The sequence below is a fragment of the Neltuma alba genome, unplaced genomic scaffold (assembly GCF_004799145.2).
Source record: "Neltuma alba isolate B1F8T4 unplaced genomic scaffold, ASM479914v2 tig00004561_pilon, whole genome shotgun sequence".
NCBI lineage: Eukaryota > Viridiplantae > Streptophyta > Magnoliopsida > Fabales > Fabaceae > Neltuma > Neltuma alba.
In genome coordinates, this window is record NW_021633767.1 from 1 (window position 1) to 70,740 (window position 70,740).

The window sequence follows — 70,740 nt, forward strand, 5'->3', positions numbered from 1 at the left end:
GAGGGTGTGATGGTCACTGGAGGTACTGACTTCCAACAGTGCTTCCTCAGTGTAGATTTTAATTTAATGAACTTGTTTATTTCAATAACTTGTGTGCCGATTTGATGGCTTGTCAGTAGAGTCCAGAAAGGATGAATCTGTGCATAATGGCATAAATATCTGTTCATGCATTCATTGACTTGAAGCTCCTTTCCTTCTCGTTGAAGGACAACGGGAGTTTATGGTTTGGGATTGGAAGAGTGTTCACAATTTTCAGCAGGCGCAAAATCGTACAACCTGGTATGTATATTTGTACACATTTGAAATCTATGAATAATATAATAATTTTAACAAGTCACATTATTATGAGCCATAATAGAGCTCCCTCTGGTCCTAAATGTAAGATCCATTTTGTGTAGTGGAAATAAGTTTTACATTTAGGACCTGAGGAGCATATAATGCACAGGACTTGCACTAGCAGTGTTTAAAGGGATGAATTGAAAAGCGTTGTGTACCAAGGAGTTAATATTACTGCAAACGATTAATATGATTCTGATATCTCTCATCAGGCTCATTTAACATACAGACGTAAAGAGAGAGGAAGGGAAATGACCTCTATATCCCTACCTTGGGGGGTGGGTGTTTTTTTTTTTTTTTGGGGGGGGTGTTTAAAAAAGACATTTTGTGTATATGTGTGTGTTTAAAATAACTGATACTGGGTATCATGAATTAATCCAAATTGGATTGCCAGGGTCATTGGACAGTGAAGCTGGTATTTATGCAATGACCTACGATGTAAAACGGTCTCAAGGCTTATTACTTGTGAAGCTGACAAGACAGTTAAAATGTGGAGAGAAGACGAAACTGCAACCCCTGAAACCCATCCGCTCAATTTTAGGCCCCCCAACGAAATCCGCCGATTCTAACTCTGTTGTTGTGAGACTGTTCATTATGTATCATCACCACCACCGTGTTTTGTAAGGACTTCTCAAAGTGCTTTTACTTGTAAGTTTCATTCCCTTGTTTTATTATTATTATTATTAATGTTATTCGTAGCAGAGTTTTGTGGCGCACGCTAAAATGATTTACGTAAGCTGTCTCCTCCTCTCACCCTTTTATTAATACCATTCACATATAGAGCGAACGAAGCTCGAGGAGGACTGCAATAAACCAGTTCCAACTGATCCTATATGAAAATGTGTTTTTCACTTTTTCCAATTCCTTGAACTAAAGGTGTGGGTGATGCAGCCCACCGTCCTTCAAGATGGTTGTCTCAGCCAGATGGCAAGGAGTATAAAAATTTAGGTCAAAATGTCAGTTTTTTTGGAATGTCAGGTCAATTGTTCATAACTTCATCTCCTTTCAAAGCAAGGAAGACAAATTCCTAATGTTAGGTAAAATTCCTAATTTCCTCATAATAATACAAAAGAAAAGGGAAGATAGTGAATCTCTTTAGTCTTATTGGGGGCCTAATTCCCTCCGAAGGAGTCTCATGATTAATAAGTTGCTGATGAATAACTGGGCCCCTAGTCATAATCAATCAAACCTGTCTATCACCAGAAGTCAGTTGTCTGGCTGCTTCCAGAAAAGGCACAGTGCTTTTTCATTTTATTCATCACTTTGCTGCTAGAACGATATTTTCACTTTGAAGTCTTCCTTCGTAAACTTTTCCCCCTTTTTAATTGAGCTTTAGTATGTAAATCTCGCATAAAACATTGTATGTTTTGTTCATATACGTATTTTACAATTAATAATTTCCTATAAATTTCATATTTGTCTAAATAAATGTAACTAACCCCTATTTTAGGTTACGTATAATAATTATTTAAGAAATAATTACATGGAGTTCATTATTTACCATAACTATTTAGCAACGAACAAGAGCTTCTTCTTTCAAATTTTCGCATCTCCTAAATAAAGGGGGTGTTTGGCTAACCTCGAAATCCTCCTCCACATATTACTTTGTATATCATAAAAATACTTTTGAAACTATGATTTTGTTCTTACCTAAATACTCCCGTAGTCTACGACTTTCTTTCTGCAAATTTTACCATACCCTTTGGCCAGCCTTGTTGCTCAACACTTCACATGGAAAAAATTGTGGGATCAAACTTGAAATGGCATGGGGGTGGGTGTGTGTAATTGTGTGCAGGTTCCCTTTCTTGTAGGAAAGAGTTAGAATAATGGGGGGAAAAAGATTTTATATATATACATATGTATGTGAGAGAGAGAGTAATCGTAAGTGTGACTTGTGCTGCATGCTTGCATGGAGTCTATATATCCAGTCGAGATCAAACGAAAATAGTCATCTTTTATTCTCTTAAGATAACTGGAAAAATTATGTAATCCTCATGGAGTCAGAATATTTGGTTTGTATTAATTTGGTGGGGGCTTTCTCTTGGATCTTATATATATATATATATATATATATGGACTAATAGGAATTGAGTCTAACAGAAAGAACTAGCTTCTCACAACATGCTTACATTTAATATTTGACAGTGTCTTAAATAAAATGTCTCTATAACAGAATACCTGGGCCTATTGAAAGAAAAGAAATTTTTTAAGGGATGGTCTGCTTTTTTTTTAAAAAAGAGACACTAATAATTTTTTTGAAACTTTTAATATCATTTTCTACTTTTATCCCCGTTAATTAGTGGTTGTTTTCATTGTTAATTATCAACACATGGGCTGAGAAATTATTCAATCACTTTCTTTTCATAAATAAGAGTGTTTTTTTTAAAATAAATTATAATTTTTTATATATGTATTATCTTTACTAATTTCTAATCAACTTTTTAATTTATATAAATCGGTTTTTTTTTGTATTTTATGAAAAAAATTGGAAGAAGGCTGGATAACGATCGAGCATTACTATTAATCTATTTTTGCTTGTGAGGAACATCGGACATAAGTGGTGCTACCCTCCCCAGGTAAAGCAGGTCCAGATCGTAGCTATCACCATAATGTCGCGTTTGGTATGGAGAAGTACACTACGGCCTTTAATTAATTCTTAATATAAAAACTGGTTAATTAATTTAAAAAGATTAAAAAAATTAGTTAAATTAGTTATTTGTAATAAATAAGTATTATCTTTTTTAAAACATCATTGCTAATCAAATATATTGGTTAGAACCAATGTTTTAAAAGCCGGACCGGAAGTCGAACCGGAAAGATCAACGGGTCATGGTTCAATCGGTCGGATCGGTCGGACCGTTCGGTCAGACCGGTGACGCAATAATTAATTTAAAAAATATTATATACATATAATTAGTATATATGAAAAATATCAAATTATTAAATAATTTAGAAATGCATTTAAATAATCTAAAATTATAATAAAATCATTGAAAATGGACTAAAACCTTATATATTTAATTTTATGTATGTTTAAAATATTTAATGATATTACAAATTATCAATTCATTCAAATCAAAATATTTTTTTAAAAGATAAATCAAATATCGAAACAAAAAGACTAGCGACTCACGATTTTAACACCACAATATATGAAATTTTCAATGAAATAATACTATATGGTTATAACTAGTCTAAAAATATATTAGGATATTTAAGGGGATCAATTTTTTTATTTTTCTTCTATTTTTTAAAAAATTTTAGTATTTTTCAGTCAGGCTAAAAAACCGTCCGGTTTTCTGAAAACCGTTCCGGTTCCCGGTCCAACTCCGGTTTCCGGCTTAATAACGGCTCAACTCCGGTCCAATCCGGCTCAACTATGTGAACGGTTTTTTGGTCCAAACCGAGCCGTTAACGAGTCCGGGTGACGGTTCAACCGGTCCGACCGTCCGGTCCGGTCCGGTTCTTTAATCATTGGTTAGAACTACTATTATTATAAAGACTATTTTGAAAAAAAAAGGATAAATATGAGGGATAAGATAGATTGGAATCTTATATTCAGAATCAAAATAAAAGTCAAACAAGTCCTTATATTAAAGATTGGAGGTATTATTTTTTTAAGGCAGTGCAAGTAAAAATAGGATTAAAATTTATATTTAAAAATATACTACCTCCAGTTCTAATTATAAGACCTCATTTATAGATTATAAACGAGATTTTATCATTAGCACGGGAGGTATTATATATATTTATGCTTGGTATATTAATGGAAACCGAAAGTGGGTTTCTTGAATATAATAGAATATTATATATTATCATATTTACTTTGCTTCTGAATTCAATCAATTTTTTTTTTAATTATAATCAGACTGTGAGTCTCAAGCTTTATGTGAGATCTAAGCCACACCGAAGGGGGGGAAAAATTTAAGCCATATTGTTTTTAAGTATTATATGTTTTAACTATTAAAAGACCTGAGTGAACAAAATAATAATCTATCAGGAGACTGAACAAATTTTCTTTTTGATTTTTTTAAATATTTTTTATTTAATTATGTAGGTCAATTTATTACCAAAAATATTAAAGTAATTATTACTGTATAATTATTTGTAGGTTTGTTGTTTCCATATTTGTAAATAATTGTAGAATCAAAGTAAAATTTGCCTATGTTTGGCATAAGGGAAATGGAAGAGAGGAAAGAGGAAGAAAAATTTTAATAAGCTCAATCTAAAAAATTGAAGAAATGAGATTTTAAAATTTTAATAAAGTAAAGATGCAAGATAAAAAAATAAAATTTAATTAAAAATTTTTAATCTCATTTTTTAACTTTTTAAATCAAGCTCATTAAAATTTTTTACTACTCCCTCTTACACAACACCCAAATGCCGTTCTTTCCTAATTCAAATATTTAAAACAAAAATTAAATGTGCGCCTTTAATCTATTGATGACTTTACATAATACTCCTCCGATCCTTAATATAAGACCCATTTAACTAATTTGATTAGATTAAGGAAGTTAGGTAAGTTAGTTAATTATAAGAAAAGTGACACATTTTTCCTAAAACACCACAATCATCTTTTTTAATACCCCTCTCCCTCTTTTACTTGATTATGGATGAGGGAGTATTCATAGGGGTAATTTAGAGAAAATTGATAAATTTGAGAAAGGGCTCTTATATTTAGGACCAAAACCAACTCAAGAATTGGGTCCTATATTAAGGACCGGAGGAGTATTTTATTTTGGTTCTTTAATTTTATTACGTGTTTTTAGTCTTTTAATGTCAAAACCGTCAAAAACAATAGTGACAGTGAACATTTAAATATTGGCAAAATATTTTTAAATATTAATATCTTATATTTAAATTTTAAAATAATGATGGTCATTATAAAAAAGATCATGTGTGACTAACAATCCTAAAGTTAAGAGACTAAAAAGATAATTTTTATAATTAAAAAATAAAATTAAAGTTTTGTATAAAGTTAGAGGATGAAATAGGCATTTTTATTCATAGTTCTCCTATTATTTTGTCATATGCTATTATAGTAATAACAAATACCACATAATAATTTATTTTATTAGATAATTAAATTTTCAGATGACATTGATAATTTAAACATTTCGGCATCGGGAGTGAAATTTTGACAATAATAATTTATTAATATTTTCATATCACTCACATTTGGAACAAAAATTCTGTTGACGGATGAGAAGGTGACAAGCATGAGTCTTGGAATCATTGCCCCCAAAAAATGCTGAACCTGCAAAATTAAAGCAAGATGCACCTTCCACGCTCTTGGAGCGATTATATGGCCAAATTTCATGCAAGTGAATTCAAAGCACCTTCTTCTCCCTCCCTCTCTCTCATCTTCCCTGCGTAAACAAACTCTCTCCTTTTCTCTTTTCTTCTTTCTTCCGTCAGTTACGATTACGAACTCTTGAAACTGCGTGATCCTTCGAGCATTTGAGCCTTTCGCCTGCCATAATTCACGCAAGAGATCAGTCAATCGCCTATACGAAACTGAGACGTTGTTGGGCAGTGTTTGTGGCTGTGAGAGATATGACTTCTGAGCTCATTCACAGAGCCCAAACAAGCGAGACCGGAGAACCCACCTTGGATTCACCACGTTCTTCGGATTTTCGAGGAAAACCCGCACACCCAGTTTCCCGAATGTTTCGAGAGAGAGTTCCTTTCTTCCTTATCGGCGTTGCTATCGCCACCTGCTTCTTCCACTTCTTCTCTCATTCCCCATCGCCGATTCCTGACTTGCTCGTCGATTCCGAGTTGGCTCTGCCGACTCGGCGAGTGCTGCTCGAGGAAGCTGCGACGCATCCTCGGGGTAAAACCGGGAAGGTGCCTATGGGGCTGAGAGGAAAGAGGAAGAGGATTCTGGTGACCGGTGGAGCCGGCTTCGTCGGGAGCCACCTGGTGGACCGTCTGATCGACCGAGGCGATAGCGTCATCGTCATTGATAATTTCTTTACGGGCAGGAAAGAGAATTTGATTCACCACTTTGGAAACCCCAACTTCGAGCTCATTCGACACGACGTCGTTCAACCCATCCTCTTGGAGGTTGACCAGATCTACCATTTGGCTTGTCCTGCTTCCCCTGTTCATTATAAGTTCAATCCCGTCAAGACCATCATATCCTTTATCTACAATTCGCCTCTTGTTATGATTAATATTATTATCATTATTACGATCTCTTGTTTAATTGGTCATCATATGAATTCAATGTAACGAGTTCTCCCTAGGATTTTTATAATATAACATGGCACAGAAATGCTGAGGAATGCCCCTGATTTTGGATATTTTTAACAATCTTATTTAAACATACCAAGATATGAAAATCATTAAGTTTCCATTTTAACTCTGCCTTTTAGCTTATTGGTATAATGTCAGAGTGGTTAGCTTCATTCTCTCTTTGACTTATCCTAGTTGATTGGCAATTGTTTAGTCCTTGATTCATATCTATTGTTTTTGGCGTGTTCTGGAGTCCACAAGACCAATGTGGTGGGCACACTGAATATGTTGGGACTGGCAAAGAGGGTTGGTGCTCGCTTTTTGCTAACTAGCACCAGTGAGGTGTATGGTGATCCTCTTCAACACCCTCAGGCTGAGACCTATTGGGGCAACGTTAATCCTATTGGTACCCACACTATATCTATAAGAGATTTAAAATCTTGTGTCACTCTTTCAAGTTTCAAAATCTCAGCTTCGTATTTGTCGTTTTGATATTTACCCACTTTTGCTGCGTGTTGGTGTAGGTGTGAGGAGCTGTTACGATGAAGGAAAGCGCACAGCAGAAACCCTGACCATGGACTATCACAGAGGCGCTGGCATTGAGGTTTGTTCCCATTACGATTCTCCTAGGCATTTGGTATTGTTATCTGACCTTTTGTTTTAGATATTACAGTATAGAAAATTAAAGTATAAAATATCACAGTTGGTTCTCATGCTTGCTATGACGTGACCGTTGTAATGAATTTATACCATAAATATTTTTAAAAAGTTGAGAATAGCTAGAAGCCTAGGCAGACGAGAATCATATATTAAATATTTTAATATCAGTACATTAAAACAGGGACACGTCAATGTCGCTTGATATCTGAGATGACAGTCTACCAAATCCTTCCAAAATTATTGAAAAGTGCGATGATTTTCCATGAAAGAATGGTTGTTGAAATTGTTGTATAGGTGAGGATTGCTCGTATCTTCAACACCTACGGACCAAGAATGTGCCTTGACGATGGGCGTGTGGTTAGTAACTTCGTTGCTCAGGTAAAGCTTTTTACTCTGACATGGTTCTTGTTAATTTGTTAGTTAGTGGGCATTGTTTCTTTAATTCTGTATGTAATTTGCTTTCGTATAAGATTTTTTAAACTACATTCAGGCACTGAGGAAGGAGCCGTTGACTGTTTATGGCGATGGAAAACAAACAAGAAGCTTCCAATATGTTTCCGACTTGGTAAGTTTTTTTTTCCCCTCCCTGTCTTGTTCGTTTGAAATTTTAACATCATAACTACAAGGAAAATTTGGCACCAACTAAAAAGTAAAAAATAAGAAATCTTAGGATAAACCCCTAAGGTTTCTACGACATTATTCAGCAGTAAAATCTTATTGACTTCTTACACTTATGAAGAGTTTGTGTAAGAATTTCTCTTGAATCTGCAAGCAAAAGCACTGTGTAGTATGCTTCCCAGTGTGATAGTATCTGTCGCCTCTTCCTTAAGTTCAAGATACATACTCCCGTAGGTCCTATTTATAAGTTTTAAATTTGAGAAAGAGTATGGTTCATTTTATAAGCTTTAATTTTAGTTTGACTAAACACTTAATGTATTTTTTTCTAATGTTGCCCTTAATCTGTGGAAACTGATAGGAAATGTTTGTTTGACATGACTATATACATGTGACAGGTGGAAGGACTAATGAAGCTAATGGAAGGTGAGCATGTTGGTCCTTTCAATCTCGGCAATCCTGGTGAATTCACCATGCTTGAACTTGCTCAGGTAAAATACTCACGTTCCCTCTTTTGTATATATCACTGCACATCTCTAAAACAATCGAGTTATTTTCATATAAAACAGAATCAAATTCAAATTTGCCACCATGCTTGACTTGCAAGTTCCAAATGCAAAGATAGAATGTGATAATCTTGAGATGAGAATTAGATTCTTAAGATGGCATGTGATAATCTGTACAGGTGGTACAAGAGACGATAGATCCAAACGCAAAGATAGAGTATAGGCCAAACACAGAGGATGACCCACATAAGAGAAAACCAGACATTTCAAAGGCAAAGGAGCTTCTGGGCTGGGAGCCTCTTGTGCCCCTTCGCAAGGGACTTCCCCTAATGGTGTCCGACTTCAGACAACGAATATTTGGTGACTCCAAAGATGCGATGGGCAATTCTGCCTCGTAGATTTACAAAGACAGAGACACATAATTATTTAGTGAAAATCATAAGCATGTATTGAATAAGAGGGACTCCCTGATATTTAGAAATATACTGCGTGGGTATATGTCTTGGGGCAAAATAAGCAGCATTGGTAGTGCCATGAAAAGATTATTTAGGTGTGTCATCCGGAGTTCAGTTTTTAATTATTGAGTTATTATATTTTATTGGGGAGTATAGTTATTTTGGTTAAATTACAATTAAATTATACCAACGTCTTTTTCACAATGAAGTTTTGCTTTGCTTTCTTGCTTATCTTTTGATGATGTTTAGTGTTGTATTATTATTTGATAAATATAAAAAAATTATTGGCATCTTCATTTTTCCATATCCAATAGTCTATACAGCATATACTAAATTTAGAATTATTTCTTCCCAGAGAGATAGAGAGAAATTAAGGTGATAAATATGAAAAAGGTTTTTGATAGCATCTTTAATTAGTAGTGCAGTGATGGGGAACTTTACATATCAAAAACCTTGTCGATGCGGGGCAGGAGAACTGTGGAACCAGTTCGATGTGATGAGGTGGTGAGTTCTGTACTGTACTGTTATCTTTGGTTTTAATTATAACATCTCGTTTGTAGTTTACATATAAGGTCTTATAATTAAAACAAGAGGTAGTATTTAAGTACAGTTTGAAAAATTTAGATTTATAATTTTTAGTTAGAAGTTTTTAAATAAAAAATATTTTTTCAAAAACTAATATTAAAAAATAATCAAAGTGTTAATTTATTAAAAATATAAAAATAAAATTCTATTAAACCTGGACGTCTAATTTTGATCTAAATAGTCTAAATTTGATTAGTGACTGATGAGTATCCTGACTGAATTCACGTATTGAAATACAAGTAAATATTAAAAGTCACAAGTGGCTGGCACCAACAGATTGCATGATTTTTGGGGAAGAGAATCCCCTTCGGCCTTCCCCTGGGTGTCCCATTTCATACAAATTACAAATTCATTCTTTTCGTGTTTCCCCTCAATTTCTGCCATTAAATCCTCCACTCAACAACATAATGCTTCTCTGTAATACTATAAGTAGACTTCTACTCTGCTATTCTATGCCATTAAGCAAATCATAGGTTGAAAGAACTTGGCTTCCCTGTAAATTGCTTCTCCGCTATTCATAATTCCGGTGTGAAGCTATGCAATATAAGCCATGACATTGACGAGAGTGAAATCTCTAGTAGTCATCCTTATTATGTCTCTGCTCCTCAGCTGGGTTTCACTTGGAGAAGCCAAAGCAGAGCATGAAAAGGCATTTACGAATGTGATCAAAATCCAAGGAATTCTGTATTGCACTTTCAATGGCACAAAAGGTCCCAAGGGCAAAGCGACTCGTGTTTTCTCTGGTAATTAATGATCTCGATCTTTGTAATTAATCATCTCAGAGAGTGTTAAGATTAGCTTTTTGAAGTAATTTTACGATATAAAAGGTCAGGTAAGCATATGAAAGAAATTTTACCCCAACTTGAATAAAAGTATTTATGAGAAGTCCGAAGAATAGTGATTTAAAATAAATGTTTTTATATATTATGAGATAGTTGTTTTTGACATATTTATCTCGAATGGTGCAAAATTACTAATGTAAAGTCGTGAATGTCAGGTGCTGATGTGCAGCTTAGGTGTGACGGGAAATTGGTATTGTCGACAAAAACAAATGGAAGAGGGAAGTTTGTAATAGTTGTAGATCCACTTGAAATTTTGGTATCTTCACTCCTGTCAAGATGTGACTTGTTTGTGCCTACGCCACTCAGTACTTGCGACGCCACGCTTCCCACTGTCGGAGGACTCCTCTCCACCCTCATTTTCCTGGTCAACTCCATCCTTAGACACCTTCTCGTTACCATTCTTGGCCCTTCTGGCTTTCACTACGCCCCCTCCATTTAGAGGGTGTTTGAATAAAGTAAAATCATGGTTTGGAGAATAGATTTTAGAGAGTAGATTTTGAAAGAATAGATTTTTGAAAAAGTGATTCTGATAAAGTGAGAGTGTTTAGATAATTGTTGTCAGAAGTGCTTTTTGATATGTAGAAATTATTAAAAAGAATATAAGTTTAAATGATAATTACATATAAAATATATTTCATAATATATGTTTATTTGAAGTAATAAATTTGTTAATAATATACATTTTGGCAACGTAATAAATAAGGCATAAATAATATAATTAATAAAAAATTAATGTGTATATATATTAATAAAATAATTAAATATGTTTTTAGGAAAATGATTTATTTTGCCAGAGAAAATATTATTATTTCTTAAAGATTTTAAAGATGAAATCCCATAATTTTTTTTCACAAAATTAAATAATCACACAAAAAAATTCCATATTAATTGTCTTAATAATAAAAGTTGCAACGAAATATATTTGTCCAAGTAGTTTTTTTTAACAACACATTACATTATCTGAAAAGAAAAAAGGAAATAAAAAGGACATGACTATTCTTGTATATAATGAACAATTTGATCTCTTATGGAATCACGAAGCTGAACCATGTGAGATAAAAATTCTATTGATGAAGGTATATGTGAAGATCCAACTACATCATCATCATTATTTTCTCCTGCATAAGAACCTTATTGTTCAAACTGAATGAAACCAAGATCAGAAATGGATGTTGATCTAATGAAGTTATGTATGGCCATCGTTGCACAAACAATTTGAACTTGTGTTGGAAAGTCATAGCTCAGCATGTTTCCTAAAGTTGCAAACTTACTCTTTCAAACTCCAAAAGTTCTTTCAATAGTGCTCCATAGACTTGAGTGCAAATAATTGAACGCCTCATTCTCATTTTCAAGTGCAGATGACCTTCGAAAATCAGGGAGATGGTAGCGTTCACGTCTGTAAGGACCAAGGTATCCCATGGGTGTCGGATAGCCAACATCCACCAAATAATATTTGCCTACATGAAATATATGATTGGTGTCAATAAACTTTGTTTTCTAATAGTTAAGCATAAATAAATTGTAGCAATTTAAAATATACCTTGAGGCGGATGGAGAAAGTTCATGGAAGTTGTGAGGGCATGGTCAAATATACGAGCATCATGCGCACCACCTTCCCATCCGGCCAATACAAAAGTGAAGCACATGTCCCAATCGTAAACCGCCATTACATTTTGCGCTACTCTTCCTTTTCGGTTAATAAATTTTGTTTGCTCAGTTGCATCAACAATGTATGAAACATGTGTTCCATCAATTGCTCCAATAACATGTTTGAAAAAGGGCTAGTATCGACCACCAGGCCATATTTTTGTATGCAAATACTGAAATGTTGGATCTTTTGGTTTGATATTGGACATAGCAAGTCTACAGCATGCCAGTAAGACGTTATGGAAATGTCTACTAATTGTCTCCCCTGAATGCTGAAATCTTTCTTGCTGCATCCTACTACTTAGCGCATGGCCAACAATATTTAAAAACATTGCAACCATTTCATGTATCTCAACATTTCTAGTTTCTCTTAGATCGTGTTGTTGCAATTCTATGCAAAGACTGAAGAACACTTCCCTTTCCATCCTAAACATGTTATAATAATAGGTGGAATGGCCTTGTAAAACGTCCTTTACCCATGCCTTGCCTATGTAAATACTCGTATGTTGGGGCTCTTTACACAAATGAAAAGAAGCGTATCCACCAACCACTACTGCAACTTGATTAACCCGTTTGTTCCGTCGTTTACAATACTTTTCTGCAATTTTAATTTCATCGGCCATTTTTTGTCTTGTCCTGTGCACATAGATATAAAATTCAGAAGCCCTGATATGAAATTACTAAACATTTAATAAGAAAATAAGTTGTTTAATTCCTACAGAAATTTAGTAGTTACATAATACAATAGTGCTGGTTACATCATTCCTAAAAATATATACAAATTATCGCAGTCATCTTCTAAGCAACACAAAAAGTAGTCAAATACTATAATAAGCAACACAAATGAAGTCTCAATCCTTAGTTGCATGCTTCAAGAAGATCAAGAGTTTTTCCTTCTTGTTCTTCAAAGCCACATACATTTCCCTTGCAATTGGCTTGTCTATAAGGAGTGTTGTGCACCGGCCAAACAGATCAGGATCATCAACAATTTCATCAACTTCATTAAGGTGCTCCATGACTCCAGCAATTGACATCTCATAAGCACGTGCCTCTTCTTCTAGCTTCCTAGTACGTGCTTTTGAAATCTCTTCATGTTCACGCTGAGAATCATTTTCATTTGCTTGAGCTATCCTAGTTAGTGCATCTGCTATTTTCATAGTGGTAGTGGGTTTCTTCTTCATGGATTCAACTTTTTTTCTAACCCCTAATGAGCTACTTAGACCTGTGCTTCTACCTTCACGAATGGTTTCCTGTCTCATCCTAGTGTTGCCTCTACTTCCTCCACTATTGTCATTAAATGTGACCGAATTAAACTCCCCACTTATGCCAGTTGGTGCCCCCAAAATTTCATCACTATCTCCAGACCCTTCTTCCATATCATCTTCAAGAACTCCTTCGCTTGGAAGTGTCATGGAAGAAGGTACCCATGACTGTGGTCCAGTTGCAGCTACAGACCCAAAGAGTTGAGTCAATTCAGCCCGAAATTGAAGCCCTCTTTCTCTAAATTTTTTGTAGCCTGGAACTTCTTGCACATTCAACACCAAAAATATTATACATTATACAAAAAACATTAACATGGAGAAAATGCAAGCTCAAATAAAGTTAAATGATTACCACTATTTTCTTTTCCCACCAATCATCAAGGGCAGTAACAGTATTCCTTTCAGCATCTCACCCCAAACCTGTCTCACAGAGCAGCCTATCCCATAATTGCCACTCCTTTCGCAGGGCATCAAATTTGTTCTTTAATTGGATTCTCGTATATACTCTCCCAGTCTTTGTAGTGAAGCTGTCCCCAATACTTGTCCAAGTAGGCTTTGTCAAGCTAGTTCCTTTTCTTTCCCCCTTTTCAACTCCTTCAATGCACAGGTCAATAAAGACCTTTGTGGTTCTTATATCCCATGAAGCTTTGCCATTTTTTTTTACTCATTATGCTATAAACCAATTACAACACTTCAGTCATCACAAGTTCAACCGAAAAAGCATGCCATTCAGTTCGGAGATATGATATAACAGGTATAGTATTTAAGTATAGCCACATGATCTTTTTTCCAGCAAAATGAGGTCTCATTAATAATCGAAATCCCAAAATTAAGGATGAATTTTTTCCCCCACCATTTAAGGGAATTCTTTTCGGTTAACTGACCAAAATTTGAGTACAACTACTAATTAAAATCCCAAACAGATTTTGGTAACCACTCAAACACTAAAAAGAATTCCCCTGACCAGTGGGATTTCAATTACAATTGGTTAACTGACCAAAATTTGGAACAGAGAAATTAGTTAACTCATTCATGAGATTTCGATTAGAGAAATAAAAACAATTTCAGCAGCACAAGCACCCATAATCCAACTGTATACACACATACAGAGTGTTTGACTATTCTGTCTCCAAAAGCACAACATACGAATATGGGAAAAAAGACACACACACACGAAACAGAGATCCAGCCACAACCAGAATTTCAAAACGAAATGCCTCTGCTCTGTCTCTCATTCTCATTTGCTCAACACATTACCATGAAACAAAAGCAAATGGTGAAACAAAATGAACAACTAAAGGTGGGAGGAAAACGAAATGAAGCCAGTAGAAGTGAACAAATCATAAACAATCGGTGAAACCAACCTCTGTGTGGGAAAAAAATCGACCAGGGAGGAAATTTGAAAACACAACAGATCCAGATGTTCGCATTAGTGATGAAAATGACTAACCGGACGTTCGCAAATGAGAGGAGACAGCTTACCTGAGTTCTGGATATGAGCGATGGAACCGGACAAGGCGACCTGAGACAGACTAAACAGCAAAGATATCAGAAATGGAAGGCTTCGATCGGGCAAACCCAATGCGCGGTCTTGTTCTGGCAAGCCTAGAAACACCTCATCGGCACTGATATTCCTGAGCGGTGAATGATCTCACTGGTGTGAAGAAATTTTTAGACTTTCTTCAGAAGGGGCGACGGCACAGGACCAGATCTTCAAGTGGGCAGAATGGGGTGGACTTTTTCCTCGGATTCTTCTCTAATGAGCAACTCATAGCAGCTCGATATTTTCGAGTGAGTTGAACAAGACCGGATCTTCAAGTGGTTATGAGGGCAATGGCAGGACGAATGGAAGAGAAGAGGCTTCCGGGTAGAATGGCTGATGAATGGGAGAAGAGAGTTGGTGCTTTTTCACCGTTGGAGCTACTGACAGGAGTAATAATTACTCCAACGACCGATTTTCCTTCTTCAGAAGCGACCCCCTCGTGCTTGTTGGCAAACCATGGTTTTCCTGGCCAAAACCAAGGTTTTGCCAGAAACCATGGTTTAAAAAAAAAAAAAGGGTGTTTGGCAATCAGCTTCCCCAAACCATGGTTTAGGACCCAGAAGCACTTCTGGAGCAATTGTCAAACACCCCCTTAGATCTTTTTTGGGATGAGCCCTGTCTTGGAGACTCACCATGTAATTAGTGTATGTTAAAGAAACTAAGCAAGTCACTCGTTTAAATAATTTGTACGAGATCAATATGTACAAAAAATTTTGTCTCGCAAGACAAAAGACATTCATTTTATATATGAACATTCTATGTGTAAAAACCTGTAGGCTGTATGTAGTTGCCCTCTCACCAAATAAGCCTCCTTATACAGCATTTGAAGTTTAGTAGTTGATAACTTGTGATGTGTTTGAGTTTGCTTAATGATTGCTGCATAGTTGATTTGGGAGTAGTTTTACCTCTGTGGTGTGATTACTAATTAAACGGTTAAGTTGATATGGTTAAGCTATATATAGTGGTTGACATGGTTGATAAGGTGTTATCATATCTCAATGACATCTTTTTCATTTAAAAAAAAATGTTAGTTAAATTGAAATTATATGTATTATTTATTTTGACCCACCAAAAACACGAAAAACATGAATAAATAAGTTGTTAATTCCGCAACAAAGAATCTAATAATCTTTACCCTTTCCTTTCCAAATTTTATTATTAAACTGTTACATATAAGAGAGAAATATGGTTGTTACATTGAGGGCAAAAATATTCCAAAAAAAAATCCTAATTAATCATAATTAAGTACCTAAAACCCTATTGCATATACAACTAAATTTACTATGACCTTAAATAAAAACTCAGGACTCGAGAGGGCCATGGAACCAATATTTTTCAAAAAATCATGATTTTTATTTTGGCCAACACTTAGACCTGATCTGCCAATAATACCCTGGGGCCCTGCCGTAGACATATATCATGAGGGTCTAATTAAAACAACAACAATTCTATAAATCTGCAAGAAATAATGTTATAGTTGTGTTGTTATTTTTGTGGCCGCAAAATATATATATATTTTTAAATCTTCGGATTAAGCATTCAACATTTGTCATATTAGGTATTGTAAAGTATAGACATAGATTTGAGAATTAAGGAATCCCCACATATCATGTTACAGCCTGGAGCTTTTTGTCTCTCTCTTTCAAAGTCAAAACTGATTTGATTGATATATATCCTCACGTGCACCGTCAAATAATGGGGTTTTTCCCCCCCGAATTTCTCATATCTCAGTTAAAAATATATTAAAATTTGGGAAAATTGCAAATAAAGACCTTTGAAAATATAAAATAGCAATTTGGGTACTTCAATTTACAAAATTGCTGTGAGAGACCGGGTCTCAAATATGAATTATAAAATGTAAGGAAAAAGACTAAATTGCCCTTCTTCTCTTTCTTCCATCATCTTATCTTCTTCTCTTTCCCACTGCGGTCCAATCCAGGAGTTCTCTCTTCCCTCTCCTTCTCTTTCTTCCATCACCTCATTTCTTTCTCTCTTCCAGTGACCTTAAGGCTTTACGTGGGGAGCATGGTGGAGTGATTTTATCGATTAAGGAGAGAGATTTTTTAACTGGGAAGATTAATGGAAGGGTAATGCTCAATGGGGGCTAGAGTTATGGGGATTTATGGATGAGAAATTCTGGTAAAAATTATATCAATGACAAAGTATAGATCCCCATTGCTCTGTCACTGCATCCAACTACTTGTCCACTCTAAGTTCCGCTGTGACAAGCAAAGCGAAGATAAATTCAAGGGGTGGGTGGAACTATCAATTTCACGCGCGTGTTGAAGAGCTTGGACGCAAGCCTTCTCCCATTGCACGAAATATTGACATGGAACAAAGAGAAGGGAAAGCACATGTGCGGTTTGGTTGGGAGAATTGGACCGACCCCTTCACAATGTTGCTGAATCACAGAAGCTCGAATGGGGTTTTGATTGCAAGATTGGGCCCGCCCTTCGATGGATGCTGCTAGGTTGGGAAGAATGATATGAGGTTGGGGCATCCTAGATCTGCGACCATGAAAGCGATGATGAGCAATATTTTTTTAGCAACCATGGGGAAAGAATCAAAGTGGAGGAGCTTGGGCACCTAAGATGGTGTTTTTCTTTCCCTTGGTTTTGTTTCCTTAATTTTAGTTTTGCTTCTTTCTCCCCCTCACATTACAGGATCTCTTCTTTTTTTTCTTATTTACTCATTTCAACAGAGAAATTAAAATTATATGAAAACCTTATCGAAACTTGTTATTAGTCTTACTTAACTTGTCATTTACCTAATTGAACTTGTCATGAATCCTATCTCAGAAGTGCTTATTATCAAGGAAATCTGTAAATTCTGATTTTAACAGAGAAATTTAAAATTGTGTCAAAACCTTATAAGAACTTGTCATTAGTCTTACTTAACTTGTCATTGGCCTAACTGAACTTGTCATTTTATAAATAAATGTGGAAATTCAGCTATTTTAACAGAAAATCTCAAATATGTATGAGTAGCTTATCAGAAGTTGTCATTGGTCTTACTTAACTTGTCATTTCATAAATAAATGTGAAAACTCAATCATTTTAATAGAGAATCTCAAATTTGTATGAAAACTTTATCAGAAGTTGTCATTTGACTAACTGAACTTGTCATTTCGTAAAGAAATATGAAAATTCTATCATCTTAATAGTTTAAGCTCAAATTTGTATGACTAGATTATCAGAAGTTGTCATTCGACTTATTAAAGTTGTCATTAGCTTTACTGAAGTTGTCATTCATCCAAGAATGTGAAAATTGTCATTTTAATGCACAAACTTAAATTCCTATTAAATGCTTATCAGAACTTGTCACTTGCGTTACTAAACTTGTTATTCATCTTAATAAACTTGTCATTGGCGTCTCATTGGCATTACATCAACACTTGTTATTAAAAGTTTGCAATAGGAAATGACAAGTTTGTAATAAAAAAATTACAACTCTGCAATAAGAAATAACAAGTTTATAATAGGAATTACAAGTCTGCAATATGGAATTACAAATCCATAATAAGAAATAACAAGTCTGCAATAGGAAATAACAAGTCTATAATAAAAAATAATAAGCCTGAAATGAAAAATCACAACCCTGATATAAAAAATTACAAGTCACAACAGAAAATAACAAGTCCAAAATAGAGAATTATAAGTCTAAAATAGAAAATTACAGGTCTAAAATAGGAAATTATGAGTCTCTAATAGAAAATAACAAGTCCAGATAACCATCTAACATCGATGACATCAAAGCTAATTTTGAACATTTCTTGACAATATTAGGTCCAAGCAATCATCTGATAACTGCATTCATGGATAAAGGAACATATAATTATCATTTGATAACATATAATCGTCTGAATGAGGGCATGTTATTGGTAGGCTAGGCTTCATTCACCTGTTTCTCAAAATGCATCCTCTTCAAACCCTGCAACAAGGATGTTAAGAGTTGTTAGCTTATACTTGAAAGGCTTGGATTTCAACTTTTGTGCTTCTTGTTGAGCTTATTGATTATTTGTTCATCCCTTTCTAACTTTAGAGATAAAAGACGTTGGGACCCAAGCGGGTGCTTCACTTGCTTGGTTGAAAGAGCTATAAAAAAAAATCCTACCCACCCATAACTCAGCACAAACACAAATGAAATCTATTCGATGTATTGCCTCAAATACTTAGTTGAAATGCTTAGTTGAAAGAGAAGGACGAAGCGGGAGAGAGGAGAGAAGGATATGGGTTTGTGAGAACGAAGTAGAGGAGGATATGTAAAGCCGGTGGGTATTTTTGTCTTTTAATCAACATTTCATAATTGCAAATTGGGACCGGGTCCTCTGCAGCAATTTTTCAAATTCAGGGTCCCTGGTTGCTATTTTATATATTGGGAGGTCTTTATTTGCAATTTTCCCTTAAAATTTGCGTACGAGTATAATACTATAATAAACACATGATTTTTATTACTTTTTATTTTTAATATACAAGCTAATTAATTAATTTGAATACATTAAGGAGACTAATTAAGTTATTTATTTATAATAAATATATGTTTTTTTTAAATATTCTTACTAATTGTGTATATTAGTTAAAACTCCTATTTAATACTGCAAAGACCATCTTGAAAATAATGGGTAAATACGAGATAAAATGAATTGGAATATCACATTTAGAATTAAATTAAATATCAAACTAACTTTTATGTTAAGGATAAAAGGTGGTATATAAGACTTGTAGCAAATAATATATGGATTTAGATCTAAGAGGGAAATTATGTCCATCTTTTCAAACACGCATGTGTGCGAAGTCTTGGAATCAATGATGCGTTTTTTGTTTTTTCGGAAGATTGATTCATTTTCAAATGATTGTGGGCCTAGAAAGTACAACATAGTGAAGATAACAAAGCTCGAGTCCAAATTAATTGTGTGTCCTTCACTAATCATCATTAGTGGCCTAAATTCTTGAAGAGTAATAGAAGCTTTTTCTGTGCCCACTTCTTCCACATAGTAATCTTTTTAGGAAAAAAAATATGTTGAAAAATAAGCCCATGGTGTTCTCTAACAATAAAATGTGACCAGAAAGAGAGAAGAATAACACAAATAGTTGCAGATATATGCTTAAAACTCATAAATATATACTCCATCTGATCTTAAATTTAATACCTGTTTTGTAAATAGGTCTTATATTTAGAATCAGAGGAGTAGTATATATAAATATTAACTGGAAACAGATTTTTTTCTGATTAAGGTTAGAATAAACATTTTTTTTATATTTGAAGTCTCTTATTTAATATATTATTTTGTAGTGGTTAAAAAAGTTTGAGAGGAATATGAAAATAAACATTGTATGAAAGGGTAAAAATAAAATAAGGAAAATCCGACGGGAATGATGAGACAGGGGCTCATAGATTTTACTTCACGTATGCACGCAATATATGGTAAAGTTAAAACTTAACAGTGCAAAATGGTCCCACCAATTCATAATCACCCCTTTGTCAGAATTTGTAATAAATAATCACACAGTCGCACCCTCCGCACTGCGCGACATTTCTTTTCTTTATATGTTTTTCTTTTGTTAATATAATTTATAACTTCTCAAATTTATTTTTATTTTTATTTTAGTTTTTCAAGTTTTAAATTCAGGTTTTTATTAAATTATAAAAATTAATATTTTAAATAAAAAATTTGAGGGACTAAAACTTATGATTTAAAATTTAAGATACCAAAACTAAAATGAGAACAAAATTAAAGAATTACAGATTATATTAACTTTTTTTCCAAAACACTATCCTTTGTATTTAGGTTTAAATATTTATGCAATGCCGAATCATATATTATTTTATCTGATAAAATTATTGTCAATTAATAAACTAATATTTTTATTGTAATTATTTTTTATTTTTAAATATTTTTTAATTTATCCATTTTAATTTCTAAAATAAAATTGGGAAAATTGGGGGGAATTATTATTGCAACATTGGTTGTTCAATTAGCCCATAAATCTGATTCATAGAAAATTTTCTCCTGTTGTCATGGATTTTTAAGGGTGGGATTGTGATTTCCAAGAGTATAAATTATATTTATAAACTAGATCTAAGAATTTTATTTTTTAAAAAAAATATGAAAGGGAAAAAAAACATGAGAATAAAGAGCAGGGGAAAAGGTTGGGGGTAAAATTCTGGTGCTTCGTCATCACTTATCACTTACTGCTAAAATACATAAATGACAATGACGATACACACTACCCGCTCTCTGCACTGCTACAGTGATGCATCACCCTATCTCACCAGACTAATTTTTAATTTGTCACCAAAAAATTTAATGTGAATTTTAATTTTAAACTAATACTCCTAACTCATGATTTTATATCATACAAGTATATACATATGGACGTTTTTAACCTTTCCTGCCTCATTTTTTCATGTTTTATTTGGAAAACATCAATTCTGACAAGAAAAATACTGAGGAGCGTGGTCATTTGTCAGACTGAGGTGGATAGAAACGGTAGCCACAAATAAGACATCTACGCACATTTATGTTTAATAATACTCCTGCTCCAGTTATTAAAATAAATTCTATTTGATTAATTTAGTTAGATTGAAAAAATTACATAATTTAGTTAATTATAAAAATATTTTTTTAAGAAATATTATAATGATTTTTCTTAATATCTTTCTTCTCTCTCTTATTTAATTATGATTAAAAGAGTATCAATAAAGATAATTTAAAAAATAATAAATATGATAAATAAGTCTTATATTTAAGATCAAGATTAACTGAACAAGTATATCGTGCATTAAAAACAGAAGAGTATTAAATCAAATTTTTTGTTAAAATTATATTCATTTTTTTAATATGTAAATTTTACTATAAAAACAAAAAAAAATAAACATTAGGAAAATTACAATGCCGAACAAAATTCTTTAAGGAAAGCCATATTACGGTCTGTAAATAATGTTTTGCTTTTTATAAATTTTATATCGTCTTTGGATGCTTAGGATGCCCGTTAGCTCTGAATAAGTAGTATTGTATTATATTCAAGTAACAAGGCAAAAAATTAATAAACAAATTCTATTTTTAATGCCAACCAGACTAGACAAGTTCCGGCATTACTGGAAAATAATTTGATTAATAAATACTTGTCTCATCCTGTTTATAAGAAATTTAAAGACTTTTCCTTATAAAAATCATCTCATTAAATCTATGATAAGAATCTGCAATTTTATCCATGACTAATTATTATTTCTATTGAAAATTAGATATATTAAATGTTTTTAAAGTTAAAAAATTATTAAATTTTAATTAATATAGGGTTAACAAATTTTAAAATTTTTAAAAATATATTGGAAACGAAAATGGGTTATAATTTATAAATAGAAAGAATAAAATGAGTAATGCTTGGGATTTTAATATTGGCTTCGGAAAAAAAAGAGAGATTTTAATCTAACATCCAAAAAAAATTTCTAATATCATTCAAAATCCTAAAATATTTTTTAATTGCTTTTTGTGTATCTAATAGTTTAAATTATTTTTTCAATAATATTTAATATTTAAATTTAGAATACTGATTGCCACTGAAAAAATCGATACTAAATGTCACTAGAAAATTCTCTAAATGAAAAACGAATACAGAGGATTATCCAGAAATGCTACAGGCGTTGCGTACATATTTAACTATATTATATAAACATCGAAATATTGAATATGGAGATACGTGAAGATGGATTAAGACAAGGAAATGAAAACACAAAAAAGAAAAGAAAAGAAGAAGAAATGAAACTCTTGTAGGCAAAATAGAAGAGACATCATGATTATTAACACGCTGAGGGCTGAATCATGCGCCTTGGGGATATTTCCCAGGCACTATTCATGTAACCTTACATGCACTTCCCACTAAACTTTCTGCAATTTCCAATGAATACATACAACCATTTGTAAGTAAACTGCTAAATCCATCACGCTCAGCCCAATCTCCTATTTCCATCTCATTTTATTTTCGCATTCTCCAAACACACCCATCATAACCATCTGAATATGAACAAACAGGTAACAGCTTTCCCAGAAAATTGCATGGAAAACGAGAGTATTGCATTACATAATTAGCGAAAATTTAAGAATTTAACATACGGGTTAAGTAACGATATATGATGTAGTAAGCGTGAATCATCTTGACTCCAAGATGGATTTTTCTTTTTTCCTTTTTTGGATTCTTCAGCCTCTGACAGCAAGCAAGGAAGGAATAGCAGACAGATTTGGCGTGGCGTTGTTCTTGACGTCTTTGGAATTTGAAGGTTTGGCGGTGAAGACTCTCATGGGGCTGGCGAATGCCCAGCCCCAATACCTTCCTCTGCTCTGAGACAGAGCCATAGATTCTGATTTTCTGCCCGTGGTTTGATCGTCGTTCGAGGATGAAACCAGGTAAGACGAAGATGATGATGATGACGAAGACGAGTTCATCATGAAGCCACTGAATAATCCTGCGCACCTCGCTCTTTCTTTCATGGAATGGTGGTGGTGGTGGTCGCCGCCGCTGCTGCCGCGGGCGACTTTGGGCTTCCCTTCGCGCTGAGATTCGACCCTCCTGAGAGCGCAATCTCCGAAGCCGGTGGATATTCTCTCGAAGAAATCGCCGGAGAAGCTTCTGCTTCCACAACCAACAGATCTGGATCTCGAAACTTTGCGCTCGAAGGAAGAAGCAGAGGTTTGCCGGCTATTACATGTCTCGTCGTCTTCCACAACAATGTCAATCTTTCTGCCTCCCAAAGACGATCCCTCGCACTTCTCCTTCTGTTGCCCGGAGGAGCTGATATTTCCGTCTCTAAGGCTCTTGGCGTCTAATTTCTTCCCGGAAACAGAGGAGGATGATGACTTGGAAGAGAGATGAAGAAAAGACCAGAACCCGTTCCTTTTTCTAGGGCTATCCCCTGGGTCATCCAAGAGCCTGCCTCTTCTAGGAGTGGCGGTAGACTTGCTTCGCTTGAAGACGACGTCGGAGGAAGCCGTGGCGGCGGAGGAAGAGGAAGAAGAAGGAGCAACAGAAGGTTTCTTCTTGGCCTTCTTCTTGGTAGAGAGAAAAAGGAGACGAGGGCGGTGGGAGTGGTGATGATATCCATTGTTGGGTTGGGATTGAGGGAGGGAGAGGGAAGAAGAAGGATGGCGAGAGTAGGAGGAGGAGGAGGAGGAGGGGCGGAGGAAGGAGGTCGGATCTGAAGGAGGAAGGAGAAGGGGGGGAGGAGGAGGAGGAAGGACGGAGAGGGAGAGGGAGGGAGGAGGAGAGGAGCTTGCCGAGCTTCTCTTGGAGGCAGAGAGCACAGATGCCGTGAGGGTTGGTTCTGTAAGGATGGTCGCTGCATTGCATTCCGTCCGCCATGTCGTCGTCGGCGCCACCTTCCATGTCTGACCTGCTGCTGCTGCTGCTTCTGCTTCCTGAACCACCTGATGACCTGAAGAAGGTGATTAGTACGTTAGAGAGAGAGAGAGATGAGAGAGATGGGTCAGTGAAGTGAAGAGGGAAAGGGCGAACAGAGGACAGAAGAGAGAGACAGTGAAGTAAGTGAAGGCATTGAAGTGAGGGACGGAGACTTCAGGTCAGCACGTGCATGACTGACTCTCCGATGTCTTAAAATATCATTCTTTAATTATCTAAAAATAAAATTATCAGTTTTTGTTGTCTGAAAGGTTATTAATTTTCATATATTATTTTTAATCGTAATTATAAGAGTTAATTGATTAATTTAATAAGATTAAAAAAATTAAATTAGTTATTTGTAATAAATAGATATTATCTTTCTAAAAATATCTTTACTAATCAAGTATATTGGTGAGAACTACCATTGTTAAAAGAAATAACTTGAAAAAAAATATATAAATATGAGAGACAAAGTAGATTGGGGTCTTATATTTAGGATCAAAATAAAAGTCAAATAAAGTCTTACATTAGAAACAGGAGGTAGTATTAAATAAGTACTCTAGTATTTCAATTACTAATAAATATGTTAAAAATAAAATTTTATTTTTAAATATGTTTTTATAATAAATAAGAAAAAGATGAAAGAGAATGTGTGAAAAAACGTTATAAGAGAGAATATGACAAAAATAAAAAATAATTAAGAACAAAATTAAAAAAATTATATTAAATGTCAAGACAATCCAAATTAAAACTTATAAATAAAACCAAGAAGGAATAATTGAGATTCTATTTATAGCTCATTATTGTATTACTGTATACAAAAAATCTGGATACATTTATCTAGACTATGCCTCACATAATCAAAGGAACATTAAGAAATCTTTGTAAAAGGGGGGAAAAGCAGCTGGTACGAAGGAGCAAGGGAAGGAAGAATCTCTATGTAAGAGAAGATGGAGGGGGGGGGGGCCTTGGGTACGTGAGATGTGCAGAAGAGTGGTATTGTTTGTTAGCAGTCAGAAATTATTTAAACCCTAAAACCTTATCTCTTTGGTTCTCCCATTCCTTTCCTTCCTTGCCCCTCCAACGTTACACTAACCCCAAAAAGGGAAAAAAAAATGAAAGAAATGGAGTGTTTTTTTTTTTTTCACGTATTCTTTTAATATGAGTAATTCTATTTGAAATATTATTAAGTACTACATGTGAGTACTCATGAATAGAGTTAAAAAAAACAGGGGAAGATGTTTAGGGCATTTAGTCCAACTAAACATTTTTTTAAATCTTACTTCAATATGAGATCACGAGTATAATACCTCTATGAAAATATAAGGAGTGTGTTAGTTTCTTTTTTGTGTGGTGAAAAACAGAATATAAAAAGAAAAGGAAAAAAGGTAGAGAAAGGAGTAGTTAGTAATTACTCTTCTAGTCCTAAATATAAAACCTTTATACATATCTTATATTTAGGACCAGAGGAGTAACGTGAATGAAGGAAATGAGAATAAATAGGAAGAAGCGATGGAAGTGCATGGAGATCCACGCTAATTGTTTATGTGTTAAGTTAAAAAACGTAAGAGGAAGCCAAGTGGAATGTGGTTGGACTCTTATTTTGTTTAATGAATCCTTGTTGTTCTCATTGATGTTGTTATTATTTTATGATAATCCTACAAGATATATTCCTCCTCCTCGATCATCCTTTGTCAAAGATGCTCAAAACTTGTTATCGAAGGACAAGTCATGAGTTCAGAGGGGAAAAACAACAGAACAGCACAAGGCTTACAGTTAAACGGCAATAGCACAGTATAACATCGCTGATGCTTGCGCCTCGTCATGGAGTTTAAAATACTCCAACGTCCCTATTTACACAGTGGAGATAATGTTTTTTTAATTCTTAATATAAGTTAATTTTACTTAATTTATTAATACATATATTAAAATATGGATAAAATTAAAAAATTATTAAATTTTAAAACAGAGTTAACAAATTTAAGATTTTACTTATTTTTTATAACAAACTGTTGGTTGATATGGTAAGCGGTCTCACTTGCAAAGAGGAGAATATAAATTCAAATCCTGAGAAGCGCATTCGTTGGAAGGATTTTAACATTAACACTCCCAACCTAAAAAAGATTAATCTCAAATCTAAAATTGATTTAAGAATATTCTGAGTTACACCAAAAAAAAAAAAAGAGTTAGAGGTGTAAATGATGAGATTTTTTTTGGCCAAGAGAAAATGAGAAGTTAAATGCCAAACAAAATCTTTTTTGCAAGGCATATATTAAGAGGGACTATTAATCGTTTTATAGGTTACGAGATAGAGTATTTAATAATTAAAATTTTAAGGAGGGATGATTAAAAAAGAGAGAGATTCTTTTTTTTTTCCGCCACCAAAAAAGAGAGAGGTTATTGGAGTATTTAAAAATAGCGGCGAAAGCGGTTGAAGAGCTTTTATATCAAATAAATAAACAATGCTTCAAAATGGAGAGTAGTCGCTCGGCGACAACCGCGTGTTAGGGAAGCAGTCCTACTTTTGAGAGACAGTGCAACTAAAATTTATTAACCTACTCTTGCATGCATATATACATATTTATATGATATAACGAGCAAATGGAGACAAGTGTCATTGATAATCATAAAACATATACACTTGATTAAATTACAAATAACCTTTTTATCTTCAAATTTTGATAATATTAATGAAAAACAAACCTGATATGGTTAGTTATTTCACTATCTGCAAAGTAAAACGAAATGTCATGTCAAAGAAAGAAATCACATGAATGAGCCAAAATCTGGCGAGACATAAAACAGAATCCTCACAACTTGGCTAATTCTTGACTGACGCGAGATACCATCTCTTGAAACGAAGAAATCTTGTTATTTTTTATTACACGTTAAAGAGCAGAGAAGACGGCCAAAACTATTCCATGCGGTTCTCAAGTTGCCAGATCTAAATGGAGTTGACCAATGAGCTGGAAATAGCTTATAGCCCTGAACTTGCTCTAAACAAATACCATATGAACACCTACACGTCTAGAACACAGCTTAATATGCTTACTGGTCTGAATAGCCTACTTTTCATAAATCAAATCTACCTAAGAATCTTTCTATTTAACTCATCTACCACTTAAATTAGCATTAATGGCCATAACCAAGAGTGGCACATACCTGAGCCAGGATAATAGAAATCAGAGTAAATAGATTTAGATTATCTCAAATTAAAAACTTGTAAATGTGTTTCATTTCCTACATACGATAGGAGGGGGGGGAGAGGGAATCCTACTTGTACTATTAATTCTAGAAACAGAGAAAGATCTAAAAAATAGGAGGTAAAATCATCACTTTGCTGTAGGTGCTATTAATAAGATGGTGAGAAATAACGTACCATTTGATACAAAATATTAAAAATGAAGAGTAATAATTAGAATTAAGATTGAAAAAAATGTTAGAGTGCTTAGCATATGTGATTGCTTGTGACTTTGAATTGGAAAAATTCATATTCGTAGAATTGGAAAATACTATGGAAATAGGTGACATTCCTTATGGGATTATTTAATCCCATATAATAAGAAATTGCTTCTACCAAACACTTTTTTCTCAATTCTAATCCAAATTCTCACCTCTCATTTTTCAATGCGTTGTGGCAAATGGACCCAAGAGTAAACAGAAGTATAGATTCTCAGAAATTAAAAATTTGTGAAATGCTTTCAATGTAAGGCACGGAGAAAGAAGACAGAGTGACTGAAAAGAGACAAGCATATGTCATACACACTCTATTCCCCGTAATACTTTTCTCTCACGAGATAAAGGAAATTAAATTACATCCCCTCCTGAACTTTATTTTAATCCAACAACTCTCCTCCACCCAACCCAAATTCTCCAATCAACGCTTATTTTGTTCTCTGACCCATATTCTTTTCATTTACCAATAAAAACTAAAGAACAGCGGTAGTTTGATCACGCGAACATGTCATCTATATCTTACAACCGCGACTTAACTTGCTCCACAGGGGCACTCTGCAATGCAAAAGCACAAATGCAATTAGAGGGCGACACTGATGACTGGCGAAGGGCATTCACTAATACTAGAAGTGTCACGTGGTAAAGTGATAGATAAGCAAGCAGAACTTAGCGCTTGAGCCTGCCTTCCTGAAACTCAACTTATACTGAGATATCAGAACACCGCCAAGATGCAAAAGCTAGGGAATAATTTCTAGCCAATTGTACCTCAAAGAAGCGTACTAAATGAATAGCACAGCTCTAGTTAGTTGGAAACTGTATTAACAAATTTTGAAGATCCAACAATGTGATTTTAAGACAAATAAGTCTTGTTGCTCCACAAGGATTAGTTAAGTGTCCGATTTAAAGCAGTCAAAGAGTTTAAAAAGGATTTGACGGTTTTAGCTTTTAGTAGTACACGCACTATATGTGTTAAAGAAGTAGTCCGTGCATCTAACTACGAACTTCCTGAAGTTGGTATCCTATTCTTGAGTTATGAGTGAAACTAATATTCAGGCAAAAAGATCCATTTTAGGCAACGCCTGACCAATGCCAATGAGTAAATTGATAATGTAGCTGGGTAAACAATCCTACAATGTGTCGTCACTAGTCAAGCATTTAAAGAAAACATACGAGGCTCAAGTTTCTCACCAGAGGAATGCCCTTGGCAGCTCTTGCAGCCAGGTAATCACAAGGCTTGAAAAACTCTCCATAAGATTTTGACCATTCCTCTAATCTTGAGCATATGTATTTGGATCCAAGCGAATCAGCCCAGAACATGATACCGCCCCTAATAAAGATAATCTCGTAAGTCATGACAAGAACTACAAAGTTCTGGAACAGTGTTCCAACTAATTTGAAGTGACAAACCTGTATGGCGGGAATCCCATGCCCATGACAGCTGATATATCAAGATCTGCTGCCTTAACGGCAATACCTTCGTCAAGTACCCGACATGCCTCATTCACCACAGGAAAGAAAATCATCTCTATAATGTCCTTCATAGGTAACTTGACAAGCTGTCCAAATCCAGATCCACAAGTCATTTCCAGTAAGGTTTATCTTCCATTAGCCAATATAGCATAATTTACAGCTAGGATAGGTAAAAGACCTTAGGATCAACAATGACACCAGAAATGCTCCTAGCCTTCTCAATGTAATTCTTTAACTCAGGATCAGGACGAGCCTTGCGCTTATCATCATATAAATAAAAGCCTTTGCGAGAGGTTTCACCTGTAAGAACCCCAGGATTATAAAAGGTGCACTTGAATCCATTTTGGATATATATATATATATATATATATATATCCCAGACGATGACTTCCTAAGATTTAATAATAAAAGATATGAAACAAATGAGAAATGATCTTTACCAACTCTCTTATCCTCTTGCATAAGTGGAATAAGCATTGATTTATAAGTTCGCTCGGGAAAGTTCTCAATGAATTGCATTCCAGTTGCAACCGCCACACCAAAGCCAACTAGGTCAGCCAATCTACATAAAAAAATATTTGACAAATTAGAGCTTTCAAGAAGCAACCATTAATAGCGTGATTGTATCTCAGCAGAAGTACCTAAAAGGCCCCATGGGCATTCCAAATTTCACTATTGCCTTGTCAATCTGATAGACATCAGCACCATGTTCTACAAGCAAGATAGCTGCTTGCGTATATGGGAAGAACATCCTGTTGACAGCAAAACCAGTACAATTTCCAACCACCACTGGAGTTTTCTTTATCTTTTTTCCAATATCTAGCAAGTCAACAATTACTTGGGGAGAGGTCTCCTTAGTACGCACAATTTCCAGAAGGGGCATGACATGTGCCGGACTGCATTAGCACAAGTCAGATTAGTTACTCAGAAAACCACCACAGGCCACAACAATTAAGAATGGCATACGCATGCGCAACACTACCTGAAGAAATGAGCTCCAACAATACGATCATGAGACCTGGTCTTCTCCCCAATTAGATTCAAGTCAATCGTGGAAGTGTTACTTGCTAGTATACAGTGAGGTGCACAATACTTTTCAAGGTCAGCAAAAATCTGTTGCTTTAAAGAAACATTCTCAATAACAGCCTGTTCAGACATCAAATATGCAGAGTCTATAATTTGTCCGCATTTTGGATAAAGTCAAACCATTATCAGCAAGGAAATTAACACTCGAGTGCCCTAAGGTACCTCTATCACCAAGTCTACATCTCTGAAGCTCTCATAATCAAGGACCCCTTTAAGCAGAGATAGAGTCTTTTCAAATTTTTCTTGAGTCATATTCCCTTTTTTGACACGGCTCTGTAAATTTGCTGAACAAAGAGGAATAAATGCTATATGAGAAAAACATAAAGGAATAAAGAATTTAGTTAAAGTTGAGCAGTGAGAAGTGAGAACCAATTTACAAGAAATATGACTCAACTCTAACCTTTAACCCGGTTAATGCCTGCATCCAAGAACTTCTGGTTTACTTCTTTCAATATGACAGGATAGTTACTAAGAATTAGTGCTGTTGCTATTCCAGAGCCCATTAACCCTCCACCAAGGATGGCAACCTTTCTCACTTGTCTTGGTACCAGACCACGGTCAGTTATCCCAGGTACCTATCCAAGCCAAGTATTCAAAATTTGTACAAAGGAATTTACAAGGAAAGGTAGACCTCAGAAATAGTCTAGCTATATTCTGGATTCACAAACAACATATTACCTTTACTAAAACGAAATCTCAAGGCAGTGCACAGTACTGAACAAAATTACAACATAGGTTATATGCTTAGGTTCAGGATGACTCATGGCTCATAAATTTCATTGTCAATAAATGAAACAGTATTTAAATGAAAATTTGAATTTAAACATCAGTAAAAAGCAGTGCAGGCATAAGATGAAAAATATAAAAAAAAATATAAAATCTACAAGAAGATTAGAAGTCTAAAACTAAAATACTTAAATGCATAGAGAGCATTATATTCCAAAACTTCCATCAACTTCAATGAAACATAATATCAGATGGTATCAATTCTACAAAACCAAAGCCCAAAGCATGACTTGGAGAAATATCAAACTAAACTTAAAATGTACAAACTGCATTACATTTTAAAATTTCCATTAAATTTAAATCGATACGTATCAAACAATGATTCCCAGGAACCAAAGTCCAAAGTGTGTCCTCAAGCTAGTAAGTAATCCTCCTTTCCTCTTACCAACCAGTAAAATCCAACAGAATCCTCTTTCTCACTAGGGGAGAAAAAGAGGGGAAATGATCCAGACACTATCACACTAATTCAACAAACCTTAGATGTTCCTCGTTGAGCGAAAAATACGTGAATCAAGCTCTTTGAAGTGTCTGACTGCACCAGGCCGTCAAAGGCTTCAGCTTCCTGCCCATATCAGACTCAGTGTCACACATGCCTCTAACTACAATACGAAAAAGGGCAAGGAAATTATGGAAATAGTTGACAACCTTCCATAGACCAGCACGGGGACCAGAAACTATTCCCTCTTCAATGACATCAATGCAAACCAAAGGGTGTTCAAGATTTGGAGCTCGTTTTTTAGTTTGACTCCTTGCAAACTTGAATATCTCCCTGGCTTCCCCAAGGGGTTCAATTTTATCAGTCTTGTAAAGACTAGCAACCCATGGCCTTCGGCGTTCTACAATATCCAGGGCCCACTGACGTGCAGTGTTCACCAACTCATTGGGTGACACTACAGCATCTACAAGCCCCAAACTACAAGCTTCCTCCCCTTTAACAGGCTTTGACATCTTGAATCATTAAATCAACGGAAGTGATAGAGCAATTAATAGGAAGTCACAGGATAGGCACGTCAGTGCGATTACTTAATTTTTCTTTATATGTGTGTGTGTGTGTGATATGTAAGAAAACAAGTATGCAATGTAGCATACCAGCATCATCTCAAGGGCCTTTGTCAAACCAACAAGACGGGGAAGACGCTGCGTTCCTAAGACAATTTATCAACTCAAGGTTAATAATAGAAAATGGCAAGAACAATAATCAATAGAATTTTATCATGAACTAATGTTATACAGAGCGTTATCACTAGACTAGCACTGTTATTCAAGGCCCAGCCCACATAAGCTATTGAACCATGATTTCTATTATGAATTCTCATTGTCAAAAGCATTGTTGTTAAAGCTGATTCTGTAAGTAGGTTTCCATCTTTCAGAGTTTTAAGTCAGCTAACAAAAATACAAACTATTTACACAGGTGGGAACGAAAAGAGTATGGATTTGGCACTCCAAAGACTTCGATGACATATAGGTGCATTCTTTCTCGACATTTTATTTTTAATTTTTGTATAGCGGTACTGAGAGCCATTTTCGTCCATGTATGCATACCAAAGAATCACTTAATTATTATGGACGAGATTAGACACAGACTAAATACCTCCAAACCCTGGTATTATTCCAAGTTGAAGTTCAGGGAGCCCTAATTGTGCATTTGGAGTTGATATTCTGGCATGGCATGCCTATTAGAGGAAGAATTAGTGATATTTTGTTGAAAATAATAGAAACAAAATTTGTCAGCCTATATAATTAGAAAAACTTACCATTGCAACCTCTAATCCACCACCCAAGGCAAGTCCATCAATGGCAGCTACTGAAGGTTTCCTGGAAGCTGAAAAAACAAAATGAATATTTAACGTTGTACAATACAAAATGATGAAGAGGAGCTCCAATTGAAAAAATAATAGAACAAAAGTACCTTCTAAAGTGTCAGTGATGATTTCTATTGATATCAAACCACGCTTTGGACGCACTGTGGAGAGCAAAAAGAGTGTGAGAATGGGTGGGGAGGGCTGCTGAAGTATTTGTAATTTACCATAACAGAAGGACCAAAAAAGAAATATTTTAAGTACCGCTTCCCTCCTGAATTCCACCAAATGCAGAAATATCGAAGCCACCAGAAAATCTGCCCTTTGCACCTGGTACAGCAACAAAAGATTCAGCTGTGATGTTGTAGATATAGAACAGCTGGACAAGAATTTTCTTTTAAATCTCAACAGAGGGGTTCTATTTGATTTCAGTTTTCTACTACGTCAACTTCGATCTAGTGTCACTACTTAAAGTTAACGGTATTCACACATTTCAATCAAATTGTACAAAATACTCTGGTTGAAAATAATCTATGCTAGACATTGTATGAATAAGGAATTTCCAAGCCCAAAAACTCCGTTTATACAAACTCAAATATTTTTGCAATACCTGTAACAACAATCGCCTTGACATCATCTCTCCGTAAAGCTTGTTCATAACTTTCCTTGAGGCTATTCAACACTGAAGGGAGACACAGGGTCAGACAAACCAGCAATAAAATTTAATCTATTTAATAGAAATTTAGAACGAGGGAGTAACAGCAAGCTGTGGTATATATTTCAATTCATGCTCTACACCTGCTCAAAATCTTTGTATAGTAATTGAGGAAAGAAAACAAATTAAAATGCCGTTCAGCCGTGAACAGATAGTAGAAATTAACTCCAACACACATTTAATTCTTCTTCCTTCACATGCATCCACCTTATTCTTAAGAAAATAAATTACAATGGATTTACAACAATGCTACGGCCAAGAAAATAAAAACATGGATACAAAAATAGGAATTGATGAAAAATCTCAACAATCTACAAGAAAATGATCTGTTTTTCGCATAACTCACTTTCTTTAATCAAGCTGACTGCCATCAAAGCTTCCGCTACGAATAAGTGGCTAGTGGCTATGAAAGTATATACAATCGGAAATGATTTTTGCTTCTGTGACTTAAACAACATTATTTTTCTTTTATTAAGTACCCAAAAAAAAAAAAAAAACTACACGCTTCTTGCTGCGTTCCATTGCCTTCCCTAAACTCAGTATCTTCCTATGCAATTAATGGCTCAACAAACCATTGGCCAAGCCCAACTGCAAAAGGTCAGCCTATTGGTCAACGAAGTGTGAACCCTACCGAGATTATTTGAGTTCAACCCCCAGACCTACAAGAATTATTTCTGAATGCGCCGTGGTTGATGACATTACCCGAAGATATCATGAACACATTTTAAAAAATAAAAAAAAGGTGAATATTTTTGGCCTGAGCGTCTCAGTAGACGCTAAAGCCTTAGTTGATATCTCATGCAAAAGGGATTCCCTCTTTCAAGGAGAGATATGCAACATTCATTATATTATTATATAAGGTCAAATATGCTACATTTATTGTATTATTATTATCACCATTATTCAATAACACCAGCCTCATTTTATAATTTGTTATCAAGAACCTCACACGCCACTTCTTATCTCCAAAATCATTGCATCGGGGCTTGAACGTGTTGGGGCCTGAATGTTACAAGGAGGAGTTTTTCACTCCGCTTTTAAACATGTTATGGTGCTTTACCGGCTTAATTCAATCAAAGCATACTGGTCCAAGGATCCTGGTTTCTCTACAGAGCTAAATATCGATTACCCAGTGATCCCCAATAGCAAAGATTCAGAGGAATTTCCTAAAACGAAAAGATCACATGATTGGCCAAAAACAAAATAAGCCGAAAATTTTCAAAGAACACGAAAAAAAAAAAAAGGTGGAATGAGGATAAGATGGTACAAGTAAACCGACAGGCTACAGATCATGAGCGAAAAATGGAACTGAAAAGGAATACCATCAAAGGAGAGGGAATTGACAGGAGGATTGATGATTGTGATGACAGCCACACCATCAGCTCCAACTTCCAAGACCGTTCGTCCCTTGGCTCTGCTGTTCATTTTCTCCGGCGATTAACTGACTCAATCGGTATCCAGAAGTCCCTACTATCCGTCGAGGAGAAGAAGGGATGCTTGCTCGCCAAAGCAAATGAGAAAGAGGATCGTTTAAAGTGTGAATTTAGAGGGAGGCGGTTCCGTAAACGACAGTGAACAACGACGTTGGCAACATTTAGAAGCAAATTGAGATTGAGATGGTAAGACTCTGCCCCGTAAAATTTGAGACGGTCAGATAATCATGAATGATGAAATGAAGGCTTTCACCTGTCAGTCTGCATCTCTAGCCGGATGAGAGGGATGCTCAGTGCTAAATATACGCGCGCTTGTGAGAGCGTGGGGAAACTCCTTGATGATATTATCTGCATTATCTGCCTATAGAATAGATATTGTGGAATTTGGCCCCTTTGATTTAATCTTAAAAAATAAATAATTCTTACATTTATAAAAAAAGATGAGAATGGTTTTAATTATGATTGGTTACAATTATAAAAAAATTATTAGTATTCAGTGAATTTCGGATTTTATAATATTGTATGCACTTCTGTTCATAATAATAATTTATTCAAATCTTTTTTAAAATTTATGGTATTTTTGTGTATCTTCTGTTCTTATCACATTCCTTCCCATCTACCATATCTACAGCTTCTTGAAATAATTAAACATTTTCATTATTTTTAAAAATTTAAATAAACATTGTAAAATTTCATGTGAGTGTTTAAGAGATATGTTTGTAATACTACATCTGCTCCTTAATATAAGACCGTATTTGATTTTTATTTCAATTCTAAATATAAGACTCAAATCCACTGTCATATTTATGCATTTTTTTTTCAATGTAGTCCTTCTAATGATAGTTCTAACCAATACACTTGATTAGCAAAGGTATTTTAAGAAAGACAATACTCCTCCTATCCTAAATGTAAAACCCTTATAGTTCTAAATATAACACCCTTATACAAGTGTGTATAAGGGTCTTACATTTAGGACTGGAGGAGTATATATTTATTATAAATAACTAATTTAACTTATCATCTTAATATTCTCAAATTAATTAACTAATTTTTATAATTAAGACCAGAAACAGTAGCTTATAACCAATTATGAGCTGATGACAACAATAATGATTATTCATTGGGGCGCAACCCAACAATGGGCACCTTGAGCCACGTATGGCCTCAAGGTTAAAAATAAAATAGGAGGATAAAAATCTAATGTGGTTTATTAATATGGGGACCAAATAAGATAAATGTCTTGTCCATAATTAATATCATTGCTATTATTGTGAAGATGAGATGTGGACCCCGTTTGGTTCGTGAAGTTGTAGGATGAAATGAAAATGGCACAAAACATAAAAAAATCATTGATTTCCCTGTCAAAAAATATATTATACTTTTGTTAATATATTCTTATAATTCTATTTATAAAATATTTATAATATGTTTCACTGAAATTAAAAAGATTTTAAACTTTAATAAATATATGTTAAAGTTTAATAATTTTTAACTCCATTTTTATTTAATATATATGTGTGTATAATAATAGTTTACATAACAGGTTAAGAATAAAATTGTCACTTATATTGTCCTGTGTATAAATAATATTCTCTGGCATGCTGTTTGTCCTGTATATAAAGGTTAAACTTTGCGTGTTTATTGCTGGTCAAAAAAAAACTTTGTGTGTTTAGAAATTGAAAATTAAGGATAAAAAAATATCCATTCACTCGACACCATAAATTTTTTTAGGTCAAATATATCAGTCAAAGTCTGAAAAAAGGTAAATAATACCAACGCCTTTAAAATAAATTAACATCTGTTTTTTAGTAGCAAGACTCACAATTTTTTTAATAAAAATATCAAAATACCCCCAATTAAAATAAAAAATTAATAGTTAAAAATACCTATGAACTTATACCAAAAATTTATCAAACACCATATAATTTTTAATAAAAGTGTCAAAATATCTTTAATCTCAAAAGGCTATTGCATTAAAATGTGTTGGAGGTTTTTAATCATAATAATTTTTTTATATCCCCAATCTTTATAATTAAAAATACACCATTAATGTTTTTAATAATTTTTTTTCAGCCAAACTTTTTCCTTTTATAAGAAAGAACCAATTGTTATAGTTATTATATTAATTGTTATGACTAAAAATATTTTAATAGCATAAATATCATACATAATAGTTAAATATTTTTATAACTTATCGTGTTGTATACTTGAACACTATTATTACTTATCCTGAAGTGTTTTAATTTCAGAGAATTGTTAAATAAAATCAACAAAACAAATATTTACATTTTAATCATTTGATTAGTATTCATTTGATGTTTTTAGATTTTTAATTCAATTAAAAAAATTATAATTAAATCTTGAAAAAATTAGATGAGAATGCTCTAAAGTTTGATTGAAATAAAAAATTTCAATCTATTTTATAAGACTGTAAGTTTTTTTCTTGAAAAGAAAACAAATCAAGAAGACCATTGTGAGGTTGAAGGGAGATGGGTTTTTTTTTTCCCTAAACTAGGGGTATTTTGATACTCTTATTAAAAATTATATAGTATTTGATGAACTTTTAATACAAGTTTATGGTATATTTTTTATCCTTATATTCTTTTTGTTTTGATTGGGGTATTTTAGAACTTTCAGGAAAAAATTCATGGGCCCCACTATGAAAAAAATGAACGTTAGTTTATTTTAATAGTGTTGTCAATATTGACCTCTGTTTAAATTTTGATTAGTATATTTGATCTCAAAAAAAGTTTATGACATTAGATGAACTTTTGATATGTTTCTATGAGGATTTTTTGATATTTAACCCAAAAATTTAAGGGAAAAAGACAGAAAAATGCACCTCCAACTCCAAAAGCCCAGAAACGTCCGCCTAATTCCACAAATCCCATTTTGGTACCATGAGACCAAATTGGGATTATTATGTGAAAGGAAAAGACCACATTGCCCTTCATTTTAAATATTATTTTTAAAATATCACAGCCCCTACTGGCCGGCCGGTCACCAGACCTCCGGCAGCGGCGGTCACCGGAGCTCTGGCGACCAGCCGACAATTGGTCACAGGAGCTCCGGCGGTCGGAATTTTTTTTTTTTGAAAATTTTTACAACTTCAATATAACGGTTAACAACTTTTGTAATGTTATTAACAACTTCAATATAGTAATTAACAACAGCTTTTCTGGAAAATTCAACAAACTCCGGCGACCGGAAACAATTATTTTGAAAATTTTTACAACTCCAATATAACCGTTAACAACTTTTGTAATGCCATTCACAACTTCAATATAGCAATTAACAACAGCTTTTCTGGGAAATTCAACAAATTCCGGCGACCGGAAACAATTTTTTTGAAAATTTTTACAACTTCAGTATAGCGGTTAAAAACTTTTGTAACCCTATTAACAACTTCAGTATAGCGGTTAACAACAACAAACTCAGGCGACCGGAAACAATTTTTTTGAAAATTTTTACAACTTCAATATAACGGTTAACAACTTTTGTAAGCCTATTAACAACTCAGTATAGTGGTTAACAACAGGTTTTTGAGTTTGTTAAAGGCATTACTGAAGTTATAAAAAAGCCACTTTTTGAATTTTTCAAAAAATTTGTTGTTAACTGCTATATCAAAATTGTTAACTGTTATATTGGAATTGTAAAAATTTTCAAAAAAACGTAATTGTTAACATTATACTGAAGTTGAAAATTTTTACAACTCCAATATAACGGTTAACAATTTTTATAATGCTATTAACAACTTCAATATAGCAATTAACAACAAGTTTTCTAGGAAATTCAACAAACTCCGGCGACCAGAAATAATTTTTTTGAAAATTTTTACAACTTCAATATAGCGGTTAACAACTTTTGTAAGCCTATTAACAACTTCAGTATAGCGGTTAACAACAGGTTTTTGAGTTTGTTAAAGGCATTACTGAAGTTATAAAAATGTCACTTTTTGAATTTAAAAACTTGTTGTTAACTGCTATATCAAAGTTGTTAACCGTTATATTGGAGTTGTAAAAATTTTCAAAAAAATGTAATTGTGAACGTTATACTGAAGTTGAAAATTTTTACAACTCCAATATAACGGTTAACAACTTTTATAATGCCATTCACAACTTCAATATAGCAATTAATAACAGCTTTTCTGGGAAATTCAACAAACTCCGGCGACCGGAAACAATTTTTTTGAAAATTTTTACAACTTCAGTATAGCGGTTAACAACAGGTTTTTGAATTTGTTAAAGGCATTACTGAAGTTATAAAAGTGTCACTTTTTGAATTTAAAAACTTGTTGTTAACTGCTATATCAAAGTTGTTAACCGTTATATTGGAGTTGTAAAAATTTTCAAAAATGCCATTCACAACTTCAATATAGCAATTAACAACAGCTTTTCTGGGAAATTCAACAAACTCCGGCGACCGGAAACAATTTTTTTGAAAATTTTTACAACTTCAGTATAGCGGTTAACAACTTTTGTAACCCTATTAACAATTTCAATATAGCGGTTAACAACAGGTTTTTTCAACCGCTATACTGAAGTTGTTAACCGCTATACTGAAATTGTTAATAGGGTTACAAAAGTTGTTAACCGCTATACTGAAGTTGTAAAAATTTTCAAAAAAATTGTTTCCGGTCGCCGGAGTTTGTTGAATTTCCCAGAAAAGCTGTTGTTAATTGCTATATTGAAGTTGTGAATGGGATTACAAAAGTTATTAACGGTTATATTGGAGTTGTAAAAATTTTCAAAATAATTGTTTCCGGTCGCCGGAGTTTGTTGAATTTTCCAGAAAAGCTGTTGTTAATTGCTATATTGAAGTTGTTAATAGCATTACAAAAGTTGTTAACCGTTATATTAAAGTTGTAAAAATTTTCAAAAAAAAAAATTCCGACCGCCGGAGCTCCGGTGACCAATTGTCGGCTGGTCGCCGGAGCTTCGGTGACCGCCGCTGCCGGAGGTCTGGTGACCGGCCGGCTAGTAGGGGCTGTGATATTTTAAAAATAATATTTAAAATGAAGGGCAATGTGGTCTTTTCCTTTCACATAATAATCCCAATTTGGTCTCATGGTACCAAAATGAGATTTGTGGAATTGGGCGGACGTTTCTGGGCTTTTGGAATTGGAGGTGCATTTTTCTGTCTTTTTCCCAAAATTTAATACACTTTTTAATTTTTATTCTCAATTATCTGCTTATTTTTTATTTTATTTTTTCACCCGCTCTCAATCACCGCTTTGTAAATGAGAATATATTTAATAAAAAAATAGTGCATCTCTGATACATTTTTTTATATTTTTAACTACTTTAATCAATGTTTTGATTTATTATTACTTATAAACAATTAATTTAATAATATATGCTTTGATTTCAACCCCTACGCCTCTACCTGCCTGTAATAAAGTGAGGAAACCTTCGGGAGGTGCCCAGTCCAACGCGCTAAACTTGCCACGCGGGATTGGATATCGATCCCTTTCTACCTCGATTTTGACGACTCGATCGCTATCGTGTTCCTGTAACACTTGGCCACGTAGGAAGGCCATCCTGCCAAATGCTAACCTCACGTGCTTTCAGCAGCGAATGATACTTACGCGCTTTTACTTACATTCTTCGTGACTCGTGGCGTCGTATCATTGGTTAAGATTAAGCACCCCTGCCAAGCGAGAATGCGCTTACAAAGAGAAAAACCAGATAAACGAAGAATTTACAAATAGAACAGAAGAATTCACAAAAAAAAAAAAAAGGACTGCTTACAACTATAATAAGACGATAAGATGGACTAAGATCATTTACAGGTGAAGCTAGCATTCCTAATAAAGTCAACAAGTTAAGATTTACAAGTGAAATGTAATTGATAAGAGAATTAAGATAGTTTACAACTACAGTAATCAAGGACAATAACATCTTTTTGCCTATAAAATTTTATTTTATTTTGGACATTAGAATGCGATGAAATTTTAGAATTTTATGAAACTGTTGAAAAATAAGTTTCTCCCGTGAGGGTTAATTGAAATTCTACCAAAATATAAGTAAATCAAATAATCATACTATCATATAAAAAAAAAAAAAAAGAGACATGAGACACTCAAGGCTTGTTTGGAACAGCTTATAAGCTACTTTTTAATAGTTATTTACCAAATACGACTTAAGTATATGAAAAGAATTTTATCTCGATTTACGTAAAACGTCTTTATAGGAAATTTCTATCGCTCTGCCAAACGAGGCCTCACTAGATAGGGTGGCAAATTGCAAAATTGACATTTTCGAGGTTGCACTCATTTCTATGTCTTTCATTGGGCCATTCAACCATTCCGCAAGACAGGCCCCAATAGAGTCCCGTAATGGGCTTCCCCAGGTGATGCCCTTTTCTTCTTGCCCAAATAAGCCCAATTGTAACCCTACTTGTTTTCTATTCGGATGTCACTGTGCTTTGCTTTTCTTTTTTTTTTTTCCTCTCTTCTAAAACATAGGTATCCTCATATTAGAGAAAATTCTATTCAAGACACTTTTAGACACTAAATGTGGGTACCTCTCCCAGTAGGAATTCGAACCTTGATTCGTCATTTCGTGAGGAACTAGTTCCTTTTACTAGACCAAATCCCTATTGGTTGTGCTTTGCTTATTTGATTGAACGGTTCCCTTGTTTTCTTATATTGGACTTGAAGAAGTGATTATCCTTTAATTTAATGGATGAAAAATGAAAATGTGATCAAACCCTTACGTGAAAGCCTTAAAACCAAAAAAACATTTATCCCTTGACGTATAACCAAAAAAGGCACTAACGCCGTGAATGATCGTTTAAATTTTGACATTTCAAGTTTTTCAATATAACTATAAAAATAAAAAATGATTATTGCATGTTAAAAATTAGTTAAAACAAGTATACAGTCTCCAATAAATTCCAACAACGTCGTTAACAAGAGCAAGCTTAGAATTGCTAATGGCCTCCAATACCAATACCAACAGGAAAGGCAATGGTAAAGCAGGAGCACTAATAACTCAATTATGATTGGCTGAAAGTAAAAAAATAAAAAATAAATAAAAAGGAAAAAAAATCTAAGTCAAAGATATTCTCTTACTCTTTTTAGGGAATATATTCTCAATAAGCCCAACTGAGACCTTTCTTTTTGTTATAAACCAATAAAAGAATATCTCTCTTTGGATTTGTTCCGACTAAAATAATGTTATATACAAATATATTTACTGGCATTGCCCATATATTTTTACTCATGAATCTTGACACGCTAAGGGTCATAAATCCTCTTAAAATATTTTCGTACTTGTCCATATATGTGCGCATATATTTTAAAAGAAATTTGGTTATCAAATTAATAAATAATGAAAAATTATTCAAGGCTAAAAACCATCTTACGTATTCTAAAATGTTAATATAATTTTAATCTTTAAAATTTAAAATATTTTTTATTTTAGTTACTAAAATTTGAAACCCGTGTTTTTATTTATGATATTTGAAACCATATTTAGCTTCCATAAATTAAAATTTATAGATGAAGCGAATTTCAAGAACTAAAAATATTTATTTTAAGTTTTATGGACTAAAATTAAAATGAAATTAAATTTCAGATATTAAAAATTATAAAAATCATTTTTGACCAACAATTTATTGAAAATAAGTTATGATCTACGTATGTGCCCAAAGATCAGGTAACACATGATCCATCCCGAAATAAATAAATAGAATAAACAACATATTCTTATGCGAATGATGAGCTTTGCTAAATTAATTCTCTATCTCCGATTGGTTCCTAGGAGCACAAATTGAACAAAGGAAATTGCAGGAGAAAATTTGAAGAGACCTTGGAAATAAGAAAAAGCAATATATTCCAGTGTGCGGCAAAGCCTGCATTTTTGTACAGAATCACTAGAAATCAAATTATTCTGCTCTGGAACTTTCGCAAGTAGTACAATCAAAGAGACTCACTCATCCTTCCTTTCCTCATCGCATCGCAATAAAACGAGACTGAGCCTGAGGCATTCTTCCCCTTCATTTTTGCTTCAGTAAAAAACGACAAGGGGAAAATCAAAGTGCCGAGAGAGACAGAGATGAACGACGACACGAAGAAGAGCATTGCGGGGCCTCTTATGGCGAAACCCAACTCCGAAGATCGGAAGCTGTCATCGGCGGCGGCGGCCACACCCACCCCAACCAAGAAAGTCATCATTAAGAGTGCTGATATGTTGCCCGACATGCAGAAAGAGGCCGTAGATATCGCCGTCAATGTTAGCTCCTTTTCTGATTCTTTCAGTTTTTCCTACATTTGCTTCTTGTGTAATTTCTTCTGGGGTTTTTCTCTGGGCTTGCTTTGTTTTTGCTCTGTTGGGTTCAAGATTCCTGCTTTTTTGGGTGAATTAGGCATTTGAGAAGCACAACATAGAGAAAGATGTTGCCGAGCATATAAAGAAGGAGTTCGATAAGAGACATGGACCCACTTGGCATTGCATCGTTGGCCGTAATTTCGGTACTCTTCTTCTGTACTTTTTTAAAATTTTCCTTCTTGGACTTGACTGGCGTTTAATCGCATTCCCCTTGCCAAAAATGGAGTAGATCTAAGCTTCAAGTAGGTCGTCGTTTTCATCCTTAGTTGTTCTGCGCTGCAAATTCCGTTGCTTTTCTTCAGAATTACAAGTTAGAAGTAATGTTAAGGCTTACTTTGTCCACTTTTCTCTCTTTCCCTTCCCTCTGTATATAATTTTTTGGCGGTTTCGTCCTACTAATTTGGCTGTGCTTTATTTTTATATCTCTTCCTCCTTCCCAAACAAAAGCCTAAGTTGAAAGGTTGTAAAAGGGCATCTGGTTTAGTTTGTTTCTTTACGTACTTATCAACTTATGCACTTTGCTGATGGACAAACCACAATTGCTATCTGGTTTCAACTGCCTCATGACTCGTTTAACGGGACCTGCAGATCTGCAGTTAATGATATTTCCTTCTCTTTTAGCTTGCAAGTCTTGTTTGCCTGCTAGCCTGCTAGGTGATGATGAAGCAAATAAGCAATATATTCTCCAATGGGTGGCTAACCTTTTATCTGGTATACAAGGCAAATACTGCCTGCATGAAAAGCAACATTAGATATTGGTGCTCCATTCCAATGTACTATGATTAGAGACCCTCAGAACTGATAATTCACTAGGCAAAGGAAATGTGATTTTGACGCTAGAATGGCCTATAAAATAGGAGGACTTCGGATTTAGTGGTTAAACTTTCTGCTTGACTTGTTTCTCAGTTCATAAGGATGAGAATATACTTTTAGATCAGTATGTGGTGTTTTGAAATTTAGAGGAAATTGTGTTTGCTCACTCTAGTCTTTGGCTCCAATTGCAATATCTTATCTAATCTATTGAAATTACTGCAACTGGACATGAGGTGTAACTATGGCTACATCAGTGCAAAGGAATTTCTATTTCCACGTTCTAGGTGCTATGCCTGTAGAAATGTAGTACTGTGTCAGTAAGTTAGCTACGGGTTAGAATATTAAGATGAAATTTCAAATGGGAAGAACATTTTAGTAATACCATACAGCTAAAAATTTTAAAGATTGGGGGATTGTTGCAATGTAGCCAAGAAATCGGGGGGGCCAATTATGATTTTTTTAATAGATTAGGAGGGACGTTACAATTGAAGCAATCTATTGTCTGTAACTTCAAGATTATATTTTTAGTTTTTACTTCATTATAATATGCATCAAGTGCATTAGAAGAGTACAGGAACATTGAAATATAACAGAGCTTCAATATGATCAGTTAGTCTATGCTCCCTCTGTCATCTGTTGCCCTGGCTTTATGCTTTACTAAATTTCATTATTCAAAACTAATCCAAGTATTACAAAACATTTAAAACTCTTTTAAATTTGCAAAGACAAGTTTTTAAATTGATGTATTGTAATACTTGTAGGAGTAAAATTCTAATGTGTTTAGTGTTCATCAATATGCTTTTAATGGGTTTATGGCAAAGGAAGTCATTTCTCCGTCTCAATATCATTAACCTGCTAACAGGAAATTTTTGAAGAGGGCTGTCTTCTTGATTTTGGAATAAAGAGATATTATGCATTATTCATTCTTTATAGTAATATATTTGTAAACATTAAGCTATAGTTTGTATTTCATCGTATCTGTTTGATTTATATGAGCTCAAGTTTATGCCTTCTTATCCCCCCATGTTCCAAGTAAGAAAGCCTTAAAAGTGTTACCTTTTGATGCCATCCCAAGTAGCCCTTAAGGTGTTCTTTGGTGCAAGGGCTTCTTTAATTTTCCCTGGAAATCTCATTCGGGAGACTAATTAAGCCATGATTTGAGCATAATTAGACCAAGTTTTAAAATGTTTCACTGGATTCTTGATTCTCCTCAATATTTGGTTGCTCTTGAAATTGCTATCCTGATTAGAAGCCTGAGTTTATGATTTTCTACATTCCTCGTTTTGATATGAATGAGCTCAGGTGCCATAGATTTTCTATTCTTTCTCCTTCACCAAAGCTCAGGCAACTTCCATAACGTGTAGACAATCGGTAAATGAGAGTGAATTATTTGCGGAGAACTTCAACAATATTATCTACTCTTACCTAATGCTTCATCTTAATCGTATCTGAATTCAACTAGAAAATCTCTCCCTCCCTCCCTCCCTCTCTCACAAACACTCACACAATTCGAACATAATTTTAATGCTCCATTATATTTGAGCATGAGTTGATATAGCGGATCATGTGTTCACGACTCTAAGAAACCCTGCTGTGCTCCTATTTTACCTTTCTGTTTCTGGTTGTAACTCTGTTTGGCTGATGAGAAAATGGCAGAGGAAAAGATACCAGTGGTATATTTTAATTTTGAGAGTGATGTGCACCGAAGTATAATGGAGAACTGTTTCATGAAAAGCTAGCAATTGAGGTGCGAAAATCAGTGCTCGTTGCACTCCGTTGAGCATTTTTATCCTAAATGCAGAACTAACATACAATATTACTCTGGTTTCCATCAAATAGAGAGTGAATGAAGCAGAGACGGATATTTTGGTTTTTGCCACATTTCTTACTTTGATAAATCCATTTGAAGTTTCCTCATATACCAAGTCACGGGGTGAAATTAAAATTGATTTTCATGGCTTTAGACATTTAGTGCTTATCTTAAGAGTTGTAGCAGTGTAGTGACTGAAATAATCTTGGGAAAGAAAGTGAAAGAAAAGCTTCAGAATGTGGCCGTTTATAGCCACTAAACTCGCTTTTATTGAATCGATATGATTTAGGAAATCAGTTTTTCTTCAGGTTTCCACTTAACGAGATAGCTTAGTATCACATACATGGTTCTTCTATGTCAAAGTTCTATACAACTACTGGTATTCACTGCAACATCAGAAATTTCTCTTGGCCTTGTTCTTTTTTAAATACATAGGTGGCAAATAATGTTGTAAGGAGATATGAGTTGTCAATATTTTAGCAAATTGGCCATCATGGCATTCAGGAGAAATGCCATTTGGGTCTGATTGATCTCTCCCCATATTTTTCAATTTAGGTTATGTTAGGATTATTTTTTTTATAAACTTGGGAAAATACATGAAAAAAGGAAGGGGTGCTTTTGTGGGTCAGAGCTTTGACTTCCTATTTTGGCGAAAGAAGTAGAAAATAGGGTGGCTGTAGGGAGACTAAGGTCAAAGGCTACAATGGGTTGTTTTGGAGAGTGTGAAAGTCATATCTGGGGCCTATAAATTGTCCCATTTGGATTCAGCCAGGGGGGAGAGAGATTTGGAATTGAACTTGGCCCTTGGGGGAAGGAGAGAGCCAACCTCTCGAAAGATTGGCAACCTTGTTCTGTTTTAGAGTGTGGTATCATTGTGTTGTGGTCTGTGTTTTGAGTGTGTGGCTGCTAGTTAATTGTGTTCGTGTATGTGAGTGTGAGAGTGTGATCTGTGTGACTTAAATCACCCTACATCTTGTAATCTGGCATATTATATAGTAATATTATAATCAGTTTCAGTCATTCCAGTCTTTGTTATCTATTTCTAGATTTTAAGTCCTGTTATATTAGAGGGTCCTATCAGGTTACCAGACACATTTCAAGCAGAATATGACTGATAGGTATAATCAATTTAGTGTTTGATAATTTTCTTTCTTCTGAACGGAACATTGAAGAGTAAAACATCTTGTGCAAGTTTTATTCAAATAACAATCATCTCACTAAAGCGCTGAGTGCTGTCTCACAGACACGCCAAATTATTCGATGATGCTCTACTTGGTTGGATGGGCAGCTTCAATTTTCTTAACATTGTCCCTCATTTGGTTTGTTGGAGCCCAAGAGGAAAAGGGACAATTGCTCTGTCTTGCTGCTTAGCTGTATGCTTGCTGTTACTTTCGTAATGTTGTGAATGGAAAACCCATATAAACGCATTGCCCCTATTCTTGCAGGTTCGTACGTGACTCACGAAACAAACCACTTCGTTTATTTCTATTTGGATCAGAAAGCAGTTTTACTATTTAAATCAGGCTAAGCTGTATTATATGGGTGACAAGGATGGACAGGAAGTTTCTTGTGATTAAGCTGCTATATTTAACTCCTGTATGTATGGAATTCACTGGCTCGCAAACTCGTTTCAGGACATTTTTGTGCTTGTATATTTTTCATGTAAACTGGATCTGATGTCTGGCTTTGAATTTCAAGTTCTCAATTCTAGTCCTCCCATTTGTTCATCTTCGTTGCATTTGTTTATTTGGTGGTGGGATTTTCACATGTTTGGTCGAGTCTTCCAATTAACTTACGGGTAAGGAGAATTTTTGTTGGAGTCCATAAAAACCGCTTGTTATGTTTTTCTCAAGGGTACATTTTTGAAAAATTGAAGATTACTGCATGTAATTTTCCCTAGCTTTATTCCTGCTGGAGCCCCGTTGTTGTTAAGTGGAATGGCAATGGATTGGCGGCGGACAGAGCTCGGGCTATGGTGGTTTCTTGGATTCGAAATTTGATATAGTATTAAGTGATCGTGATCAAGTGGATGCTTGGATCACTTTATGTTTTATGAGATAAAATTGTGTTTTTTTTTGTTCCAAGTGTTCTCAAACTGTACCTAAATTCCAATATTAATGTTGCTATTGCTACTATTGTTATCATATAAATCAATATTAAAATTGTATGATTTCAGAAAATTTGTGCCTTTTGAAAACTAATGTCACCATTTTCTAGTCGCTTTCTAAACTCATGTAAAACTGGATATCAAATCAGTGAACGTGTATTAGAGTTGGATGACTGAAAAATGTTTTTATAAAATTAAGGGATTAAAGGTAAAATCTAATACTCTTCCGGTCTTTAATATAAGATTTATTTAACTAATTTGATTAGATTAAAGAAATTAGGTAAGTTAGTTAATTATAAGAAATGTGATATATTTTTTTTCACCATAATCATCTTTCTTAATACTCTCTCCCCCCTTCTATTTGATTATGGTTGAGAGAGCATCCATAGGGGTAATTTAGAGAAAATTGATAAATATGAGAAATGGGTCTTATATTTAGAACCAAAACTAATTCAATAGTTAGGTCTTATATTAAGGACCGGAGGAGTATAAAATTAAAGGATAAAAATAGTATTTTATTTTAAAAAAATAAAAGGAGAATGGTGACCTCTTTCCAGTTCCTCACGTTAGCATGCTGCCGTCAGGATCCCATTGCGTGTACTTAGTTGTTTAATCTTTAACGAAGTCATGGACCGGTTGATATTCCACCAAAAAAGTATAAAAAATAAAAAATAAAGAAAGAAAGAAAGAAAAAAATTTTCCCCCTAAAATTTGACTTTATTCTAATTTTAGTTTTTGAAATTTAAAACCAATAATTTAGGTCAAATTTAAAACAGATTTAAATAAAGCCATATTTTAATATAAACTAAAAACCATTAATTTAAAGTTTTAGGGATCAAAATTACTTATTTCAGATTGTAAGGACCATAACAAGTCAAATTTTATGAACTAAAAATGATATTTAGCCAGCTTTTTAATAAAAATTATAAATGCTCGCTTAAGTTCTGTTAAATATCTGTCGTTTATCGGGTAAATGTCGTGGGAGTAATACTTAAAGTATTACTTAAGTATTACTTTACATCATTCCACCATTTGAAACAATTACGAGTGTAGACTTTTTATCAATATCAACAAATAATACAAAACTCATAGTATCAGTATATAATACTCATTCGGTGGCTAACGCATGACCCAACTAGACAAATGATATTGATCTTATATGTAGAATCTATTTCATATATTTATTAATTTATTTTTTAAAGTAATCTTATTTATATTTCCCAATAATAATCAAATAGAAAAAATAAAAAAATTAAAAAAGATGCTTATGATATTTAAAAATATATATTATATTAACTAATTTAATTAATATTCTTAATCTACTCAAATTAATTGATTAAGCACTACTATTATATGAAGTATCAGAGCAGTAATATTTAATATACACGCACATATATCTTATAACATAAAGTATTGTTTAAAAATAATTTAAAAATAAATAATTAGTCGCATCATAAATGTTGGAGTTACGCCACACTTAAAACTTTCATGTTCGAGACCTCTAAAGCACTAAATGCGCATGCCTCCTTAATTCCAATTTTAGTTAAATTAGTTTCAAAGCCTCAACTCTTGTTTGTTTCTTATCACTTTATTTTAATGCCACATTTGATTTTTAATATAAAAATGAATTGGGAAGGCTAAATTTAATCTTAAATATAAAACCTTAATGTATTTCATCTTCTATCTTTCCTCAAAATATCTATATTGATAACAAAGGATTGTCAGATTAACTATCGAACCGTCGTATTAAGCATCAGATAGTATTTCACACACCCATCCAGATTATTATAACATTGTTACCAAACAAATCATTAAACATTAGAAAGTTAACACACACACACACACACACACACACACACACGCAAAAACACAAAACGCATGAGGGGCTCACATCACGAATACAAATATTGATGACACAATACTAGGCACACGCAAATACACCCATATCACACTATACTGCGCACTCACACGCACTCATGCAAATACGGCACAACCATCCATGTGCAGAACACACACACACACACATCACATAACACCAAACTCAGGGTAACATGTCTATATACCATATTATATAGAATTAGGAACAAAAATTTTAACATGCAGTAGTCGTGAAATACCATAAATGCCCCTCTCAGAAGTATATCACTCGAAAGCAGTAGGAAACATCTCCAATATTAACTAACTCCTCCTTTGGGTTACCTAGCAGGAGGGAGGCATGGCCAAAGTGGTGCTGTGTAGCTTCTGTGCTGCAGAGTTAACAGGTTGGGAGCTTTCTCTCTGCAGGTTGGTGCCAAATTAAAGAGAGTTTAAAAAGGACGTTTTGGCTTCATACTAGGAAGCACCAGGACAAAGATTTCACGAAAACAAAAGACACGGGGTTAAAAAAGTGAAATTACAGACAAAACTCATTAAACTAGAGAAACAAAAACTTTTCGGTGTCTTCGATGATAATAACAAGGTGGTTCTTCTTTCACTGTCTCAGCAGGCATACCCACCGGCCCGGCTTCTGGGTCCTTTCCGATGACCGCGAGAAGAAGCCGGCGAAGACGACGACGACGAAGACGACGGTGAAGCAGACGATGTGGGACTTTTCATGGCTGCCAGAGAACAAACCTCTCTTTGAATACTCTCTTCCTCGTCCATGAATATCTGCTTGCACCTGCACTCCACGCTGCAAAACCCCCTGTCTCCCCTGTAAAAATTCAAGTTCCATTATCCAAAACCAAACTGGAAAAAAACACCAGAATAAGCCTTTCGACAGATCTGGGTGATTTATTCATAGTATATATAAGATCTGGGTACGAACAGAAACAAGGCATACTTGTACATGTAGATGTCTTTTCCAGGCAAGAGTCTCTTTCTGCAGAGAAAGCACTGATCAAGAAAAGGCAGTGCCTGATGATGGGAATAACTCGGAGGCGAAACTGTCGAAGAAGAAGGTTTGTTGTTGACGAGCATGATGGTGGCTTTGTTAATGACTTGAGTTTTCTTCTTGTCGCTGAGAACACTAACTTTCTGGGCTTCCAGTACCACACTGAGACCCACCATCGTTCATGATCTGGTTTTCGCTCTCGCTCTCAGAACCACTCGCACAGGTCTGAGGGTTTGAATCTCTGGTGGAAGAAGAACAATTTTAAGGGAATTACATAAATAGCAGAGAGAAAGAAGAAAGGGAATAGGAGATAGTACGAGTGGGACCCCTACAGCTATGGAGCAGTGAGAAAGAACGATTAGCGAAGACGACGATTTGACTGATTTTGCTGTGGGAGTGCCACGTATAGGTCCCTTTTTTTTTTGGTGTCCTTTATTCCTTTTAATAGGTGATACGCTACATATTTCCAGTTAAAAATCACTTTTCCGGAAAAAAAATTTGATCTTTAAATATAAGTGAATTGAAAAGTTGTTAATAATATTTTTTTTAATTTTACTCATATTTAATTTTTACTGAAAAAAGCATAAAAAAGAAAGACATACTTAATTAATGACTTTTAAGTGTTATTTCTTAGTATGTAAGAACTAAACAAATTATTTTTTTTTCAATTTTAACCAACATTTTTATCTATATAATTGGATTAATTTTTTTAATTTTATATAATTAAAAATATCACCACACAAACACGCTAATATTAAACTTGAACCCTAATTCTATCTAAACATAATGAACAATACTGACATTTCAATCATATGTATATTATATGCTGATTCTGATTCCAAATAAAAAAATTTACTTCAGAGCGTATGTATGCACTATGTAGTCAAAGGCCTCCTGGCCCAATGCCTCTACGGGCGTATTTGGTATGAGGGATTTGGAAAGGAGAAAGAAAGATTTTAATCATTTTTTCTTGTTTAGTAACATACAAATTTTAAGAGGAAAGAGAAAATTAAAAAAAAATTCTCTTCCTTCCCCTCCTCAACCTCCCCTTCAAAATTGAGAGGTTTTGAAAGGAAATGGCAATATTTTGTCATGTTGTGGCTATTATACCCATCTCTTAAATAAAATAAGGACAGAATTATTTATGTTAAAATATTTTTTCCTTCTCTCCTCTCATGAACTAAACAAAGTAATATTAAAACTCCTCCATTCCACTCTTTTTTTAAAAATCCAAACAAGGTAATATTAAAATTCTTCTACTCTCCTCCCCATCCCTTCCCTCCATTAAAATCTCTCCCCTCCTTTTCTTTTTATTGAGCCAAACACATCCAAAGTGTGATTCACGACATGCAGTATTTGGGTTTGATCCGACCAGCAATAATAACTTGCCAAATAGAAATAAGGTAAAAAAAAAAGGAGTATATGTATGGACTGATGAAAGTATATGTTGAGGAGATTTTGTCGGGTAGCATTGATGGGTGTTTGGTAGAAGCCAAGTGGGTGCATACATATGCGTCTCCAGATCTTGTCATGGCTAACGAGGTGAATGCTGTGTCGCATTTGATTTAACCATTGTGTGGCCTTTTAGGTGACCTGCTCAATCCCTTTCTCTCCTTCTCTTTCACCCTTTTGTCTTTTCCTTCCCCCATTCCCCTCACTTCATATCCTATTCTTGGCATCTTAAATGTTAAATTGATTTATATATAAATACAAACAATATGATTTATTAAATTTTGATAACTTATTATTATAAGTATGTTTCGCTCAAATAATGATAATCTTGTACAAGCAAAATTAGACTCATGACCTCTTATTAAAAAAAAATTTTGTATCATTAGGCTACAAAAGTCATTTGCTGCATTATTAAAAAAAACAAACAAAATTTGATAAATAGTACTCCTCCGGTCCTTAATATAAGACCCATTTAACTGATTTGATTAAATTAAGGAAGTTAGGTAAGTTAGTTAATTATAAGAAATGTGACACGTTTTTCCTAAAACACCATAATCATTTTTCTTAATATCCCCTCTCCCCCTTTTACTTGATTATGATTGAGGGAGTATCTTTAGGGGTAATTTAGAGAAAATTAATCAGCATGAGAAATGAGTCTTATATTTATGACCAAAACTAACTCAACAATTGGGTCCTATATTAAGGACCGGAGGAGTATTGTACAAGTTTGAAATTACAAACCATGTCAAATCCCTAACCCCTCATTTATAAAAAGAGATTTAAAGTCACTTAAAGTCATTTGCCACATTGTAAATATCAAATTTTGATAATAGTTTTGTGGAGGCTTGACATTCTCTTATTGTACCCTGGGGGCCTCATGGTCCGTTTTGTGGTTGGCATCCTCTCTTTTTGGCAGTGAAGTTTAGAATGCGATCTCAATTTTCAGTATATATATATATATATGAGACTGTCAATCATGAGCGATTTTTTATTTTTTATTTATTGTGTTCTTTAATTAACAAGTGAATTTAGTCTGATCTTAGAAAACTTTTGGGATTTAAATGAGAATAATCGAGCTTCAAATAAGAGCTCTTTGAACTCTTGGAATACACTTTGCCCCCTTTATTATCTATTTGATCTATCATTGGATTATGTATTTTTGGATCCCACAAGATTATTTCTACGCCTACACATAAAATTTGACAACTACTAATACTCCTCTGGTCCTAAATATAAGACCCTTATATTTAGGATCCGAGGAATATCATTTTTTTGTTCTTAATATAAGAATTAGATAACTAATTTATAAATATTAAGAAAATTAGTTAAATTATTTATTTGTAACATATAGACATTGTCTTTCCAAAAATATTCTCATTAATTATATGTATTAAAATTATCCTTTAGTGGAAACTCATTAACATGTGAAATCATTATAGTGATTACTTGGAGACAAAACGAATGAATGCTGAAAACAAAATGAATTAGAATTTTATATTTAAAACCAAATTAAATATGACTAGATTTTATGTTAAGGACATAATGTAATATAAATTACTTAGCAAGTATTTTCTAGTTTATCACCTAATGGTCATAAAATATTTCTAATTTATTTTATGATGTTTAGATGAAAACCAAATCATGATTTTAAAAGTAATCTTATAGTATATAATTTAAATATGCAAAGAAATTTTTCTCTGATTTACATTAAAACATTTTTTAAGAACACGTTCATGATTTGCCAAACGCAGAATCCTGATTTATTTTTTTAAGGACACAAACTCTATAATATGCCCCATCACGCCATGTGAGGCGCATCAAAGGTACTGCCCTCTCGACACAGTAACTTCGTGATGCTAATCTATAGCGGCCGTACTGGGATTATTTTATGAGACGCGATCCCAGGAAAACAAGTACATAGAGATATTTGTTTAATTTTTTTAATCTTTTAACTATAGTATTTGAAGATACTGGGAGATCCTGGTTGTTCCATTTGTACATTCTTAAAATCATATTTTGTGGATCCAATTGGACATTGCCACGCAGCTAATTGAATATTCGCACCCAGCATTTAAAGCACGGAAAGATTGGGGATGAATCCCTCCTTTCTGATTAGCAAATAGTCCTTAGAATGACTAATTACACAAGAGAAGATTAGATGCACATAAAGAAAGGTAAGTTGCATAAAAGGAAGATGTTTTGCACAAAGAATTATTTGGATATAAAAGTTAATTTGCATATAGGAAAGATAATTTGCAGATAGAAGAATTTTATTTGCACAAAATATAATTGAGTTACGCATTGTACAAAGAAAGACTATTGCACATAAGGAAAGATAAATTACACACAAAGGAAATTAAGTTACACATATTAGAAGTTAAGTTACACAGAGTCTTTAAGTCCTATTTACTAATTAAATTTTTCAACTTACCCCTAATTTTTTCTTAAAATGTTGCGCTGATGCTTTTATTTATTCATTTTTACGAGGGCTCTAGTGCTTGTAGTTGTAGGTTTTAGACAGAGCATACCGCCAAATATACTGTAGTTAGTCCATATCTAAAATACATTTGGATATTAATTAATATACCACGGGTATTTAATATAAGAGCTAGTTGATTAATTTGAGTAAATTAATAAAAATAGTTAGGTTAGTTATTTATAATAAATATATGTTTTTTTTCCTAAAATATTCTTACTAATCAAGTGTATTGGTTAATACTACTATTAATACAAAAACTATCTTAAAAAAATAAATATGAGAGATAAAATAAAATATAATCTTAAGATTAAAATAAAATTAAATGAATTCTCAGAAGAAAGTAGTATTAATTACATCCATTTTGTTCGGGTCTACAAAGAAATATTTATACGTAAATTTTGTACGCATGAAAATTAATGTCACCGTACGTACGTGCATTGAGCAGTTAACCTTAAGAAAGTCGCGTGCCATGCAAAATTTATGGTGGTTGGTGTAACTTTTCAATTTTTTTCCAAGAGATAAATATAGAAAATAAAGGGAGGTAGATAAGATATTATCCTAGAAGTAATGATTTGCCCTTGAAGAGCCAATACAGATATGGTCTTTAACAGAAAGATAACTGGAAAAGATGATGATGGAAAAGAAGAGTAAACACAAAGTAAAAGGCATATCAAAAGCCATCGTAATTAGTAAACCCAGCTTTATTCTTCCTCACTTGCCATTTAACGCTTCCCTCTCTCATAATGACTCATCATTAAAGTTTTTATTTCTTGGAACCTTCATTAAGTTGGGTTGGATGGGGAGGGAGAAGAAAAAAAAAGATCGAACGATTTTTCTATGAATGATTGTGGGAATAAAAAATATTACTCTTCCGGTTCTTAATATAGGACCTAATTCTTGAGTTGATTTTGGTCCTAAATATAAGACCCATTTCTCATATTTATCAATTTTCTCTAAATTATCCCTACTGATACCCCCTCAAACATAGTCAAGTAGGAGTAAATTGATAAAGTAGAAGTAAATTGATAAAGTAGAAGAGGAAGATAAAGTATTAAGAAAGATGATTATGGTGTTTTAGGAAAAATGTGTCACTTTTCTTATAATTAACTAATTTACCTAACTTCTTTAATCTAATCAAATTAGTTAAATGGGTCTTATATTAAAGATCGGAGGAGTAAAATGACTAGCCTCAATTTGGTCTAATCCGAGTATCGCGAATGGCAGTTTCGAACACCATAGAGCCTCTTCATCATTTTGCCCCTTTCCTTCTTTTTCCCTTATCTTCAATCTCCCAAGTCATATCCTTCGCGCACGTCATTATCTTCAATTCCTAATTAATCCTTAAATGAAATATTTAATTTTCAACCGTAACGTTATTATCTTGTTAGAGACAGATTTTGAGTTAGTTAAAAAAAAATACAAGTTTAAATCCCAGAAACTGTACTACTTGGGAGAATTTTAACCTCAATATTTTTGATCCCATAGATATTAGTCTTGACTCTTAAGTGAGATATTTTAAGTTACACACACACACACAAAAAAGCAACTCTATTCTTAGTTTAAGCTTGGACCTTGTCTAATTTTTCCGAAAGATTCATTAATTATTCACAATATAATTTGGATGTATATTGCCAGCGGATATATAAATATATATATATATATATATATATTTGCCAACACACACACTCCGTGGTTGATAATGAAAGATGCTGCTTAATCAACAATATAGATAATACTCCTCCTGTCCTTAATATAAGACCTACTTAATTTATTTGATTAGATTAAGAAAGTTGGGTAAATTAGTTAATTATAAGAAATATGACACGTTTTTTTCTAAAATATCATAATCATCTTTCTCTCATATTCCTCTTCTACTTGATTATGGTTGATGGAGTATTTATAAGGGTAATTTAGAGAAAATTAATAAATATAATAAATGAGTCTTATATTTAGGACCAAAACTAACTCAACAATTGGATTCTATATTAAGAACCGGAGAAGTATTAAACAAGGTGTGTGTACACGTATATATATTACATTGATTAATTAATCTAGTGGATGATTTAACTTTCTTGTTTGTCAATAATTGTTTAACGTTATCTTAATCATATCTTCTTTTTTTAATTCTTACTAGCAATCTAGTTGGAAGTGAAAACGATGTGTCGTGTGTGTGTATGTGTGTCTTTACATTATAAAATCATGCAGTTTGGATAACGACGCTAATAAACAAAAGAACAACTTGCATGTGGATGAAGATCGATCTTTTGAAGCAAACGATCCTCTAATTAAGTGGAGAAGTATAAAGCTTTATCACTTCAAAAGCTTTTTTGTAAATCTTTTTGTAATTAATAGAGGTTCTCAGACCAGATAGAGATAGTTGAGTGTGGTTTAAGCGATGGAAGAAAAATTATGTGCAGACATTTGAGACTTTGCTGATAATGACCAGTCATATGGCATATTCTAATGAGTTATACAAATGGTATTTCATTTTTTTGTTAAAAATAGTTGGCTATATATGGGGCATATACATTGGGGTCGGAATAATACTTACAATACAGATCACATATATTAATAATGTTCTAATATGTATATATATATATATTTATAGCGGGATTTGAACTCACAATTTTATAAATTATAGGTAAAATTCTTACCAACCAAATAAATTTTTATTGGTTATAGATTTGTGGTACAACTATTTGGATTTAGCTTTGGAGAGACTTGTTTTTTATGATTAAAAAAGAAAAACATCATTTTTGAGTGAAGCTGAAGCATTATATTGCTGAATGCTATGTTTTGTCTTTGTGTTTTTAAGGTATTCCGAATGTTGTATCCTCTTCTTGGAAAAAAAAAAATCTGAGTAATAAATTTTTTATAATTTTAAAAAAATAAAATATAATCTAAATTTTCATGAATATCTTCACCTCTGCTTAGTCGAGAATTGTGATTTTATGTTGCATAGCGTGATTCTCACGTTTACAGTTAAAGTCTGTTCCAAAGAATTAGCTATAATATAGTACAGACATAAATTTTTTTTGTTGAATATCTCACTCGTGTCAATTTTGTGATGTGAGATGACATAAATGTATTAATTTCATTAAATAATACTTTTTTTTTCAGTTGAAGATGCGTACGCTATTCTGTTATCACTTGCATAAAAAGGGTTGTTCAAGTGATAACAGCAAAATCTAAAATACAATAACAACAACAAGAAGTAAGATGACATGATCAACAAGGATCAATTATATAAAATATGAGTGTCTCCTATAATAATTATCCCTGAGGATAAGGTAGTTTGGACTTAATAAACATCTGTGTCAGAAAATCTTTTATTGTTAATTAGTTTAAGATTATTCGGAAAAGTGATTCGGTGGTTCCATACTTCCATACATTATACAAATTTAGTATGCCAATATAGATTCAAGGAATTGGTAATTTGCATTATTTTGAAATGTAACTGTGGACAGGGTTAGTATCTTTTTGAATTTTTACTGAAAGAGTAGTTCGTATTTAGCGTTAATAATATCTCGGGATAATTAATCCATAGCTCCTTATAGTTTCAACTAATTTTGAATCAAGTCTTTATAGTTTCTTTTCTTTTTATCAGGTCCTTATACTTTCACATGTTTTTAATTAGGTCCTTGTATTTATTTTTCTTTTTATCAATTCCTTATAAGTTCACCTTATTTTTAATTAAGTCCATGAATTTTTTATTCTTTATTTTATAAATTCTAATAGTACTATTATATAAACATAAAATAGTATATATTATTTAATATTAGTTTATAAACAATAATATTCTAAAGATATTGAATTATTATAATGATTTTAATTTTTTTGCTGAAAAAATTAATTGTTTTAAAAAAATTTCCTGAATTAATTAATTCTATTACTTTTTTATCACATAATTATTAATTTAATTTAAGTATTAATATTTTATATTTCAGTATCAATATATTTAATTAAGCTTATATTTAATTAATAAATAAAAATTAAAACTACATGGGCCTGATTAAAAATTTAGTGAAATTATAAGGACTTAATTAAAAGAAAAATAAATACAAGGACCTAATTAAAAAAAGATAAAAGTATAAGGATCTGATAAAAAGAAAAAAAACTATAGGGACCTAATTCAAAATTCGTTGAAACTATAAAGACTTGCGGATTAATTAACCCATAATATCTCTAATAAAAAAATATATATGTGTATCATCTTGTTATAGACAATTATCTCCCAAACATAATTTTAAAGGAAAAATTGCAATAAAGACTCCCAATATTTAAAATTATGATTTGGGACTCTCAATTTGAAAAATAGCAAATAAGGACCCGGTTCTATTTTTGCAAATATGAAATCGTGATGAAATGTCTGAAATGCCTCTCAGCCAAATGACAAATTGATTATGGGAATTGACAAGTTTACTTTAGCGAATGACAATTTCAGTAGACCAAATCACAACTTGGCTGAGGATATGCCAAATAACGAGTTGACTATAGAAAATAACAAGTTTATTTTAGCGAATGATAACTCCAGTAGACCAAATCATAATTTGGCTAAAGGGCATTTTAGATATTTCATATTTGTAAAAGTGAGACCGGGTTCTTATTTATTATTTTCTAAATTTAGGATCCTAAATTGTAATTTTATATATTGGGGAGTTTTTATTTGTAATTTTTTCAATTTTAAATGAGGTGAACTTTTTTTTTTTGCCCGCCAGAGAACTCTTAATAATCTCTCAAGAGTGGGCGTGGGGGGCCTGCATTTTGAGCGCGACGGATCCGAAGACAAATAATGGGAGAATTTGAGGTGACGTGATCCAGAAGGCCCTTTTTGGTAGGGCAAATGATGAGAAAACGGAGAATTTTTTTTCCCCAAAAAAACACTTTTCATGCGTTATAATTTTTCAAAATATGCACATAACAAAATTAAAGATTAGATTTTTTTAAGCAAAAAAACATCAGATTAATTTTTCTTTAAATTAAAATGGTGTTGGAGGGTCTGAGGTCCCAACTCTACCCCGAGACTGAAAGCGAAAGGCCTTCAATAATGCAAATTGTAATAATTCAGAGGGCGATACAGTGAGTCACATAAAGAGCTGGGGAAAAAAATTGCATCAAAGGTAGGGACAAAAATGTCATTGTGCGTTTGGTGGCCCCTCAGTACTCAGGAGAAGGGCTTGCGTGTCCCAAGGGAAGACAAGAAAGAAGATGCCTTCTTTTTACCTCTCAAGTGTGGAAAGTAGAAACCCAACCCCGGATTGTGATTTTTTTTTTTTTGAATGATTGTGATTTTACAGCACAACCTTTCACCGCTTCAACCTTCCAGTTCCCACTAACTTTTGACTTTTCAAAATTTGACTATCACAAAATAATATTATTTTCTTAATATAAAAATTAGTTTGATTTTTAATTTAGTCATAAATATAATATTCTAATTTATTTTGTCTTTTATATTTATCTATTTTTTAAAGTAATATTTGTAATAATTTTACATATTAAAATTTTTATCAAGTTGTCATTCTAGCTAATACATATAATTAGCAATGATATTTTAAGAAAGACAATATCTATTTATTATAAATAATTGATTTAAATAATTTTTTTAATCTATTCAGATTGATTAACTAACGCTTATATTAAGGATAGTACACGTAGTGTATATATACTGATTGATTGGTGTGTCCTTTATACAGGCTGCAGGTGCAAGGGGTATTTTGGTGCAAAGATGTAATTGTTCTAAAGTTATGTTGGCTAAGACGGTGTAATTTTCCAAAGGACATACAAAGAGGAGGAGGATGGAAAGACGTTGTCATGAATGCAAGATTTTTTGTAAACTTGATAAAATCAGTTAGGTTTGATGGGTCAGCTCATCAAATCGTTCAAAAGTATTAAAACATTTTCAACCCATTTAAGAGTAGCAATTTTTTTTTTTAGCTGAATTTAAAAGCATCATAAGTTAGCCGGCGGACTCGCAAGTTAATAGAATGATTATATAAGACATACTATGCATTTTTTTTAGGTTTTAGGATCAATTTAATCATAAATTTATGAAAATATAAAAACAACAAAACTTAATTTACAAATTTAAAAATTTAATCATAATAGGAATGAGTTATGTTAGAATTTTATTTATACGAAAAAAGTTGATGTGAGTTGAGTTCTAAGACTTTTTAGGGTCAAGCATGTCTCTAAAATTAAAAACCGCTTATAAAGATATTTACAAATCACCTATCAATAAGATTTTCACATTAGCAGTGAAATTTAAACTCATAACCTTATAAATTATGAGCTGTCTCCTTACCAACTAAATCGTTGGGTTAGAATTTTTTTTCAATCTGTCATGTCAAGACAAGCTTATTTTAGGTTGAAGAGATGAATGAGAAATGTCAAATGATTTATTTAAGGAAGAAACAGGAGATCAGCTTTGGCAGACAAAGACCAATTAGGTTTTCCCCCTAAATACCTAAATGGGGAATCTACAAAACCAACCTAGCCTAATTATTACTTTTCTGATCTTATTTATAAGATACTTTCAATATATTTCACATAAATTAAGAAAAACTTTAAAATACATTAACTCTCTGTTAAATATAATAACTTTTCAATTTTACCCTTATTTAATATATATATCTTTCAAAAAAGATAATTATTTACACTATAATAAATAAAGGACGAAATAGTACGTTCACACTAAAAATTTAATAAAGCGACTTATAAATAGGATAAAAAAAATTTCTCCTTCTCCCTTATAAATAGGACCAGAGGAGTACATATGCCTAGCTTATCCTGATGACACTGTAAGCTAGCTGAATTATTATTATTATTATTACGCCAAAAATCTAGCTGAACTGTCGCTCATCGTTTTCTTCCATGTGGATGGATATGTAAAATTGAAAATGGTACACTTGTTGGCCCAAAAAAAAAAAGACACAAAGAACCTAAAATCGGGCCTTTTATTTATGACCCGGACGTGTTTGGCATTTTGGACTGAACTTGACGAGTTCAGAGGCTTTAACATTTGGACACGTGCTATTAGGTCCATTTAGACAAGCAAAAACATATTAAAAACCTTTTTTTTTTTTTGCCCTTTCTCCTTTTAAAATCAAGTCACTAGACCAAATCAAATTTGCCTCAGAGCAATAAGATGGTAGGTAGAAAAGTTATGAAAATAAAAATTATAAGAAGTTGATACTTGATCCACAGTTTAACAATTTGTTTATTTAAACCATAAGCTCATGTGTTAATTAATAATGCTGTATAAATAAATAAAATTAAAAACAATAAAAAATTATCAAGTTTTGCATAATTTTATTTTGCAAGTCATTTATAGAAAAAAAATGTAAATGTTATGGATTTTTGAATTAGAAAGTCAAAAACTATATGCGCACTTTTTGTGTCGAGCACATATAATTTTGGAGGAATTACAACGAGATCCTAAATAACAAAAATAATTATCAGTAAGTTCTAATAACAAATGAGTAGTTGTCATTTACTACTCTAAAATCTGTTATTACAAACTCTTATGTTATTATTGAAACTTTCTTACTTGAAACTTTATTATTGCAATTCTCCCCATAATTTTCTATCCTACTGTTGCCCTGGGAACTAGTAAGGTGGCGGAGATCATGTCCTGGTCACACATATATGCAAGATTCTTTAAAAATATTTACATAATAATTTCACTAATCGATTTAAAGGAAAAATGATTAATTTTTAAAGCTATATATGTTATCATTGCTATGTAACCTAATTACTAATTTTCCGTTCTGTACTAAATTCAACTCAAAATTTTTTTTTGCCAACAAATTCAGCTCAATTAAAAGAATGATGAAAAAGAGGGAAAAATAATTTATGTCCTTTTTTGGCCAACGGAAAAATAAATACTCTATGCCAGACTTTGGGGAATAACATGATCCACATTCTATGTTTCTATATTTAAGAGAAAAAATAAGATAAAAACTGATGAGATAATATTTTTTAAAAATAAATATAATTAATGTAATTTTCCCCCTTCTTTGACTACCTAATTTTCTTTTAGTATAAATCGTCAACTACAGTCTACGGCTGATCCGAATTCATGCTCCTATTACCAAGAAGTAGTAATTTTTAAATGGAATAATAACGCTAAGTGCGGGGTATTTAATTACTGCTTAGAGACACATAAAGCTAAAGAGTTCAAACTGTTGTGCGTCCAATATTACTCCGCGTTAGTGTTTTATTATTATTATTATTATTATTATTATTATTATTATTATTTTGGTCTTGAATTCACAACCTCAATTTTAATAAAGGATTGAGAAAAGTATTTAGTGTCATTGGGTTCGTTGTAGGATCCTGACCATTATTTTATTATATTTGTCATTTAAGGTTATTGCATACGGATTAAAAAATATAATAATATTTTGGGTTAATGTCCAAATTTCTTTTGGAAGATTTTATTTACAATCGTTGAGTACCCAAAACCTTTTTTGAACATAAATTTACGCAAAAAATTTAAAATCGTAGCAATATTATCCTTTGTTGTTAAAAATATTACCAGTCAATGTTATTATTTTAACAATCAACATTAATTTTTAATAATGTAAGGACAATATTATTACGATTTTGAATTTTTGGGACAAATTTGTATAAGAAAAACTTTCGGAAATTTGCATGTTAATCCTAATATTTTTATCAAATTGAGGTACTTTAAATGTATAAGTTAATATCTAGAAAAATTGCAATAACGTCTTACCCAAGACAATTAAATACAAAAAGGTCTTTTGAAATTATTAAATTAATCTGAAGTCTCAAGTGACCTCATTACAAGAGATTCTATTTGTTTAATTACTAAATTATTCTTGTCTTTTTTTTTAAAAAATATGTATTGACAACTGAAAGAGCGGTCGTTAACAACTTAAGGTGTGACGATTAACAATTATCATAGCAGGTATTAACAATATATTTTTTTAGCGCATTACAAAAATAAAATGTATGAGTTGTCAATATGTAACACAATAGTTGTTAATCATTATGCTTTAAATTGTTAATAACTATTCTTTCCGTTATTAATGCATACTAAAAAAAAAAGACAAGTTAGTAATTAAACAAATATAATCTCTTATCATGAGGTCCTTTAGAACTTCAAATTAATTTGATGATTTTAATAGACTTTTTTGTATCTAATTATCTTGATCGAGATCTTACTGCAATTTTTTCTTAATATTTTAGATTATATTATAAAATATGAATGAAACCGAGGGAGAATAAATAGGTACACGACTAGACGGGGTGAGTCTCTCTTGGTATTCCCATGACATGCCATTGACCCATTGCCTATAGGGTTGGGGCCGCCTCTCCTTCCTACATCGCTTTTTAATTACCTTTTGAAATAGTTGAAATCATCAAACTTTTACACAGTCTTTCATAAATAAAGGTGAGATAAAAAGAAGAAGAAAAGATAAACAAAATAAATAAATAAATAAATGTTTTGGTAGGTTGAGGACCATGCATGCATGTTACAACAAATAAATTGGTACAAGTGCCAAACTTGGTTGATTATTATGGAAGGATGTGTGGTCTTTTCAGAGGGAAGTGATGCATATAAGAGCATGGTGGGGGAGAAGGGACAGGCCGATAAGATTGGAAGCAAAATCATAGACTACTTTGTTTAGAATATGAAGCATCTCACTATATTTACTAGGCCTTACCTTAAATAGCACAAGATATATACATGCGACAATGATATCTCTGGTTAGTTAAATTAATAAATCAAAAGTAACTTTATATTCCTTCTCCATGTGTTTTGGTACATGCATGGCTCTCCTCCTCCCCACAAACACATGCTTCCACGATCTTCTTTCTTCAAGCTCCTTCATTTCTGCATATTATATACTGTTTCGGTTCATAATATGAGAGTTAAATAATTAATTTGGAGGCATTAAAAATATTAGTTAAAATAGTTATTTATAATAGATATGTTTTGGCTTCACACACTCTTTAATCATGTGTATTGAAACTATAACCTTTAGTGAGATACCTTTAATATGTATAATCAATAGAGATATCTGGAGAAAAAATATAAATTTGAAAAACCAAATGGGTTTGATGTTTTATATTTAGAATCGAATCCAATCCTTCAATCGGCTCTTTTATTAAAGCTAGGTGAGATAATATGTTTAATTTTTATGTATATCACAATTTTTGCACACTCAAATGGAAATATGTTAAGGAAAAAATAATCAATGAAAAATCATCTACATATTTGCCCAATTTCTACTCCTTTATTAGGTGCATTTTGTGCGCACGCAAGAAAGAAGTCTAAAACATTCCGATTTCTACGTAGTTTTTATTTATGATCATTATTGGCATTCCGTAAGTTGATACTTTTTCTGATTTTTAACATAAGACTTAATTAATTTGAAAAAGCTTTTTTTTTAAACAAGGATTTGAATAAGTTAAAGAAATAAGATAAATTAGTTAATCATAATGATTATGACCTAATCTCCCCGAAATATTTCTGTGTAACACTTGATCATATGCATCGGTTTATAATAGTTAAGCAATTTAATTTTAAAATATAATAAATATGAGAGACAATAGATTCAGATTGTATATTTATGATCAAATTCACACTCCTAACAAGCTCTGATATTAGGGATCTGACAGAGTAATTCAATATTAATAATCAATTATGTATCTACACAATCATGTCACTCAAACACACATGATGGCACAAACTAAAAATTTCTTTTACAAAGACAGTTTGGTCTCTTAAAGTAGACATGTGTTGATGTCGGGAAGATTCATCTTACATTAAGAATCTACCTAGCAAGTTTCAAACATAAAATTTTGCTAATCATGCATGAAGCAGCCCAAACACACGGTCATTCTGATAAATATAAATATATATGTGTACCAATGGGATTGAATGTAGCATAAAGGGCTAACTCCTTATAACGTGACAAATCAAAGTTTAAATCCCCGCTAGGAGAGGTGCTCAAATTTAGTGCTCAATAATACCTTAAATAGAATTATCTTCAATATGAGGATATCCATGTTTTAGTGAAAAAATGTAAATATGTGTGTGTGTGTGTGTATGGGTTATGTTACGCAAATATATATTACTTGGATTTTTAACATAAGAACTAATTGAAAATTAGATTTAGTCCTAAATATAAGAACTCAATTAACTTTGTCTTTCAAATTTATAATGATTTTTTAAAAATATCCCTATTGAGCGTAAGAATTTCTATTAAGGGATAGTTTTATTGCATATGATTAAATATGATGATTAATTTAGGAAGTCAACACATAATTGTTATACTTAGCTAATTTAACTAATTTTTTTAATATTTCCAAGTTAATCATTTATCTCTTATATTAAGAACTGTAGTAGATAACTAGTAATTATAACAATTACAATTATAACTTAATTATTGGATGAAATGAAATAAAGAAAGGAAGAATAAAGGATCGATGTCATTAATCACGTTTGTTAAATACATTAAACAATAATACTGCCTGCGATTACAGTTGAATATAGTTAATAGCAACTAACTAATGCTGAGAGCCGGCCAAGCATGTGATCAATTTCCATTAATCCATCCTCTAGCTAGAACTACAAATTAAGTAATTGTATATAAATCATAACAGAGAATTTGTATTCTTTTTGAATGAATATAATTAATGCACATAAAACTGCAGAAAGATAAGATCAGATCAATTAATTTGCTGTTCTTGTCTCAGTGTAGTTCAGAGTTCTTGTTGTTGTTGTTGTTTTTCTCTTGGACAAAAGTGACCACAGTACTTTCTTCGTCACATTTCACTGGTTGTTGTTGTTGATGTCCTGATGATGAAGAAGCATAATAATTCTCTCCCACCAAACATTTTGCCTTCAAGGATTCCTTTTCCCAATCAGTGTTGTGCACCACAAAGAGAATAGACACCACGCAGGCGATCTGAGCCGCAAATAGCCCATAACAAAGACCCACCAAACCTAGCTCCCAAACAAACCCCAACACTATCCCCACCGGTGCTCCCACCAAGTAAAACGCGTACAGGTTTATCCCTGCCCCTATCCCGGTTCTCGCGCTCCCTCTCAGAATCCCACATCCTGTTGTTTGTGGACAATTCCCTATCTCACACACTCCAATTATAGGCAAAACAGCCATCGTTAACTCTAACACTTCTCTGTCACTGCTAAAAACCCTACCCCATCTTTCTTTTCCCACCGTGGTCCACACCAACCCCACCGTCGAGCTAGCCGCTGCCAACCCTAAGGCCACCGTGCTTGATAGTCTCGCCTTTCGTGGCTCACCGGCTCCGAGCTCGTTCCCGACTCTTGTTGACGCCGACGCGCTCAGTGCGTTCGGAAGAGTGTACATGAGCGATGTGGTTTGGATTATTATCCCCGACGTGGCCAGAGCCGCGCGAGGGTTTTTCAGGTACCCGGCGAGGATGGTCATCAGCTCGTACCACCACCACTCTAAACAGACTCCGACGCAGCTTTGTATGGAGAATCTTATAAGCATACCCCATTCACTCCCCGACGAACGGTGTTTCATCACGAGAGGTGTGCACAAAGTTAAAGGCTCCACCTTGCTGGAGGCGGCGGCTCGTGGATAGGACATGTAGAGGAGGAGGAAGAAGAGGGTGTTGAAATTGGCGACGAAAGATGAGATCGCGATTCCTGGTACTCCAAGTTGGAGTTTGAAGGTCAAGAAGATGATAATTGGGATATGAACAAGTGTGGCTAATGAAGTACACCACAATAGAGGCCAAGTTGTGCCTTTACTACGTAAATAGATGCGAAGTGGGTGAAGGAAGCTATTGGCGATGAGGTCTGGGAGGGCGTAGCGACAATAGAGGCTAGCCACTGAGGATATGTCTGGGTTTTGGTGGAGACCGAGCATCAAAGGTTCGAGCTTTATCCATAGGAGAGAAATTGGGAGGGAGGCTAATAAGAGCATGAGGATGGTTCTGTGAAGCGTGAGTGATAGTAAGGAGAAGTTTCTAGAACCGAAGGCTTGGCCGCAGAGAGGCTCCATGCCGGCGGCGAGACCAGAGAGGACGGAGTAACCGGTGATGTTGGTGAAGCCAATGGCTAGAGAACCGGCGGCGAGCTCAAGACTTCCCAACTTGCCCATGCACACGACTAGGATCATGTTCTTGAGGTAGTTCACCAGGCTCATTGCTGCTATTGGGAACCCTATGTCTCCCACTCTCTTTAGCTCCTCCACAACCTAAAAAGCGCATTGCAAACAAAGAATCAGATTTTGAATTCAGTGTACACAATTAAACTATCATGAGTAAATAAAATCTCAGCTATATAATCAAATCAAAACATGCGAGGTAGGACATCAAAATATATGTAGCGACAAATACTGGGACTGGCGTAGTTAGATTAAAAGATCAGCGCTTATATGATCAGCTCTTATATGAACAATATTCATTTAACTAATTGGATGTTTAATGATCACAGCTTCACGTCAAGCTATAGCTAGTCATGCATGTCATCAATATCTAAATGGACATAATTAAATATATATATATATATATATATAGCGGATGATCTATAAACGATAATACGTATTCTCATGATTAGAATGACTAAAGTAAGAGGATGGGATTAAATTTTAAGAGAAACCAAGTAAATGAGTAGTTTGGAGGGTACAAAACGGTAATTTATTATGAGAGACAGGCCGGAGAGTGCAAGTTGTGGGCTTGTGTGGGGATAAAAGGAGAAAAGAAAGAATGGGAACAAGTTAATAGAAAGGGAATTGTAAGGCCTCGTACCTCAGCAAATGTCGCGTATGCTTGTTGGGATTTCTCCTCCGCTGCAAGCATCATCGCTTGATATATAAAATCCTTAGCTTTCGCTTTTGCGTTTGTTTGATTTGATTCCGTATGTGTGGTATTTGGGTGGTTTAATGATGAAGAACAAGAAGAGATAGTGGGTGTCTGTTCTTTGTGCACAGACACACATATGACCTACAAAAGCCACTACTAAATATTTGATGAGGAAAAAGTAGACTGATGAGAGGAGCAAAGTGGGTAAGAGAAGCAAACCATCTATGCCTTTATATAAGGTTTGGAGGTGGTGGGGAATCCATCTATCCCTTGCTTTACCATTGCATTTCTACACTTTTTTAATTAATTATAACTCAAAAAGCTTTATCTCATCTATATCATAAAGTACTTGCTTTATCTTGACCCTAACATAGATATATACTTTCATGTCAAATTTGATTCTTTGCATCGTGTATGAAGCCTCCATTTTGTTTTTTTATAGTTTTTTTTTTAATTGTAAACAAGACCGAGTCCGATTACAACAAGGTTAGGCTGAAAACCAAACTTGAAAAAACTCAATTAAAAGAAAGCCTCCATTTTCTTTTATGTACATAAGGATCATTTCCCATTTGTTTAATAAATTATATATTACTTTTGTGAACCTAAAGGTTACTCAGAATTGATGTGTATATATGTGTGGTGTGTGTGTGTGTGTGTTTTTTTTTTTTTTTTCAAAATATGTTTCTATATGTTGCCATTTTTGTGTTGATTTTGATCTTATTAATTTTGCATTGGTTGTCATCACCGGCCCTTATAGCTTTGAATTAGCTTTTTAGGAGTAATTTAATGGTGCATGAGATAAATATGAGAGGAGTTTTATCTCAACTTGCATGAAAGTACTTATAAGAAGCTAATCCTTCCCAACACCCCCTTTGAATTAACATTACTTTAAGTTTCAATTAACATGCATGATTATAGCAAAATCATAAGAATAGGTTTAGTTTGACATTGAACTCTGTGCTTTATGTTTATCCTTCAAACGTTGTGGTGCGCGCGCGTGAATCATATGTTGGCATCGTCGGTTGTCAATTTTCTTCATAATAGTGGGAACAGAGGCATCTTCTCTGCCCAAAAAGCAACGCAATATTTGCTGATATACCAAAAATTCTGATATCCACGTTTCAGAAACACTAGCTACCAGTCTGTGATTGTGCATGTGAGCTTGCGATCGCAATTGCTCTTATACTCAGATCATGTTTGGCTTTTTTCGGCTCCTCACTTAAGCTCACATACTTTAATAACACGTGTATGCCTAATTAGCTACTTGTCACTGCACTATCTATAATTTCTTTTCCGTGTATAAACTGACTTTCCCTAATTAAGTGATCAAAATATATATACCTAGCTTAACCAATATCTATGGCTTGGCTCACATGAACGTGTCATTTCATCTTGATGGGTTTTAATTAGCTGTGAATAACTGTTAGCTTAAAAAATAATTACGATTTTTATTGAAAATACAGAACGTAAAACATAAACCATCAAATAAAATCTAGACCATGTAAAAGGGGTGAACAAGGTGGTGATGTTTTTGGATGATTGAATCTGTATTTTGAGGGATGATTAGTCTTTGTTGCCTATAGGACATATTAATAATATGCCATGTAATTCCACATAAATAATCTAATTACTAAAAAGTCTCATAACAAGTGAGTAGCATGTAATGACAAGATCCAGTACAGAAAATAACGATAAGTTGCATATTTTTTTTATTTGTTATAAGAATTTTTAATGATTAGTAGATTGATTATGTAGGAGTTTACAGTAATCCTCCTAAAAATCTATTATATGCAGGGATTAACTACTACCTACCCTAAAAAGACCTTGATGAAGCTAATATTATGATTACAACACGATAATAACATTTACTGATGAAGTAGGAAAAGGTGGGGTTTAATTTGGAGATCTAGAATATATAAATATGGCAGTTAATGACTTCCAATAATTTGTTAGGACGAGGTCACTTCAGTAAGTTACAGAGACAGTAGGGCCTTCAAAACTAACAACGAAACATTAGGGATTTTTTTTGCCTTGGGGGACCTTTATAATTAATTAATTAGGTAGACATTGTGAAAATAATAAGATTGGATTGGAAGCAAAATTTGCTTTTATGGCACATGTCAGTGGCCACATAAAGGCTTAGGATACATCCAAAATCACACAACTGTTAGAAGCCATCCCCACCTTTCCTATTAAAGCACGCACCTTGTCCA

The 70,740-nt window shown here is 33.4% G+C and overlaps 7 protein-coding genes and 1 pseudogene across 7 annotated transcripts; 3 read left to right on the top strand and 5 right to left on the bottom strand.

Annotated features, from left to right (window-relative positions):
• Positions 1-5,583: 5,583 nt before the first annotated feature.
• LOC114745230 (UDP-glucuronic acid decarboxylase 2-like) lies at positions 5,584-9,030 on the top strand. Its single transcript, XM_028933380.1, has 7 exons — positions 5,584-6,477; positions 6,835-6,982; positions 7,101-7,180; positions 7,531-7,614; positions 7,727-7,801; positions 8,250-8,342; positions 8,537-9,030. The coding sequence occupies exons 1-7, from the start codon at positions 5,893-5,895 to the stop codon at positions 8,753-8,755; spliced, it is 1,284 nt and encodes a 427-aa protein (XP_028789213.1). The 5' UTR covers positions 5,584-5,892; the 3' UTR covers positions 8,756-9,030.
• Positions 9,031-9,947: 917 nt separating this feature from the next.
• LOC114745234 (phylloplanin-like) lies at positions 9,948-10,678 on the top strand. Its single transcript, XM_028933384.1, has 2 exons — positions 9,948-10,140; positions 10,395-10,678. Exons 1-2 carry the CDS (start codon positions 9,948-9,950, stop codon positions 10,676-10,678), a joined length of 477 nt encoding a protein of 158 aa, XP_028789217.1.
• Positions 10,679-12,737: 2,059 nt separating this feature from the next.
• Positions 12,738-14,920, bottom strand: LOC114745235 (uncharacterized). Its single transcript, XM_028933385.1, has 4 exons — positions 14,855-14,920; positions 14,631-14,670; positions 13,569-13,742; positions 12,738-13,411 (listed from the first exon to the last, which is right to left on the bottom strand). Exons 1-4 carry the CDS (start codon positions 14,918-14,920, stop codon positions 12,738-12,740), a joined length of 954 nt encoding a protein of 317 aa, XP_028789218.1.
• Positions 14,921-22,475: 7,555 nt separating this feature from the next.
• LOC114745237 (uncharacterized serine-rich protein C215.13-like) lies at positions 22,476-24,278 on the bottom strand (annotated as a pseudogene).
• Positions 24,279-27,740: 3,462 nt separating this feature from the next.
• Positions 27,741-35,078, bottom strand: LOC114745233 (peroxisomal fatty acid beta-oxidation multifunctional protein MFP2-like). Its single transcript, XM_028933383.1, has 18 exons — positions 34,721-35,078; positions 33,294-33,365; positions 32,948-33,013; positions 32,794-32,847; positions 32,639-32,706; positions 32,476-32,557; positions 31,974-32,029; positions 31,530-31,832; positions 31,360-31,446; positions 30,499-30,673; positions 30,261-30,382; positions 29,995-30,158; positions 29,654-29,908; positions 29,453-29,574; positions 29,191-29,312; positions 28,950-29,098; positions 28,731-28,869; positions 27,741-28,097 (listed from the first exon to the last, which is right to left on the bottom strand). Exons 1-18 carry the CDS (start codon positions 34,821-34,823, stop codon positions 28,062-28,064), a joined length of 2,175 nt encoding a protein of 724 aa, XP_028789216.1. The 5' UTR covers positions 34,824-35,078; the 3' UTR covers positions 27,741-28,061.
• A 7,614-nt stretch (positions 35,079-42,692) lies between these two features.
• LOC114745232 (dynein light chain 2, cytoplasmic-like) lies at positions 42,693-47,514 on the top strand. Its single transcript, XM_028933382.1, has 3 exons — positions 42,693-43,068; positions 43,202-43,307; positions 47,233-47,514. Exons 1-3 carry the CDS (start codon positions 42,892-42,894, stop codon positions 47,313-47,315), a joined length of 366 nt encoding a protein of 121 aa, XP_028789215.1. The 5' UTR covers positions 42,693-42,891; the 3' UTR covers positions 47,316-47,514.
• Positions 47,515-49,924: 2,410 nt separating this feature from the next.
• Positions 49,925-51,039, bottom strand: LOC114745231 (FCS-Like Zinc finger 15-like). The gene is made up of 2 exons (XM_028933381.1): positions 50,716-51,039; positions 49,925-50,586 (listed from the first exon to the last, which is right to left on the bottom strand). The coding sequence occupies exons 1-2, from the start codon at positions 50,940-50,942 to the stop codon at positions 50,373-50,375; spliced, it is 441 nt and encodes a 146-aa protein (XP_028789214.1). The 5' UTR covers positions 50,943-51,039; the 3' UTR covers positions 49,925-50,372.
• Positions 51,040-66,420: 15,381 nt separating this feature from the next.
• Positions 66,421-68,614, bottom strand: LOC114745236 (protein DETOXIFICATION 55-like). Its single transcript, XM_028933386.1, has 2 exons — positions 68,474-68,614; positions 66,421-67,920 (listed from the first exon to the last, which is right to left on the bottom strand). The coding sequence occupies exons 1-2, from the start codon at positions 68,525-68,527 to the stop codon at positions 66,421-66,423; spliced, it is 1,554 nt and encodes a 517-aa protein (XP_028789219.1). The 5' UTR covers positions 68,528-68,614.
• Positions 68,615-70,740: the final 2,126 nt, after the last annotated feature.

What these genes read in the sequence shown, in the direction of transcription:
- LOC114745230 (XM_028933380.1), top strand. Translation starts at nt 5,893, where the DNA reads ATGACTTCTGAGCTCATTCACAGAGCCCAAACAAGCGAGACCGGAGAA. An exon ending in ACAGAGGCGCTGGCATTGAG is followed by an intron (nt 7,181 to 7,530) that starts GTTTGTTCCCAT and finishes ATTGTTGTATAG; the next exon opens with GTGAGGATTGCTCGTATCTT. An exon ending in CCATGCTTGAACTTGCTCAG is followed by an intron (nt 8,343 to 8,536) that starts GTAAAATACTCA and finishes TAATCTGTACAG; the next exon opens with GTGGTACAAGAGACGATAGA.
- LOC114745234 (XM_028933384.1), top strand. Translation starts at nt 9,948, where the DNA reads ATGACATTGACGAGAGTGAAATCTCTAGTAGTCATCCTTATTATGTCT. An exon ending in AGCGACTCGTGTTTTCTCTG is followed by an intron (nt 10,141 to 10,394) that starts GTAATTAATGAT and finishes CGTGAATGTCAG; the next exon opens with GTGCTGATGTGCAGCTTAGG.
- LOC114745232 (XM_028933382.1), top strand. Translation starts at nt 42,892, where the DNA reads ATGAACGACGACACGAAGAAGAGCATTGCGGGGCCTCTTATGGCGAAA. An exon ending in CCGTAGATATCGCCGTCAAT is followed by an intron (nt 43,069 to 43,201) that starts GTTAGCTCCTTT and finishes TGGGTGAATTAG; the next exon opens with GCATTTGAGAAGCACAACAT. An exon ending in CATCGTTGGCCGTAATTTCG is followed by an intron (nt 43,308 to 47,232) that starts GTACTCTTCTTC and finishes CTATTCTTGCAG; the next exon opens with GTTCGTACGTGACTCACGAA.
- LOC114745233 (XM_028933383.1), bottom strand. Translation starts at nt 34,823, where the DNA reads ATGAACAGCAGAGCCAAGGGACGAACGGTCTTGGAAGTTGGAGCTGAT. An exon ending in AGGCCCTTGAGATGATGCTG is followed by an intron (nt 31,833 to 31,973) that starts GTATGCTACATT and finishes TAATGATTCAAG; the next exon opens with ATGTCAAAGCCTGTTAAAGG. An exon ending in ATGGGATTCCCGCCATACAG is followed by an intron (nt 28,870 to 28,949) that starts GTTTGTCACTTC and finishes TATCTTTATTAG; the next exon opens with GGGCGGTATCATGTTCTGGG.
- LOC114745231 (XM_028933381.1), bottom strand. Translation starts at nt 50,942, where the DNA reads ATGGTGGGTCTCAGTGTGGTACTGGAAGCCCAGAAAGTTAGTGTTCTC. An exon ending in AAAGACATCTACATGTACAA is followed by an intron (nt 50,587 to 50,715) that starts GTATGCCTTGTT and finishes GAATTTTTACAG; the next exon opens with GGGAGACAGGGGGTTTTGCA.
- LOC114745236 (XM_028933386.1), bottom strand. Translation starts at nt 68,527, where the DNA reads ATGATGCTTGCAGCGGAGGAGAAATCCCAACAAGCATACGCGACATTT. An exon ending in CATACGCGACATTTGCTGAG is followed by an intron (nt 67,921 to 68,473) that starts GTACGAGGCCTT and finishes TGCGCTTTTTAG; the next exon opens with GTTGTGGAGGAGCTAAAGAG.
- LOC114745235 (XM_028933385.1), bottom strand. Translation starts at nt 14,920, where the DNA reads ATGAGTTGCTCATTAGAGAAGAATCCGAGGAAAAAGTCCACCCCATTC. An exon ending in CGCTCATATCCAGAACTCAG is followed by an intron (nt 13,743 to 14,630) that starts GTAAGCTGTCTC and finishes TGTGCATTGAAG; the next exon opens with GAGTTGAAAAGGGGGAAAGA. An exon ending in TAGGCTGCTCTGTGAGACAG is followed by an intron (nt 13,412 to 13,568) that starts GTTTGGGGTGAG and finishes TGAATGTGCAAG; the next exon opens with AAGTTCCAGGCTACAAAAAA.